This window comes from Lissotriton helveticus, chromosome 4_1, assembly GCF_964261635.1.
Source record: "Lissotriton helveticus chromosome 4_1, aLisHel1.1, whole genome shotgun sequence".
In the NCBI taxonomy this organism is placed as follows: domain Eukaryota; kingdom Metazoa; phylum Chordata; class Amphibia; order Caudata; family Salamandridae; genus Lissotriton; species Lissotriton helveticus.
Window position 1 is genome coordinate 1,130,851,988 of NC_136063.1, and position 72,089 is coordinate 1,130,924,076.

A 72,089-nucleotide genomic window follows, 5' to 3' on the forward strand; every position below is an offset into this window, starting at 1 on the left:
CCACCAAATGGTTAAGGAAAGAAAATGCTAACTTTCTAAATTTGCCATTTTCAGAATTGTAATTTAAAATCTGACTTCACCATAAGTCCGAATTTTAAATTAGGATTCCAGAGACACCAAACTTGAACGAGTTATAGCTTCCAATTTGAAAATTGCTCTTATGAAATGTAATAAGCTAATCCCAATGTTATCATAGGGGATAGATGAGCCTTGCTGTAGTTAAAAACGAATCTAAGAGTGTTTAACTACCAGGATATGCAAAACTTAAATTTACATGTCCAACCTTTAAAATACACAGCACTCTGCTCTTGTGGCTGTCTAGAACCTATTCTATGGGTGATTTGTATATAACAAAAAGAAGGTTTGGGCCTAACATAGTGTTTAGCTTGCCAGATCGAAATGGCAATGTGAAATACAGCTTCAATAGCAGGCCTGAGACATGTTTAAAGGGCTACTTAAGGGGGTGGCTCAATCAGTGCTGCAGGTCTGCTAGTAGCATTTAATTTACATGCCCTGAGCACATGGAGTGAACTTCACTAGGGACTTATAAGTAAATGAAATATGCCAATTGACTCTAAGCCACTGTTACCATGTTTTCAGGAAATAACACAAGCTCTTTAGCACTAGTTAGCAGTGGTAAAGTGTGCACAATGCTAAGGGCAGAAAAAACGAGGTCAGCAAAAGCAGTAGGTCTGGATGTAAAAAGTTAGGGGAAGCCATGCCAAGGACGCCAGGTCTAACAGTAATCAACATGTTCCTACCCTCCCAAACACCATATACATGCTACTAGAATTAGTTAGGGTTAGTCCCTGTTCCTCCCTCAATCTGTGTATGTCTAGGGGAAGGAGGAAGAAAACAGAATAATTTTACATGAGGTTATTAAAGTAAAAAGGTTCACAAGCCAGTCGTGATGATAGTACATTGCCACCTAACAAGGCCAGTCATTCTCAAAGTGGGTCATGCAGCCCCCCAGCTGTCCCTGCTTCTGTAGTCAGCCAGGAGAAGTTGGGCAAGGGAGTAGCCTTTTAAAGTAAGTAAACTGTATGATCTGAGGGTCTTCCCGAAAGTGATGGAGAAACAACTAGAGGAACAATCTATGAGCGGTGATAGAATGACCATTCAAGACATACAGGGTGTCTAACAGTGATTCCATGGAAGTTTTTAGGTTAGAGAACAAAAGTGGATGAACAGAGGATGGTTCAAGGAAAGGTGAAGGACGGGTGGTAGAATAGGGGAGGGGTTCTGGTCCAAATGTCATATTTGGCCCTCAGGCCCAAACAAGGAAGATAGGACAGAAAGACTACTTTAACCTCTCCCTCCTTTACATAGATGCCTTAACAGGATAGTTTAAGAAGGGAGCAAGAGGTATACCGGGCCTGGGGAGGGGCAAAAGAGAGGGTGGTTCTGCTGGACTACAGAGGAGAAAGGACTCCGTAGCTCCGTAGGACAAAAATAGTGGGTGAAACCCAATGCCTCCCAGCTATGGACACCAAGGCTGCTCCAGTAAAGCAGAAACATGTTCTCATACTAAAGTATGCAAGATTTCATGCAAAGCAATACCATCGGCAAAGAACAACCCGTTTCTTCAATCTCCAGGCAAACACCACTGCTATCAGTCATTCCCTGATCATAACAGGAAAATGATGTTATTTAGGGCAACACGTTTAAGAGTCAGGTTATGGCTCAACAGGGGCTTTCACCTCATTGGCAGGATGAGATTCGAACGTGAGCCTCGACTTCAGCTAGACTTTCATGAGATTGTGCATTTTTCCTCCTAAGTTTAAAACGGCTCTGGAGTATGCACTCTCGCAGTATGTGCTGTCTTAAACTTATGTGGACAGTTTGAATTCCATTTCCCAGCCAGAAGTCAAGCATCTTACTTTAGACTGAACTGGTCGTGCATGCTGGCCATTTAATTATAGATATAGTTTCGTGAAATCATTTAAAGCAACAAGGATTTAATTAGTTCCCACACAAATCTCGACTTTCAGGAGATAACAATGTTGTTTCTATGAGCAGTGAATAAGCCTAAATGTTGTCAGGCCTTCTACATTTGCTGCGTAATGTGTTGCACCCGGCGCTCATGGTCTGGGACTACCGACCCCCCCCCCCCTCATCATGCAAACAATATTTAACATCCATGTAGTAATCAGTCAGGCAAGAGAATTCTTTGGAAGGCAGGGGGTCTCACGACCCCCCGGCCGTATTTATTAAATTATGAAAACAAAGTAAAAAAGAGTAAAATAAACATTATTTACACAATTATTAAATGCAAAATTCAGACATTAGATTTACAGCAAGGTAGACAGGTAAGAAGGGCTAACCTTAACAAATGTCTAATACAGCGTGTTTTCTAACCGAATCAAACATCCTACATATCAATTTTGCATTCTAATAATTACTGGGCCTACGGCAAGGTCGTTAACCGGTGTCAGGCTACGCCCTCACGCCTGAGTGGGCATGCACAACAAGGGCCCGGTTACCGGGAGAGTTCGTCCCTTTCCTGGTTACCCTCGTACGCTCCTTGAACTCCATTTAACCAAAAAGGAGGGCCCTTACACTCGTGCCATTTGCTGATGTCATAGTGTATGTGCGGGGTGTCTACCAGCCCGAGGAAAGTGTGACTTCCTCCCCCGCACCCTTCCAAGCAAGCGTATATCCTGCCCCTGAAGTTCTAGAAGAGACCAGTGGCCCCTCCCCCTGGCCAACCCCATTCGATAATGGTGCCACCCCCTAAGGACCTTAAATTGCTGCTCACCGATTATGACCTTGCCGCCACAGGCCAGTATAGTTGACCGACTAGCTGCCCCCCCCAAAATGCCTACACTGAAAGGTCATACCTTCCTAGCAAAACCTTCTAACCATGCCAGTATGTTCCTTACCAGTAGGTCATTACCTGCGTCTGTCCAGTGGACCCCATCCCGTAAGTAAAACTGATCTCCCCAAATGCACCCATGTGGGATACTCTGCAGGTGAGTTGTTCGAAACAGATTCTCGATCTTATTGTTGACCCTCTTTACCGAGTGATTCAACGCCCTAACTGATTCACCCCCCTCCACTGAAGTCTAGGTATAAAATGTGACCACACTATGGTGCAACCTGGTAACAACTTTGCCAGCCAACCTGCCGCTGAGATAATCTCTTCCAACAAGACCCTTCTGCCTAGCGTCACCAAATCATTCCCCCCAGATGCAGAATGACTACTGAGGAGTTGGGTGTGTGTTATGAGTAAGTCAGAGATGTAGCCCCTAAGCTGGCTAAGGCGGGGCCTCCCTCTGCCGTGCAAGGAAACATTGAACCCCCCACACTCCGCCCTCTGTCTACCCCCTGCTGAAAGGAAAAATGGTTTAGCACGCTTCACATAAGAATTGTAGTGTAGTTCCTATATTCCCAATAGGCTCTGCGCATTGGAATAATATCTTCAATAGTATAGAAGTAGGACAGAGGTTAACTAGGTCTTCTACTGACGGTATTAGACTTAAGTTTTGTGTGCCAGCTAGCTCAGAGTTCACTAGAAACTTTCTCGAATAGGCGAGGAGGAGTTTAACCTCCCTGGTTAGACAAGAAGGGATATAGGGGGCTCATTAGGATGGCGGACGGAAGAGCCACCGCGGCCCTGGAGTAGGCGGAAAAAGCCTTTTCCGTGTCCGCCTGCCGCGGATACTCCGTCCGCCATATCAGGATAGGAAAACGTGTCAAATTTCCGTCCGCGACGGAAAAGCACGCACCGCCGCCGAACTACACACGACCACGTGGCGGACGGAACACATCCGGAGGCCCCGCCGTACGTACTGACGTCTAAGACCGTCCCCCAAATCAAGATGGCGGAAAACACACATAAAACCGCAGCGGAAAAACAACCTGTCTGAACACGGCGGATTCCCCACAGCGAAGATAACATACATAGCAGAGATACCCACCGCAAGCTGACCACCATCATGGACCCAGCGCTACACGCTTTCCCGATGCTCTTCGCGATCCACCACGTCCTAGTCATGGCCCACTATGGACGACGACGCAGGTAAGGCACAAACCATTGGCTGTCTGGAGGGGAATACCAGCAAGGGACGTGACGTAGGGAGGGGGAGTGTCATGTTACCGAATCCACTGATGAGAAGCATATACGAATACACATTTGTAGTACGCAAGCAGGAATGACAACGACAGACCACGAGACTTGATAGACTACCTTTATTGTACAAAATAGGGGTATAATCACAGTGTATGCGTGAGCATGGGCAAAGTGGGCACCAGAGCAGCTACATCATTGGCAGTTAACGAGAGGGCAGAATGCAGTATCAGAGCTTCAACAGGGCATTGTGCAGTACAGAACAGGTACATCATAGGCAGGTAACGAGAGGGCAGTATGCAGTATCAGAGCTTCAACAGGGCATTGTGCAGTACAGAGCAGGTACATCATAGGCAGTAAACAAGAGGGCAGAATGCAGTATCGGAGCATCAACAGGGTATTGTGCCCAACAGAGCAGGTACATCATAGGCAGTAAACGAGAGGGCAGAATGCAGTATCAGAGCATCAACAGGGCATTGTGCAGTACAGAGCAGGTACATCATAGGCAGTTAACGAGAGGGCAGAATGCAGTATCAGAGCATCAACAGGGCATTGTGCAGTACAGAGCAGGTACATCATAGGCAGGTAACGAGAGGGCAGAATGCAGTATCAGAGCATCAACAGGGCATTGTGCAGTACAGAGCAGGTACATCATAGGCAGTAAACGAGAGGGCAGAATGCAGTATCAGAGCATCAACAGGGTATTGTGCAGTACAGAGCAGGTACATCATAGGCAGGTAACGAGAGGGCAGAATGCAGTATCAGAGCATCAACAGGGCATTGTGCAGTACAGAGCAGGTACATCATAGGCAGGTAACGAGAGGGCAGAATGCAGTATCAGAGCATCAACAGGGCATTGTGCAGTACAGAGCAGGTACATCATAGGCAGGTAACGAGAGGGCAGAATGCAGTATCAGAGCATCAACAGGGCATTGTGCAGTACAGAACAGGTCCATCAGAGGCAGCACGTGAGAGGGGCTAAGTGCATCAACAGTCCATTGCACAGAACAGGTCCATCAGAGGCAGCACGTGAGAGGGGCTAAGTGCATCAACAGTCCATTGCACAGAACAGGTCCATCAGAGGCAGCACGTGAGAGGGGCTAAGTGCATCAACAGTCCATTGCACAGAACAGGTCCATCAGAGGCAGCACGTGAGAGGGGCTAAGTGCATCAACAGTCCATTGCACAGAACAGGTCCATCAGAGGCAGCACGTGAGAGGGGCTAAGTGCATCAACAGTCCATTGCACAGAACAGGTCCATCAGAGGCAGCACGTGAGAGGGGCTAAGTGCATCAACAGTCCATTGCACAGAACAGGTCCATCAGAGGCAGCACGTGAGAGGGGCTAAGTGCATCAACAGTCCATTGCACAGAACAGGTCCATCAGAGGCAGCACGTGAGAGGGGCTAAGTGCATCAACAGTCCATTGCACAGAACAGGTCCATCAGAGGCAGCACGTGAGAGGGGCTAAGTGCATCAACAGTCCATTGCACAGAACAGGTCCATCAGAGGCAGCACGTGAGAGGGGCTAAGTGCATCAACAGTCCATTGCACAGAACAGGTTGATAAAAGGCAGCACATGAGAGTGCAGAATGCAGTATCAGAGCATCAACAGGGCATTGGAGAGTACAGAGCAGGTACATCATAGGCAGTAAACGAGAGGGCAGAATGCAGTATCGGAGCATCAACAGGGCATTGTGCCCAACAGAGCAGGTACATCATAGGCAGTAAACGAGAGGGCAGAATGCAGTATCAGAGCATCAACAGGGCATTGTGCCCAACAGAGCAGGTACATCATAGGCAGTAAACGAGAGGGCAGAATGCAGTATCGGAGCATCAACAGGGCATTGTGCCCAACAGAGCAGGTACATCAGAGGCAGCACGTGAGAGGGGCTAAGTGCATCAACAGTCCATTGCACAGAACAGGTCCATCAGAGGCAGCACGTGAGAGGGGCTAAGTGCATCAACAGTCCATTGCACAGAACAGGTCCATCAGAGGCAGCACGTGAGAGGGGCTAAGTGCATCAACAGTCCATTGCACAGAACAGGTCCATCAGAGGCAGCACGTGAGAGGGGCTAAGTGCATCAACAGTCCATTGCACAGAACAGGTCCATCAGAGGCAGCACGTGAGAGGGGCTAAGTGCATCAACAGTCCATTGCACAGAACAGGTCCATCAGAGGCAGCACGTGAGAGGGGCTAAGTGCATCAACAGTCCATTGCACAGAACAGGTCCATCAGAGGCAGCACGTGAGAGGGGCTAAGTGCATCAACAGTCCATTGCACAGAACAGGTCCATCAGAGGCAGCACGTGAGAGGGGCTAAGTGCATCAACAGTCCATTGCACAGAACAGGTCCATCAGAGGCAGCACGTGAGAGGGGCTAAGTGCATCAACAGTCCATTGCACAGAACAGGTTGATAAAAGGCAGCACATGAGAGTGCAGAATGCAGTATCAGAGCATCAACAGGGCATTGGAGAGTACAGAGCAGGTACATCATAGGCAGTAAACGAGAGGGCAGAATGCAGTATCGGAGCATCAACAGGGCATTGTGCCCAACAGAGCAGGTACATCATAGGCAGTAAACGAGAGGGCAGAATGCAGTATCAGAGCATCAACAGGGCATTGTGCCCAACAGAGCAGGTACATCATAGGCAGTAAACGAGAGGGCAGAATGCAGTATCGGAGCATCAACAGGGCATTGTGCCCAACAGAGCAGGTACATCATAGCCAGTAAACGAGAGGGCAGAATGCAGTATCAGAGCATCAACAGGGCATTGTGCAGTACAGAACAGGTACATCAGAGGCTGCACAAGTACGTGTCCCTACCAACCCGTCACAGGAACCACAAGAGTGCCACACAGTTCTCAATGGACACACCATTTGAAATAACATTTGAGTGAAGTGTTCAGCACCTCACATCACAGAATCAGGGGGACTGCGTGAACTACCTGCCTCGGACACACTGGCAGCACCAGCAACAGGAGTGTGAGACACAGCCACAGCCCGAGTGACACACACATGGGCCACGGACCCAGACACACTGGCAGCACCAGCAACAGGAGTGTGAGACACAGCCACAGCCCGAGTGACACACACATGGGCCACGGACCCAGACACACTGGCAGCACCAGCAACAGGAGTGTGAGACACAGCCACAGCCCGAGTGACACACACATGGGCCACGGACCCAGACACACTGGCAGCACCAGCAACAGGAGTGTGAGACACAGCCACAGCCCGAGTGACACACACATGGGCCACGGACCCAGACACACTGGCAGCACCAGCAACAGGAGTGTGAGACACAGCCACAGATGTAGTCACTGACACGTGAGCCACTGACCCAGACAGACTGCCAGCACCAGAAACAGGAGTGTGCAACACAGCCACAGATCTTCTAACTGACACGTGAGCCATAGACCCAGATACACTGCCAGGACCTGCAACAGGAGAGGGCACAACTGACACTGTGCCACCATCTGATACATGAGAGTCAACTGCACCAGCGCCACTGGGACAACTGAAATGATGAGCCACAGGGCTGTATGGGCCAGGAGGCAGGGTGGGCCTGGGAGCTGGGGATAGCTGACCTAGAGCCAAATCGGGGTTGGCAGGTGTCAATGGTGTGTGTCTGCGTTTCTTAGGGATGTGTGAGTGCACCCTGGACAGGACAGGACTGCCAAGTGGTGGGGACTCCAAAGAATCACCACCCACCATAGGTGGAGCATCTGCAGCCGGGGATCTGATTTCTGGGGACGTGCTGGAGCCTGCTTGTCGTTTGCTCTGTGCCTGCCGCCTGGACTCGGAATCATGTGTAATGGGGGATGCAACTACAGGGGACACCCTCCTCTGCTTCTGACTGGCCTGGATGGGAGTGGAGGTATGGGGGGACTCCGCCGCGGAGACATCTGTTTGGCGTTCAGTAGAAAACATCAGCCTCAGTGCAGCCAGGGGTGAAGTATGCCTGTCCTTGATTGCGCCATTGTCCATGCTAGATGCCTTGTCCGTAGGATGTGCCTTATCCTTAGGTGGAGTGTTGTCTCTGGATGTAGCCTGTGCCCTGGTCGCCGCCCTGTTCCTGCCAGCAGACTTGTCGTCTGTGGTGCACCTGTGTCCAGTAGACACCTGCTCTCTGTGTGTGTCCCTGCCCTTGGGAGATGGACCTTGCTCTGCTGTGGGCCTGCCCTTGGGAGTCTCCCTGCTCCTAGGAGGTGCCTTTGTCTTGTCACTGTCCTTCGGAGTGTCCCTTTCCTCTGCTGTGGGCCTGCCCTTGGGAGTCTCCCTGCTCCTAGGAGGTGCCTTTGTCTTGTCACTGTCCTTGGGAGTGTCCCTTTCCTCTGCTGTGGGCCTGCCCTTGGGAGTCTCCCTGCTCCTAGGAGGTGCCTTTGTCTTGTCACTGTCCTTGGGAGTGTCCCTTTCCTCTGCTGTGGGCCTGCCCTTGGGAGTCTCCGTGCTCCTAGGAGGTGCCTTTGTCTTGTCACTGTCCTTGGGAGTGTCCCTTTCCTCTGCTGTGGGCCTGCCCTTGGGAGTCTCCCTGCTCCTAGGAGGTGCCTTTGTCTTGTCACTGTCCTTGGGAGTGTCCCTTTCCTCTGCTGTGGGCCTGCCCTTGGGAGTCTCCCTGCTCCTAGGAGGTGCCTTTGTCTTGTCACTGTCCTTGGGAGTGTCCCTTTCCTCTGCTGTGGGCCTGCCCTTGGGAGTCTCCCTGCTCTTAGTAGGTGCCTTTGTCTTCTGACTGGCCTTGTCCAAGGTACAGTCCATGGACATGTGAGTATCCCTTGCCTTGGGAGTACCTTTTGTGTTGAATGCCTGTGTAGCTCCTGAAGGCATGTCCCCCAACAACACTTGTGGATCCTGTGTGTGTACTCCAGTGTATCTGACGTCGTCTACGTGAACAGATTTAGCTGATCTAGGGGATGGGGTCTGTGCCCTGCGTGCCCTGACGTGCTGTCTGACGCTGCTTCTAGTGCAATAACCTGTATTTGAGTCCTGCTCAGAATAATCACTACCCCCTGAGACATCCAGTGGTGTAGATGGGGAAACAGAAGTATCACCCTGTTCATGCGACTGTACTATTGCAGACGACACACTGCTTGCCAATGACTGCACTGTCCTGTGTAGACCTGCAAGATCGCCATGCATCCCTTCCATGAATGCCACCACCTGCCCCAACTTCCTATCATGGTCCTGAAAATCATTTGTCATATTGGTCTGCCCCACACACAGCTGTCGCAGCAGATCAACGGCCTCAGCACACAGTGCATTTTGGCTCACCGTGGCAGGGGCAGCGGTGCCTGCACCGAACGCCACTCTGCTCCCCCTACTCCTCCGGCCACGAACAGTACATGGTGCAGTTGGCGGAAGTGTGGGCCCTGTGTGCTGTCTTCCGACAGAAGGTGATGAGTGCCCACTCCCAGTCTGTGACAACAGTGCAGGCTCACCAAGAGTGTCCGACGAGGAGGACGATGGTGTCTCCACATGCGAGTCCTCAGGGACGGTCCTGTCCCCCTCTCCGGCGCTGGCCTCCTCTGTGTCAGTCTGCGTGTGTGCGAAGTCTGAGCCGGACTAATTTCCTCGACTACTCTCCACCGTCTGTGGCTGAGTGTCCTCTGTCATAGCTGAAATGCACATAAAAGATGTGTGAGTCATGGGCAGAATGACGTACAGAAGGACCAGGATTGCCAAATTACATAGCTGACAAAGATTTTGTAGCCCTCATCCTGCACACGGCCCACCTCTACCAGTCATCCTCACATTTCCTGCCATGGGGCCATGGACCACTAGGGGATGTGCTTCAACACTCAACTACTAAGCAAGTGGCGTGTCAACATGGCGGACCTGGATGTCAAATGAGAACCACCCAATGGGACCAAAATGGCATCACAGACATACATACGCAACACGGAACTCAATACTGTGTCTGTGCACCAATACATGCATAGCACTCACAGGTTTCCTACACAGACAGTATGCTCACCGCTAGTTTGCTGTTGATCGGCACTCAGACGTTCGGCCAGTTCAGGATGCGTCACTGCAATGATACGGTGCATGAGAGGGGTCATGGAGCGTCGGGCCAGACGGGGCGTCCTTGGAATCAGGCCCAGTGTTACTTCCGCTACATTCTTGCTCAGCCTGGAAATGTCGTCCCAGCGTTTGTGGCAGTGTGTATGTCGTCTGTTGCACACCCCCAATGCCCGTACTTCCCGTGCTATGCTCCTCCACAGGTCCTTGCGAAGGTGCAGCTTGACCTACCATGATGGGAGACAAAAGGGTTTAAGTCAGTGGACAGGTGGCCTGTCACACACATAGGGGCAAGACGTAACTGTCAGCAGCCATGCACAATCAGGAACATATGTCTAGCCCACACTACACAGCTAAGATAGAAATAGGCCTGATTATTTGGCCCCCTCATGCACACCAACATGTCCCACACTGCACTTACCACCCGTCCTGGTGCGCCGTAGAGGCGTCCATAGTTGCGGAGTACACCGTCCACGAGGACATCAAGCTCCGCGGCGGTGAAGGGTCGAGACCGGATCTCTTTGCCTCTCGACATGGCAAGATCACGGAGTATGGCACTAGAGCAGCAGTCGGTGGTCAGCTCAGCAGCAGCAGCAGGTCGAGGTGATGGTCACAGGCAGCAGTCGGTGGTCAGCTCAGCAGCAGCAGCAGGTCGAGGTGATGGTCACAGGCAGCAGTCGGTGGTCAGCTCAGCAGCAGCAGCAGGTCGAGGTGATGGTCACAGGCAGCAGTCGGTGGTCAGCTCAGCAGCAGCAGCAGGTCGTGGTGATGGTCACAAGCAGCAGTCGGTGGTCAGCTCAGCAGCAGCAGGTCGAGGTGAACAGGCAGCACTGGTCCCCAGGGTAGGAAGTGTCATTTTGGCCAACACACATATATAGGGCCCTCAGCACGTGTCAGTGGCATACGTCGCCAGCAATTGGTCAGCCCTGGAAGCGTGATCGTGAAATGGGCCAATGACTGGCCCTGTTGTTGCGGTGCACTGCTTCCGCTACTTGCGATTGGCCATATGCGGCCAGCGTCCCTCTTCCCATTGGCTGCATGTGCAGGGACCGTCACAGGCACACATCGGCAACCGCACGTGCAAGCCTCAGGCACGGATGCTTCAGTTGCAACAATGTTCTATCACTGGCGCCTCCATGGCGGTGCACGTACTCAGCGGGGGAGGTGCAGGCCTATACACCCTGTAGATGTACTCAATGGACATGCCAGTTCATGACCCCCCCTTACAGTCACCTTGCATCATCCACCGTACACCGGCCGGAGCGGCCGGGCCTAGGACGGCCGTGCCCGGCCATGTACACAACCGCCGTGCCCGGCCATGAACACAACCGCCGTGCCCGGCCATGTACACAACCGCCGTGCCCGGCCATGTACACAACCGCCGTGCCCGGCCATGTACACAACCGCCGTGGCCGGCCATGTACACAACCGCCGTGCCCGGCCCGGCGGTTGTGTACATGGCCTGGCACGGCGGTTGTGTACATGGCCGGGCACGGCGGTTGTGTACATGGCCGGGCACGGCGGTTGTGTACATGGCCGGGCACGGAGGTTGTGTACATGGCCGGGCACGGCGGTTGTGTACATGGCCGGGCACGGCGGTTGTGTACATGGCCGGGCACGGCGGTTGTGTTCATGGCCTGGCACGGCGGTTGTGTACATGGCCGGGCACGGCCGTCCTAGGCCCGGCCGCTCCGGCCGGTGTACGGTGGATGATGCAAGGTGACTGTAAGGGGGGTCATGAACTGGCATGTCCATTGAGTACATCTACAGGGTGTATAGGCCTGCACCTCCCCCGCTGAGTACGTGCACCGCCATGGAGGCGCCAGTGATAGAACATTGTTGCAACTGAAGCATCCGTGCCTGAGGCTTGCACGTGCGGTTGCCGATGTGTGCCCGTGACGGTCCCTGCACATGCAGCCAATGGGAAGAGGGACGCTGGCCGCGTATGGCCTTTGGGAAGTAGCGGAAGTTGAGCACCGCCATGGCGGTGCCAATTATGTTATCTTGTCAGACGCTGCGCCGTGATGTGTTGTGTGCAGTTGCGTCATGAGGGATGTGAGCGTGATAGGGAAAGGTCATATGTCATACAATATAGCATGTGTGTCCATACAATGCCCATCGGTCGGCATACAATGGGCAACAGATGTGCATTTGTACGTGTTGACGTCGGGTGTGACCCTACAGAGGTTCTTACATCTTCACAACTACACAGTACATCACGGCTGTATGGCCAAATTATGCATCTGTTGTCAGTGTCTTGTTCTGGCGAGGTGACTACAGTGGTGGAGGTACACATGCATTCCGTGTATGTGTATTGGACGTTGTGTCACCATGCATGTAATTACCGTATGCACATCATTATTGGTGTTGGCATTTGTGCTTGATGACATGGCGTGTGTATAATTATCGTTTGTGTGCATGCAGTTGCATGTGTGTCTGTGATGTGGCTACTAAACATTAGGGTGAAGACTGAAGTTTTGTCAGTAAGGTTCACATGTGATGGAGTTGTACACGTATGCGTCGTTTGTAAGTTGACCTAAGTTACATCTCTCTCCCACACAGGAGGGCTCCAAATGTGCATCGCCCATACACTGTGCTGGAGGATATGGTTGACGAGGAGGTGATTCGGAAATTCCGGCTGGATCGACGTCGGTTGCTGGAGCTTGTGGCTCAATTGTCTCCTCATCTGCAGCCACGTAGGACGTATCCTGGGTCGATTACACCCACTGCAAAGGTCATGGCGGTACTACATTTCTTTGCTACTGGCACATTTCAGTACACAGTTGGACATGCCGGGGGGATGTCACAGGCCATGTTCAGCACGGTTCTTCGGGATGTCTTAACAGCTATGATGCTGTACAAGAATGACTACATACATTTCCCACGGCCGGAAGAGTTGGCAGCTGTCAAAGCTGATTTCTATGCACTGGGCCACATACCTCACGTTGTGGGCTCAATTGATGGCACACACATCGCTATCATTCCACCACGGGCACGGGAACAAGTGTTCAGGAATCGCAAACACTTCCATTCGCTGAACGTGCAGGTGGTGTGCCTGGCAAACAACATCATCTCCCATGTGTGTGCAAGATTTCCTGGCTCCGCACATGACGCCCACATCATGCGGAGCAGCATTGTCCCACGACTCATGGCAAATCTGCGACCCGGTCAAGCGTGGCTTGTTGGTGAGTGTGCAGTGGGGACTCTTGTGATCTCTGTGTTGCATGGGGTACCCACCATATCTTGTTGTGATGTTTGTGTCTGTCATCCCCCTACATAGGCGACTCGGCTTACCCAAACCAGCCCTGGCTCCTCAGTCCCCTACGTAATCCTAGAACAGCGGGTGAAATGCGGTACAATGAAGCACATGGAAGGACACGGAGAGTCATCAAACGTACCTTTGGACTGCTAAAGTCTAGGTTTCGGTGCCTCGATAAGACCGGAGGGGCCCTGCCTTACTCACCAGGAAAAGTATGCAGGATCGTGATTGCCTGCTGCATGCTCCACAACCTGGCAGTACGCAATGACATTGAACTGCTGTTGGACCCTGAAGACGAAGAAGTTCCTCGGCCTCCCATCCCACCCATGTCGACTGATGAGGATAGTGGTGAGGAGGAAGGTGTGGACCAGAGGCGCCAGCTCATAGATCGCTACTTCCCTTGAATGTGAGTAACTTCCTCTAGTGGCAGTTGACAATGCCTCATGTATGTTTGCTGGTGTTGTGTGGATGTGGGGTTCATCAGCTGGGTGTTGTTTGTGATGGTTGCATATGTGTGTCTTCATGTCTTTGGACATACAAGTCTCCATGATGTGTGTGCTCTCATCCCATGCTCTTGTGATGGTTGTCGTTTGTGTAATGTTGCTGTGCATTGTGTTGTGATGTGTGTGAATCTGTTTCCTGACGTGTGTTTGCTGTCTCTGATTTTCTCTAGCTCACTCCCGCAGTGCCATGATCATGTACGACTATGATCCCTGAACCTGTTTACGTCTGTTTCTGAAGGCAATCATGTGAATAAACATGGAGGCAAAACATCATTGTGTGAGTAAGTGCAATTTATTTACAGGTTGTGCTTCTGTGCTGGTGAATATTTACAAGTAAGTGGGGTGGAGGGAGTTGGAGTTGAAGGTAATGGCAGATGAAATGTCCGTGCTGACACCACATTGGGGGGTGTCAGGGTAGTCCAGCAGACCAGTGGGAATGATTGTCTGTGGGACAGGATACTTAGCTGGGTGAATGTCTGGCACAGGCAGCGACATTGTCATGGTCGTCCCCTCTTGGAGTGTGTGGATGGCGCTCCAACACTGCTCTCAGCCACTTCCTGCCTCGGCCGGCCCCTCCGTCTCTGAGGTGGAACAGAGTCAGCTGGGAGGGCAGGTTGTTGATGGGCCACATCCGTCGCCAGGGGCACAGGTGGTGGTGGCGGCGGTGGAGGCGGAGGTGACGGTGGCGGGGGAGGCGGAGGTGGCGGTGGAGGCGGAGGTGACGGTGGCGCTACGACACTTGGTGGAGGGGGGGGTTGTTCCGGCCAACCCATTCCCTCCACATCGTTGCCTGCTGGCCCATGATCTGCAACATCTGGCCAAGGATGCCACAGATTTCGCGCTGGATGTTCGTGTTGTCCACTGAGTCCTGGTGTGCACGATCAGCGTTTGCCTGGGACCGGTCGTATGACGCCTGGCACCTGGCAAGGGCTTGTAGGGACTGTGCCACTGGATGAGGTAGCTGTCCTTCCTCTGCACGGCGGTGTGTGGCTCGCCTGATTGGCTGATGTCCCGTTGCCTGTGTTTGTGGCCCACTCACCCTGCTTGTGTGTGAGGCCGATGGACCAGCGTCGTGCGCTGGGTTATGCTGGGTGGCACCGGCAGGAGTCGTGGTGCTGGTGGTAGTGGTGGTAGTGGTGGTACTGGTGGTACTGGTGGTACTGGTGGTACTGGTGGTGGTGGGGACTGTGCAGATCACAGAGACAGGTGTCGCTGGAGTCACACATGCGACGTTGGTCGGTCCCGGGAGTCCCTGTGAGCCAGATGGCCCTGGCTGCGTGCTTGGTCCCGCTCCATCCTCCGCACCGGAGCTGCCTGTGTCCTCGTCACCAGAGAGTCCTGTAGGTGTGGGAGGCGAGGCTGGCGGCCGGGTACTGGTTTCCCCAGTCAGTTGACGATCACCTGAGGGACAAGATAGAGCTGGTCAGTAATGTGGACATTACATGGTTATATAGATTTGTAGACATTTCTGTTTCCTGTCGCACACACCCCACCCTCCACCACCACCACCCTCCCTGTGAACATGGGGGCCTGTTGGGAGTTGTAGTTTGGGCCTCTCACACACCCCACCCTCCACCACCGCCACCCTCCCCGTGAACATGGGGGCCTGTTGGGAGTTGTAGTTTGGGCCTCTCACACACCCCACCCTCCACCACCACCACCCTCCCCGTGAACATGGGGGCCTGTTGGGAGTTGTAGTTTGGGCCTCTCACACACCCCACCCTCCACCACCACCACCCTCCCCGTGAACATGGGGGCCTGTTGGGAGTTGTAGTTTGGGCCTCTCACACACCCCACCCTCCACCACCACCACCCTCCCCGTGAACATGGGGGCCTGTTGGGAGTTGTAGTTTGGGCCTCTCACACACCCCACCCTCCACCACCACCACCCTCCCCGTGAACATGGGGGCCTGTTGGGAGTTGTAGTTTGGGCCTCTCACACACCCCACCCTCCACCACCACCACCCTCCCCGTGAACATGGGGGCCTGTTGGGAGTTGTAGTTTGGGCCTCTCACACACCCCACCCTCCACCACCGCCACCCTCCCCGTGAACATGGGGGCCTGTTGGGAGTTGTAGTTTGGGCCTCTCACACACCCCACCCTCCACCACCACCACCCTCCCCGTGAACATGGGGGCCTGTTGGGAGCCATGGACATGTTAGTGAGTTGGTGTCCAACGTGCATGGGTTGGGGCGTAGGAGATGTTTCTTCTCAGTTGTGTGAGCCTGACCATGTTGTGCTGATCGTGGTGCTTGGTTTGTACTCACCAGTCTCTTCTCCTTCGTCAAGTCCGTCTAGGCTCTCTGGGTTTAGTATCACCAGCACCTTCTCCTCCCAATCGGTGTAGGGTATGGGCTCCGGGGGTGTGCCACCGCCAGTATGATTGGCTCTAGCAAAGTTTTTAGCTCGGATGCCCTTGACCCTGGTCTTCAGGTCATGCCACCGCCTCTGAATGTCATGCTTCGTCCTCGGCACAGTCCCCGACGCATTCACCCGAGTGACGATCCTGTCCCACATGTGGTTCTTTTGCGCCACGGACGTCTGCTGGACTTGGGCCCCGAAGATGTGGGGCTCAACACGGATTATTTCATCTACCATTACCCTCAACTCTGTCTCCGTGAATTTGGGTTTTTTTTTGGGTGCCATGGTGTGTGGTGCTCAGTGTGTGAGTTGAGTGAGTTGGGGGGTGCAGGTGTGTGGTGTGTTATGTGTAGGATTTGTGTGGTGGGTGTTTGTGTGGTGGGTGTGGTAGGGTGGTGGGTGGGTGTCTTCTATGTGAGTTTGCAGTGTCTCGAATTGGGCCTCTTGCTAGCAGCAATGCTGTGATGCAAAGGATTGTGGTAGTGTGTGGGTGTCATTTTATAGTCGTGTCTCAATGGTTGTTGGCAGTCAGGTGGTAGGTGGGCGTGTTGACTAGTGTGCATTATTGGATAATTGGGACGTGTCATGGTGGCTTGTGCTTGGTGTTGGTGTGGGGGGGGGCGTTGTCAATGTTCGTATGTTTGCTTTGGACTTGCGTTACACTTTCTAACATTTGTTTGCCGCTAGGGATGTTGTGCGTGTTGGCCTTCCGCAGTGATGCTGTGGTTATCGTAGCATTCTTTCCGCCGCGGACGTGGATGGATGTGAGTTCCGTGGAACGGGCGGATTTATCCTAATTGCGGCCACGGAGTATTCACAGGTATGGCGGTACATGTGTTATTTTCCGCGGTCATTTCCGTCCGCGGCAGTGGTTGTTCATTGGACTCCGTCCGCCGCGGACGGAGTTGGATGTGTTCCGTCCACCGCGGACGGTGTTGGTTATGATACGTCCGCCGCGATCGGAGTTTCGTGACATGATTATCCTGATCCCAACCGCGGAATCTCCGCGGCGCAGCCGGGAGTAAAATTTCCCCCACCATGGCGGACAGTACCCATTTCCGTCCGCCATCCTAATCGACCCCTTAGTTTCTGACAACCATAGAACATGACAACTTTGCTCTCCCTAATCAAGAGTATATCTCCAGAGTCGTGTGAAAACAAAAGACAACTATTTTACTCAGTCAGTACGTGCATACTTAGTTCCACCAGTTCGTAGAGAAAGAAGAGATGGGCGTGTTCATTAAAAGATGTTATTTATTGATCAGTCTCTTTTTCTCATACAAGAGAAATGAATCGCTACAGTTGCAATACTTAAGGTTAAGTAAAGTGCATACTGTAAAAGCAGGATTATAAAATAATACTGTAAAAGCATTGATATGGTTTCTTAGCCATATGATACTTTAAAATGGATAAAAGATATACATACATATATACATTGACTAATCGTACTCAACTGGTGCTTCTAACTACGTCTACCCCGGTGTACCTGACCTAAGCCTAATACGTGGGAGGGAGTAAGTAAGTAGCAGTTTAAGTTAAGTTTGTTTTGCCAAGAATCTGACTCAAGAATTCTCTGTAAGGGGTTAGTCAGTTCAGTGCCTGGGATTTAGAAGGCAGGAGGGCTGGTATCTCTCTCTCAGGACTCGATATCCCAGTTACCCGCGAAGGTAAGCCGGAAACGCTGGAGGCTAGATTTCTCGGCAGGAGAAAAGACAGCGTCTCTCTCAGCGCGTCAAAAGGGAGGGGCAGCGTCCTTGGGCTTCCTGCATCAGCTGGGCTCTCCGGCAAGTAGCGCTGCTCCAAGCTCATCATCACCGTGTCCTTGCTTAGGGCAGCGTCAGTATATTTATACCTGAAAGGTGCCGAGTTTGACGTAAGGATGGACATAAGACGTCAGTAAGAATGTCATAAGGACTGGTCGTTCTTACATTCCTTTTAGGAGTTCTCGAGCGAAATCAAAACAATAGCTGCGGGGGATTTCCCAGGTCTGCTGATGGTTTGGTTTGTTTTGAGAACTCTGTGTGCGTTCTAGGGGGCTTGAGGAATAGTGCTTGCTTAATGTGACAGCATGCGCTATGACCTAATCTGAAAACGGGTTTCTGTGCCGTTGTATGGATACTAGGGAATTAATAACCTGACAAGGGTCAGAAATAGGAGTATCAATATAGGTACCTAGATAAACACACTACAGAATGACCAACCACCCATATTACATGCGTCCTTCTCTTGTCTTCTTGCCGTTGCCGAGATGTTGATGGTTGCATTTGCTGACCCTGTAGTAGTTTCCGTCCTGCGTGACAGGCCCGAGAAACTGAAAGATAAACATAAACAAGGCAGGTGTCGGGGGGTGAACTGACCCTTACAACATGTGCAGCCGCACATAACGCTTATAGCCATTGGAAGACCATCTCCCAATCCTCTTCACACTGTTGGCACGCAATCCTCACGCAGTGGCCTCGGTTGCCGCCCCTATCCGGAAAGAATGTGTTCCAAATTCCTTGGGGTTCAAACCTGCTCTGGCGATAGCCATCGCTAACACTCTTTGGAACTGAAACCTGGTCAATGGGGTACCATCCGCATGTATTAACAAAGCTCCCATTGCCTCACCCGCCCGTTGTCTGATGAAAGCCTCCACATGAGACACTGGGCAGCACGTGTTGTTCGGTGCCCGGTGTAGCACCAAACTCTCCCCCCAGGCCTCCTGATCAGTCTTGGATTTCCGAACGGTAACCCACATTGACTCGCCTCGTATGGTAGTATCTCTCAGCTGAAGGCCACCTAACCTGTCGAGTTTGTTGCTAGCCACTAGTTCACTTACCCGCAATGCCCTGTAAAATGCCAGGGAAAAAGCGGCTCTGAATAGGAGTACTTCTCCAGAAGAGCTGCATGTGTCAGGCAGGGTGAGCAACACCGCTGCCAACCGTTCTAGACCTATTGGCCTTCTGCCATCGGCGGTGGTTGCCTGTAGGTGCCCCCACCCTTTCATCGCCTTTTGTACTAAGAAGCTTTTCGTAGGATCCCTGGCCCCTTTGTCTGTGCGAAAAAGGAAACAGCTGCCTTGTGTCTGCTAGCTGTCGCAGCTGAGCACCCCTCCTTGTGCAATGTGTCCATGTACCCCGTACAATTTGCCTACTGATCCCATTTGGCCTCCCAATCCTGTCCCAGAAAATTACAGTAAGCCCTGAACGCCCCATCGTAAGCTGTCCTGGTCCTGGGAGCTAGGCTGGCTGCCACGAGGTCCTGTAGTTGGGGGCACCAATCTGCCAAAGTGTTGATGGGAAGTGACTTGGGGAGGCCTCTGCAGCTGGTAGGTGTTCCCTGAATACCTGCATCTTAAAGCGAGAAAGGGCATCAGCTGCGTTATTCAAGACCCCTGGAACATGTTTGGCCCTGAATTGCACGTTCAACTTCATGCAACTTAGCACAATCTCTTTTATAAGGCGGAGTATCAACTTACACCGTGCTGCCTGTTGATTGATGCATTTCACTACAGTCATGTTATCCGACCAGAAAATGACGGATCGATTGGACAATTGATCAGGCCAGACCCTTAAAGCAACCCATATTGGGAACAGTTTTAGGAACCCAATATTTGCTGTCAGACCACTTTCATCCCACCAATTGGGCTACCTTTGTGCCACCCACTTGTTGCCAAGTATGGCGCCAAACCGTACACTGCCAGCAGCGTCAGTCCATAGTCCTAACTCTGCTGAGGTCACCATGGGGGCACCCCACAGTACTCTGCCATTGAAATCCTCCAGAAATGCAATCCATATCCGCATGTCCTGGCGAACCTCGACTGACAGCCTCGTTTGATGGTGCTTGTCTCGCAGGCCCTTCATGGCTTGCGCAATTGAGTAGGAAAATGGGCGTGCCATAGGGATGACCCTTAATGCAAAATTCATCTGGCCAACAGTCTGCTGCAACTGCTGTAATGTGACTTTCTCCTTCACCAGACGTTGTTGAAGGGCTGCCCTGAACTTCGCAATTTTTTCCTTGGGTAACCTGAAACAACCCTAAACGTAGTCAAGTTCAATTCCAAAGAATTCTAGGCATGTAGATGGCCCCACTGTTTTTCCTGGTGCCAGCGGGTCCCCAAAAGCACGCAAGAGAACGCAAAACTCACACATTGCCCACGCGCACTCCTGTGAGCCCGCTACCCCCAGCAAAAGAAAGTCGTCTAGGTAATGCATCACATGCTGGTGGCCCGTAGATTGTCTCAGAACCCATTCCAGGAAAGAACTGAATGTTTTAAAGTAAGCACATGAAATGGAGCAGCCCATGGGCATACACATGTCCATATAATGTTTGCCTTCGAAGGAAAAACCCAGCAGGTGTTTGTCATGTATTCCTATAGGTTCTGAATCGATCCCCCTATTCCTGACCCTATTCTAGTTAAACTAACCAACAAGTTAACTAACAGTCAGCCCATGAGGCAAGGAAAACCCCCATGATGCAGATACCGTTATCTGACGCAGTCACACTACGGCACAGGAACGTGTTATCTGATTAGGTCATAACGCTTGAGATCTAATTAAACAAGCGATATTCCTCCAGCCCCTGATAAGGCATACGGAGTTCTCATAACAAATCAAACCTATGACAACCTGGGCAAAACCCTGCGGCCATTGTTTTGATTTCACAGAGAACTTCAGCAAAAGAATGTGCTAACGAGCAAGTCGTATGACATCTTTATTGACGTATCTATGTCCATCCTTACGTCAATCTCGGCACCTTAAAGGTATAAATATTACCGATCTTACCCTATGCAAAACACACGCGTGGTGACGAGACGGAGCAGCCATACTTGCCGAAGCCCAGAGCAGAGCAGACCCCGCTGGCGCAGCCCCGCCTTCCTGACGCGCTGAGAGAAGCTGCTTTCTCCTGCCGAGAGACCCAGCACCGGCGCTTCCGGGTAGCCCTCGCAGGCAGCCTGGAATATCGAGAGCAGAGAAAGAGATACCATTCCTCATTCATCCTAACTTCCAGGTACAGAACTGAATAACCCCTCACAGAGAATTCTTTAGTTATTCACTTGGCAAAAACAAACTTAACTTAAACTGTAACTCTCTATTCCCGCCCACGTATTAGGCTTAGGTCAGGTACACGGGGTAGGCGTATTTAGAAACACCAGTTGAGTACGTTTAGTCAAATGTATATATGTATGTAATCTATTTTAATCATTTTAAACATCTTATGGCTTAGAAACCATATCAATGTTTTTACAGTATTATTTTATACTATTGCTTTTAATGTATGCACTTTACTTAACTATAAATATTGCAATAATATCGATCCATTTCTCTTGTATGAGAAAAGAGACTGATCAATAAATAACACCTTTTTATTGAACACGCCCGTCTCTTCCTTTTCTCTACATTCTGATGAGACTAAGAATGCACGTACTGACTGAGTAAAATAAATTGCCTTTTGTTCACACGACTCTCGAGATTTACTCTTGATTAGGGGAGAGCAAAGTTGTCATGTTCTATGGTTGTCAGAAACTAAATCCCTTCTTGTCTAATCAGGGAAGTTAAGTCCTCCTTGAACATTCGAGAAAGTTTCTAGTGAACTCTGAGCTACGCTGGCAAACCCAAAACTTTAAGTCTAGTATCGACAGTGGTAGACCTAGTTAACGTCTGGTCTAGGCCTTTACTACTGTAGGTATTATTCCAATGCGCAGAGCCTATTGGGATGATAGGAGCTACACTACATGGCGCCCAACGCGTTTGGAAAGGGCGATAAAACTAACGTAAGACATTTAGAGTAACTCAGTCGTGCTTTCTCACTCAGACCCCTTTTCCCACAATACTCCAAAGACGTCTGGAGTGGGTGAAAGGTTATATCCTCCAAAACCTCGCAAGAGGGAACTCCTATGTATGGTTCTTGGTATAGTCAACATTGAAGGATACACTGTTCCAAAATATTGTGCATCTAATCTTTGTTTCCATAAGAAACCTGATCTGCAAACAAACAAAATAACCTTCAGGACAATACAATGTCAGACAGTGAAGGAGACAGAGAGGCAGTTAGATTAGCAGCTGAAATAGCAGCAGCTGATACTGCACTGCAAGACGCGGACGGGGATATAATACTCATCCCGGTCATCAAAAGAAGATCTATAACTCTAAAACTTATAGAAAATGGACTGACACCTAGAGGTGGCACAGTCATATTCGTAATTGAGGCACACGAATATCGGCAGACAGAGGTATACTATTCATGGATACATTTTCCAGCAGCAAATCCTGTAACAAAGTACTTCCACTATTACAAAATAGAGGAACGTCCTGAAACGTACACTCCTTTCGAGGAGGTGGAAGTACCACTCAAATTTCAAGAGCATTTGCTCTTATTTGATGGCGCCCTAAAACATAATAATCACATCACCAGGCTCGGTCCTTTAGGTAGACCAGGAGCAACGTGGCCGGTACTAGCCGGATACACACCACATCCAGACATCGAAGGGATGTCTACAGCAGAGCTGTTAACACAGCTAAAACAATTAATAAAAATTCATAGACAATTAGTACAGTATGTGATGCGGACTTCAACAATTCAGCCAGCAATTAAACTTCCACAGCTGACCCCTCACCAGGGGAACACAAATAAAATTACACCACAGAACATCCAATCCTGCCTAGGTAAAGTACCGACTAAACGGGAACAAATACCATTCTGGTTGGCACAAAAAATCACCCAAATAGAGGCGGTGTTTCCTGACACCACCCCGTTGGAAAAACACAGGATTCTGACTATATGTCTCCCAATGGGAATCGCACCACACATAGAGGACTGTGACACTTGGGGTACAGTCTTTGCTTCCATCTACACAAAAACACACGGTGTTCCATCCATTTCGGTAATACCAGATGTGCTAAAACAAATTCAAGACGAATACGGTCCAGAACCCGCTTTAACTCTTGGTATGAAATTACTGAAAGACTTCAAGCAGGTCTCGGCTATATTATTAGCCAACATAAAGGGAGAAGCAGCAAACGTGGCGATCCGCCAGAGGTTAAAAGAGACAGATATAGCAGACCAACCAGCTGAAATTGCCAGAATCATAGAAAAATCCTATGAAGAACTAGGTAGAGACAGTCTAGGTGGAATACCAGTAAAACCGCAACTGACTGAAAGTCCTGAAAAAATATTTTTTAATAATAATTCACCAAAAAAGAACTGGGATGGAAACAAACAATCCAATCCTAAAGAAAAGAAATTCCAGTCCAGAGGGAGGTCTCCTAGGCGAAGAGAAAAATCTCCAAACCAGAGACAAAGGTCACCCCAGAGTGACCCTTCTGGAAAAAGATATAACCTTAGAAATAGGGATAATATAAAAAAGCCTGATAGATATCAAGACATTGATACACGTCCCTCTCAATCTTTTCAGACTTCCTCGCAGAAATCGGAAAGAAGAGGACGATCAGAACAAAGAGAAGAGCACGCCAAGTCCAAAGACAAGGAACCTGCTCAACTAAAAAAGAAATTACAATTTCCAAAAAAGAAGGTAGCCAGCATTAAAATAGTTAACAATGCCGAGGACACAACTGAAAAACGGAGAATGGGCTCAGACAATGCTAGACAGCGCAGCAGAAGTGAGCATAGCTCGCAAAGTCCTTATGAATCATCTGGAGACAGTGGACACGAATGAATATCTTCAAGTGGAAACTGCGGACACCAGAGTTAGCAAACCTCACAAAATATACGAAATAACATTGCGTATAGAGGGAGATAAGACTAGGAAAATAAGGGGACTATTTTGGGATAATCTCTCCAAGGGCTATGACATCCTTCCAGCTGAAAAAGACTGGCCACCAGAGTTTGTTAGGGAGTGCCCTCATGGCGAAGAGGTAATTATGCCAGCCTTCTCAAATCAAATTCCAATTCATAAAAAATACACACTTGCTAGAAAGTGGGCAGTGGCTCTAGCTCCTGCTTTATATAAAAATCATGTAGGATGGGATGAGGACTCCCCTCCTCACAAAATCCAGTTAAAATCACAACCAAGGCAGTACCCAATTAAGCAAGAAGCTAAAAAACAGGTAAATGAAATACTAGATCAGCTAGAATACCAGGGGGTGATTGAAACTTGCACCTCACAAATGAACAACCCTTTGTTTCGGGTCTACAAACCAGACAATTCATATCGTCTAGTTTTGGATTACCGACACCTTAACACATGTTGCAAGACCTTTGCAGTGCAAAACTCACACAGTGCTGCACTAATGAATAACATAGTGCGCAAAAAATACAAAACAACCTTAGGCATCTCTAATGGATTCTTTTGTCAAAACATAGCACCAGAGAGCAGATATTTAACTGCATTCTCAATAAATGGCACTCAAAAACAATTCTGTCGGTTAGCCCAGGGGTACAAGAACAGCCCGGGAGTATTCTCAGCGAGAGTAACAGAATTACTACAAATATATGATGATGAAGCATTATCTTATGTCGACGACATTTACTTAACAGATGATGACTTGGAGACTCACTTGAAGAGAGTGAACACCATAATACTTGGGTTCGCTGCAGAGGGTTACAAATTCAACTTTAAAAAGTCCAGAATTGCCCATCTGAAAGTCCTGTTCTTAGGATATGAATTATCAAGTGAAGGCAAAAGCCTGGCTGACAATTTCCTAGAGAAATGTGCCGTAATCCAAGCTCCTAGAACACTAAAAAACCTACAGTCAATTCTAGGCTTCCTAAATTTCGGAAGAACATACATTGCAAATTACGCAGAAAGGGTTAAACCCCTTTATGATCTAATAAAACCAGATTTTAAGAGATCCAATTGGACTCAAATACACACAGAAATTCTGAGATCCTTACAAACAGACATGCTAATTAAAACAAAATTAGAAACACGTGACAATACACGCAATCTTGTGATTCGAGTCATCCCAGGGAGATGCGGATTCACATACCTGACCTCTAATGAGGGAGAAAAGGTACCAATTGCATTCAAATCACACTTGTACACAGAAGCTGAAAAGAAGTTCAGCAGTACAGAAAAAATTGTTCATGCAGTTCAAACCGCAATAGCTAGAGAAAAAGATAAAGCTGACGGTAGACATATCATAGTCAGAACAGCAGAACCAGCCTTTGAGGCATTAACAACACCATGTAATTTGCCAACAACAGCATTGAATCCAAAGTGGATACAATGGGTGAATTCAATCACAACGGACAAAGTATACTATTATTTTGATCCAGAACTAGAAGAATTAAAAAATTTAGAATATGAGAAAACATTCCCTCTGCCAATCGACATTCTGCCTTTACGACAATACGCTTGTGTAATCTATACAAACGGACATGCTCAACCCTCCGTTTGGGGAGAACAAGCATACAACCTCACATGTGAGATTACAAAAGAAGTGTGGCGCGGAGGTAAACTGGGACCTCTATTAACAAAAACACACTCAGTAGAAACTAATTCAGAACAACAAACTGAAATAATAGCATTGAAAATGGCGCTAGATAATGCGGATCGCGAATTCCCGACACTTATAGTGTCTGATTCATATTACTGCGTCAAATCATACAACAAGGATTTGCAGACATGGATTCGGAACGGTTACAAAGATGACACAGATGCACCAATAAAGCAGAAACTGCTCTGGGAACAAATAGCTCTTTTACAAAAAGAACTACCAAAGACTCACGTGACACACTCACTGAGTCATCAGCGTGATGGCGTTCACGTTGCAGGGAATTCATTGGCTGAAACAGCCGCAGCGGCAGCCACTAAATCGGCTCCCGTAGTTCGAGAAAAGCGTACATTAAAATACATTGACGGTGAAACAGTGCTGGCGGTGAAAACGTCATCAAAAGGCGACTGCTCAGCGTTACCGATCAACTATCCACTCAATTATACATACATAATCGATGCAAACTCCGTCCCTTTTGCTCGAATCCCTGGAGTGGGGGATAGAGTGATTCCAAACATGGACAGGAGAAAATTGTTAATCGCAGACGCACATATGGGCGAGGGTCTCAGACACCTCAAACTGAAAGATTCTCTGGAAGAATTACAATCAAGGTACTGGTGGCCAGGCATGAGCCTGCATCATACCATGTTTGTAAAAAACTGCCCAAACTGCAACAGAAATCGCAGTGGGGAGAGAAAAAGTGTAACACGGTGGAACCTGATTGCAGATAATATCACCAGTAAAGAGCATGGCTTGCGATTAACATATACAGGCTAGTTTCCACTTATAATGTAGATCCTCGGCACTCGGCTGACATCTGGACTGTTATACAAAGATTTGCGAGTCTAAATGGCATATACGCTAAGAGCGTGCTACGTTTGACCATTGTTTTCACTCCAGCCCTTAAGCCTGAGGGGAATCATGGCCAAATGAGCATAGCACAGCGGGAATCTTCTCACTTCCTTCCTGAGGGATACGGGATGGTGTAAAGAAAAAACCAAGGCATAAAGCAATCTATAACGGAAAGGATATTAGGTTCAGGAGCTGGGTGGGTCAAACATCTAATAAGTGTCCAACGTAGTCTAAATAACTTGCCAAGAAATTCTCTGAAGGGATTCAGTCCATACGAATTATTATTCGGAACTAGGATGATTATCTCTGACCTTGACAGTCAGACTTCAGTGGTGAAAGAAAAAAGCTTTGATATCAAAGACCGTTTGGCTATTTTACAGGACTTAAACAAAACAAGAAAAGACCTGAGCAACATAAAGTTGAAACAACAGCCAACAACCACTGAAGAACCACCACCTGTCCCAGCAAGACCTGTCTGGATTCCAAAAGTCGGGGATCTAGTCAGGGAAAAGATCGCGGTAAAGAAGGAATTTGGGCCTTCTTACAGAAAAGCAGTTCCTGTCTTGTCTGTCAACGGGACAAGATCAGTTGTACTACCGCCACTTGCTGGTAAAATGGAGAACCGAGTTGTATCCATCGACCTGGTAAAACCACAATCATGTGGCCGATAACAAACAGTAGGCCAAGTGGACTCCCAATAAGTAGCAGAACACCAAGGTTTGCTACCAGTACAGAGGTCCTATCGAAGAGGCTCATCACATTCGAAACGCCTACAGAAGAACAACAAGGACTATGCAACAATGCAATAGAACTCAGACCTCTGAAAACCCAAATAAAAACATTTAGCAGAGACACACCAATCTACAATGAAGTACCAAGTGAAAATGCGAGAAACAGAAATCCTGAAGCAATTGGAACAATTGACAGAACTGCATCCGGCTACTTCATAAACTTCGATGATTCCTCTGAAGACTTCAGTGAATCAAAGACACAGCCATCATCAAAAACCTTTAAAGATAAAGCTAAAGAACTTTTGAAACAACTGAAAGAAACATATCTGATTTCTCCATGGATTGAATTTTGGGTGGGTTTTGGTGCATTTATCCTCATACTTTGGCTCATCATGGTACTAACTTTGGGACGCTTCATTGAGGGAAAATATGCTAAAATGGACACAGCAAGTCAGAAAATCAACTTGATCCTCAAACCACACACATCTTCACACGTCGAGAAAAGAGAACTTTCTTCAGCCAACTTCACAGCCAATCCTATACCGGGTGGGGTAGCATGGGACAACACTGACTGTGAAATTTATTGTCCGGTCGAGATCCTGAAATATCCACACCAAATTAAGATCTCCTTGAGTGACTTTGTGAAACCGAACTCATTTGCTGATGATTGGGACTTCGAAAGCATTAATAATATGATGTCTGACTTAGTAATGTCTGCTAAATTTACCAAACATGATTATTTGCAGGGTTCTACAAATTATGATAGTATGTATTGCTATAACCACTATGGTAACCATTTTCTACATAGATCTGCACAGCCTAGAAATGTTTTAAATTATAATCAATGGGAACATTGTGCAACACCTCCAAAAGGGAGCGCAAGAACCGTTTATGACAAATATTCATATTTTTCAGGTTTTAACACAAGTAATGCTGAAACATTTTATTTTAAATTGTCGAACAAGACAGGGATGAAAACCATGATAACCAACACAAAATTGATATATTCAGACTCATTTTTTGAACAAATGAATACTTTTGGTTTTGATTATTGGGACAAAAATGTTGAATTGAAAAGTGTTTGGGGTACAAAAGAATGGCAAGTACAGGGTATAGAATCACTGTTTAGAGCCTGCATGATCCCGGAACAAATTATATTTTTAAATGACACTGTCCAACAAACCACCTGTCTTGGCTTAGCCAAAATCAAAGACCTAAATAAACCGTCTATTCCAAAGCCAGCAATGTTTAGCAACACTTCTATAGATGAAGAAATAGACGTAAACCATATATTAAACCAAAACAGAACACATCCTGATTGGAAACAGAGGTTGATCTGGCCCACAGATACTAATAACTGTCAAGACAGATTCCTGAACAAAACACAGGGGTTCAAAATGACCAGGCCAGACCCTAGATATCCTCAAAGACATCACCCAGGGATAATAACCACCTACAGTGTGGGCAAATTGTGCCTTCAATGGCTAGAAACTTCCACACTGGCAGAAATTAAGCAACACCTAACTTTACTTACTGATGGTGCTGACTTGCGTGATTTCATAATGGGACCACGCAAACAGCGTCAAAAGCGTTTCATAGCAGCCTCTGTATATGCAGCATACAATGAGGCCTGGAAGGTTACTCAAATTGAAACAGCAGAGAGAATACGGGAAATTGACCGTATTAATTTGGAAAAATCACTTTCTGTAGTGGACAATGGGTTAATGACTCTGTCCTCCAGAATTTTTTCTTTGGACAGCATTGTGTCTTCAGCAATCAACATATTATCGCAGGACTTACTGTTATTACAACACGGTCAGTCTCAATTGCGTTCCATTGTACAGCTTGGCTGGACGTTACAAAATCTGCGTTCAGGCTATGTGCCTTGGCGTTTAATCAACACAACGTCATTATTCCAAATCTTTAACCTTACTGATAGACAAATCAGTATGGCACAAAAGGGTGCTGATTATATAATCTTGAGCATTGAAAAACTAGAAAGATTACCAGTGACAATGTCAGAACGACCTGTCAGTGAATGGATAATACATGGGATAATAAATATTCCAATCTCAACCTTCAGGTTTCAATACTGCCAAAAATATATACAGGCTGGCATGTACGAAAAATTGGGAAAGGGGTACATTAAAACAACATGGAACCTGCCCTATTCACATGCATGTGTCAGTAATAAAGGACAGAAAGTGTTTCTTAGTGGCAATAATTGTGCGATGTCACTAAGCGGCACGCTTCTGTGTAACGGAATTAGTTTGCATGGAGCCTGTGAAGGGAATTCATACAACCTTTCATGTCACCAGCAAGGCACACCTGCAACTGAGATAGAACCATTCTTTCAAAGACTCTATAATGGGAGTTACATTCTAATTGTAGACCGCAGATGCTGTAGTCTTATGCCCGGGACTCCTTATCTAGTAACTACGACTGCGAAGGTCAAGTGCTGTGGACGCTCATTGTTCCCCAGCTCCTTCCCAGACAGGGAGGCAAGGGCATGGCCCAATTTGAAAATTACTTCTATTCGAATAGATACTTTAAGCAGAATGAAAACAGTGCTTCTTCAGACGCCTACAAGGCTCACGTCATCAAAAGAAACGTATGATCTACAAGTCGCAAGGACGACTGCAGAGATACATACATTATTATCAACTAATTCCCCCGTACATTTCGCGGAAATCCTGAACGAAATCTTAAATATTTCTGATACCAATGGGATCTCAGGGGTATTTAAGACAGTATTTTCGATGGCATTAACACCATTCAAAGCCATACTGGGTATTTTTCCAGATTTCGTCCATTCGATTTTTGGCGGACTTCCCCTGATCCTGGGACTAATTGCAGGAATCCTATTCTTAGTCCTTATTTTTCGTTATGGCAACCCATGTCACAGACCAAACTCTCGCGACAATGGAAGAAACAATCCTAGCCATTGGATAAAGGGGACCGGATATCAAAAATCCTGGGACTCTCCCGGCTTAGAGACCTGAACATGACTTGGTTTCTATCATTTCGATCAATGTGGCAAAGATGTGTTTTACCTGTACTAAGGTGTCTGCTATGCGGAGAAGAATGCGTGTTAGACACCTGTCTGACGCTACAATCGGATGCGCCAATGGATGCAGAAACATTGTTGAGCCCGATAAAGGTTCATGCTTTGTGCTGCCCTCAAAGGCTGCCAATCCTGATGACGGCATTCGTGGAAGCTTCACCACTACGACTGAGGGGTAGTGAAGTTCAAGATGAAAGCAGCATCGATCAGGTACGACCTTCTGTCAGCAATATGAATCAGAATGTCAATGGAGACAATCATGCGCACGAATGCATGATTACACCTATTTCCGAGTTAGTGGAACTTTCCCAGGAAGCTGTTGACAGTTTTTTCGAAAGCCTAAATGATATGATGTTCTCACCCGAACAGAAATAGAGACTTTTGAGCAAGCTCGCACTCGGCGTTCCCTGAATTCGGCCTTCAACTTTAAAAATAAAGTCACAAGAACAATTTTTCCTCCAGTTCACGGACAGCAATTTTTAGCAGCCCCAAATTAATTTTTACAATTTTTGGGACACTATCTTCTGCTTAAAGTAAGAAACTATTCCTAGAGAACTGAGATTTCTATTTTTAGATACTTTATAGACATTAGCTGCCCGCTGGTATGTTCACATATATTTTATTCTGTGATGGAATGGTCTCGAAACTTTTTTCTGTATTTAAGAAGCCATTTCATGTGTAATTTCTCATATACCAAATAAGCAATAATGTATACAAATGCGTGATTACTTTGGCATTATTATACAGCTTGAGTGCATACAATTTATATGACTGCGATTTTCCGTATATTTGAAAATTTCGAAATGCATTTATGTATTTTGGGGTGGTAAGGTATACACACTACTCTATAGTATGTTGTACTATGTTATACTATGCCTAGATTAGTAAATATGTCCATAGTTAGCGTGCAGTGGGTGTCATGTATTCCTATAGGTTCTGAATCGATCCCCCTATTCCGGACCCTATTCTAGTTAAACTAACCAACAAGTTAACTAACAGTCAGCCCATGAGGCAAGGAAAACCCCCATGATGCAGATACCGTTATCTGACGCAGTCACACTACGGCACAGGAACGTGTTATCTGATTAGGTCATAACGCTTGAGATCTAATTAGACAAGCGATATTCCTCCAGCCCCTGATAAGGCATACGGAGTTCTCATAACAAATCAAACCTATGACAACCTGGGCAAAACCCTGCGGCCATTGTTTTGATTTCACAGAGAACTTCAGCAAAAGAATGTGCTAACGAGCAAGTCGTATGACATCTTTATTGACGTATCTATGTCCATCCTTACGTCAATCTCGGCACCTTAAAGGTATAAATATTACCGATCTTGCCCTATGCAAAACACACGCGTGGTGACGAGACGGAGCAGCCATACTTGCCGAAGCCCAGAGCAGAGCAGACCCCGCTGGCGCAGCCCCGCCTTCCTGACGCGCTGAGAGAAGCTGCTTTCTCCTGCCGAGAGACCCAGCACCGGCGCTTCCGGGTAGCCCTCGCAGGCAGCCTGGAATATCGAGAGCAGAGAAAGAGATACCATTCCTCATTCATCCTAACTTCCAGGTACAGAACTGAATAACCCCTCACAGAGAATTCTTTAGTTATTCACTTGGCAAAAACAAACTTAACTTAAACTGTAACTCTCTATTCCCGCCCACGTATTAGGCTTAGGTCAGGTACACGGGGTAGGCGTATTTAGAAACACCAGTTGAGTACGTTTAGTCAAATGTATATATGTATGCAATCTATTTTAATCATTTTAAACATCTTATGGCTTAGAAACCATATCAATGTTTTTACAGTATTATTTTATACTATTGCTTTTAATGTATGCACTTTACTTAACTATAAGTATTGCAATAATATCGATCCATTTCTCTTGTATGAGAAAAGAGACTGATCAATAAATAACACCTTTTTATTGAACACGCCCGTCTCTTCCTTTTCTCTACATTCTGATGAGACTAAGAATGCACGTACTGACTGAGTAAAATAAATTGCCTTTTGTTCACACGACTCTCGAGATTTACTCTTGATTAGGGGAGAGCAAAGTTGTCATGTTCTATGGTTTTCAGAAACTAAATCCCTTCTTGTCTAATCAGGGAAGTTAAGTCCTCCTTGAACATTCGAGAAAGTTTCTAGTGAACTCTGAGCTACGCTGGCAAACCCAAAACTTTAAGTCTAGTATCGACAGTGGTAGACCTATTTAACGTCTGGTCTAGGCCTTTACTACTGTAGGTATTATTCCAATGCGCAGAGCCTATTGGGATGATAGGAGCTACACTACATGTTGGTCAGATGGATGCACTGGCAGTAGTCTAAGCGCTGACTCAATATCTGATTTCGCCATCAATGCCCCGGGGCCCAAAACTCTCAACATCTCCACTGCCTGGTCAAAAGATGCATATTTCACACTACAAATGTTCTCGTCAATCGCATCATTCAATGATATGCCCCTTAGACTCCTAAGGCAAGAAGTAAGGAGGAAGGAAAGGCTTTGGCACTCCAGCTGGGATTTTAAGAATAAAGAGGCCCACAAACTCCTTGTCAGGAGATATAAGGCCGAGATCGTGCAGGCGAAACAAGATTACTTTGTTTCCCTGACAACCTCGCTGTCCTCGCCGAAGGAGCTTTTTACAATTGTCGACTCGTTAGTCACACTACAATCCCCGGACCCTGTGATTCCTTCGCAGGATTTATGTGATAAGATTGCCTCATTCTTCCACACTAAAATATCTGATATCCATCTAGCTCTTGAGAAGCAAAGAGCTTGTATTAGTGTGCCCACCTCCCTGGTCTTACCGAAGGTACCTGCCCTCGATGCCTCCCCTTTGGACATCCTGGATTCTTTTCCACCTCTAGAATTGCAGGATCTTGAGGCACTGCTTAAAAAGATCAAATCTGGTTCCCCTTTGGATACTTGCCCTTTGAAAGTCATCAAGCAGTGTGGGGAGTCCCTTCTACCACCATTGCTAGATATTATGAACCTAGCAATAGGAGATGGTGTCTTCCCCTTGGAATGGAAGAAAGCAGTAATTAAACCCCTGCTAAAGAAGGCCTCCCTGGATCCGGAAGTCCTGAAAAACTTCCGACCAATTTCGCTGCTTCCCGCCCCTGCGAAGATGCTTGAGATACATCTAAATAAGCATCTCGCTGCTTTTGTAGAAAGCTCGGGCTGCCTTGACTCTTCTCAGCATGGATTCAGGAGGGAACACAGCACCGAGTCGGCCCTCACTGTCGTGTTTGATAACATCCGCTCGACAGTGGATAGAGGCCAGACCACCCTCCTGGTCCTGCTAGACCTAACTGCCGCCTTTGACACCCTCTCTCCCTCAGTTCTTTCATCTCGTCTGAGGGATGTGGGGGTGAGGGACGCAGCTTTGGACCTTCTAACCTCCTTCCTTACTGGGAGGGAACAGAGAGTCAAGATGGGTGAGTTCCTATCTCCATCCCAGTCTGTGCTATGTGGGGTCCCACAGGGGTCGGCTCTCAGTCCGACCTTATTTAACATCGACATGACCCCACTGGCCAGACTCATAAGAACTTTCGGGATGGAGGTAGTCTCCTATGCTGATGACACTCAAATACTCGTCTCTCTCTCCCATTCAGATGTGCAGACCGCCTCCAAATTTAGATCATGTATGGAGGCGGTTGGTCACTGGATGATACAGAACTCCCTTAAACTGAATGGAGAGAAGACTGAGGTGATGGTGTTTGGCGGGAACGAAAACATCTGGTCTTCTAGCTGGTGGCCTGACTCACTTGGAGTGTGTCCCTCCCCCACTTTATCCGCAAAGAATCTTGGGGTGATGGTAGATCCTGCCCTGGATATGAGCAGACAGGTGAGTAGGACCATCTCCACCTGTTGGGGCCTTATCCATACCCTGCGAAGGATCAGGAAATATCTTTCTGCGCAGTCCAGAAAACAAATAGCCGTCGCGCTCATCAGCTCTCGTCTGGACTACTGCAATGCGCTGTATGCGGGGCTTAATAAGACCCTCATGCAGCGCTTGCAGGTAGTCCAGAATGCCGCGGCCAGATTTGTCTTGGATGTTCCAAGCCGCTCATTGGCCACTCTGGCCAGAAAAACGTTGCATTGGCTCCCGGTAGAGTACCGAGTACGCTTCAAGGTCCTGTGTATGACATACAGGGCTATTGCCAGAAACTGTGTCTCTGGAGTAGGCTCTATCATTTCTCCCTATATTCCTGGAAGGAATCTGCGTTCCTCCGGGAAAATGCTTTTGTCAGTCCCTCGGGTGCGAAGAGCAAGATGGGGTGGTAGGGCTTTTTCCACTCTAGCTCCGAAATGGTGGAATGATCTTCCCCTGGATCTAAGGTCCTCACCCTCCCTGCAGACTTTCCGCGGGGCCTTAAAAACTCGTCTTTTTCTGAAAGCCTATGTGTAAAGATGATTGATTTAGACTTTCGATATTATTGTTAGGCGCCTTGATACCTGTGGGTTATTGTTCTTGCGCAATATACATTTTTATCAATCAATCAATCAATCTAGGTGCTGAAAGATTGTGTATGATTATAAACTCGCCCTTTTCTTTCTGTGGGACCACTCCCAGGGGTGAGCAGACACAATTTGGTACTTGGATGTCCAGGAAAGGACCCACTACTCTACCTAGGCGCAGTTCTTTCTCGATTTTTTTTGCTACCACCCCAGGATTGTGTTTAACTGACAACTGGTTCTTACACTGCGGTGTCCCGGTATAATCCCCAGCTGGAATCCGAAAACCGTGTGTGAAACCTTCTTACAGCATCCTTGCGGATGTATGGTCTGGGTATCTATTGAGCCAAGGAATCATGGCCACCACATCAATGGGGGAGTGCACGACCTGGGGGTGTTCCCCGCTATTCTGGTTTCCTTCTCCCCCTGTTACCTGAAGTACTACCCTTTGACCGGCATGTCGTTTCTGGGTTGGAAGGGTGGCCGCATATGTAACACGCGTGTCTGAATTTGCACGTGCCCGGTGCCCTGGTGCATGTTCGCCTGTTAAAATCCCAGCACACGCCCTTACCGCCTGCATTACCTCTGCCCTTATTGGCCACTTCCCCCCCTTGCGCTGACCGAAAGGGCTGCTGAAAGGGCTGCTAGGGCTTGGGCGAATATCCTTTGTTCCAGCTAGCGCTAGCGCCTGCGGATTGCCCCCTTTCAAACTGAGAATGCCAGGAAATTGAGTCAACTTTGTCCCAGGCTAAAGATTTGTTAAATTCCCTAGCTTTCCTGAACGCTATGTCATATTCCTTCCATGCATCCCCCTCATGATTCTCATTGAACATTGTAATCCTACTCTGATAACAAGCCATCTCCGCCTGCATTGAAGGGGAACGTTCAGCGGTAACTGCCACAAACACAGAAAAAGCCCTCATCCAGTTGATGAGCGTCTCCTCCACCCTGAATTTATACAACTGAGACCGCCATTCACTAGGCAACATCATAGCTTTCTGCGACTTGGCATATTCCCACTCCCTGTTGTCAATCAGCAGTGAGAAAATATTTACATATTTGTGTGCCCAAATCAATTCTTTCACACTCTGTGAGACATGCTGTGCCAAATTCTCCCCCCTGGAGGGTATCGTGCCTTCGCCTAATACTGGCAAGGCAACCTCCTTACCACTTTCAGCGAGTTGCGTTGATTCTACGGTCTTGACTGTCCCTGCATTGCTCGCCGGACCTGTTTGGGGAGAAATTGGTGTGCTTGGCATGCTACCTTCGCCCTTAGCCACCATGATTTTCGCGACCATTCTCTGTGCCTCAGCTGTGGGGTCAGCTGCGGAGGGTAACATTCCCCCAATCCCCAACCATGGAACCACTGCCGCTATCTGTGCTGCCAATTCTGGGGGTACCTGACCCACCCCCGGGGCTGGGCTGGCCGAAATATCTGGTGGGACTACTGTCGGGACTAAGTTTATAGGTGGCGTGGCTGGGGCCGGTGCTACCGGTACACTTATCGGGCTAGGTGGGGCAGGCGTGGGTGCCTCAGGTGCTGTCGGCGCTCCGCTAGTGACTGGCCCCGGGGCCCCCCTCCTACACGGGGCTTGGTGGGGCGACTACAACCCTTCTTAGCTCTGCCACGTTTAGGTGGGGCCTCAAATTCCCCCCTTGGTCTAGGTGACACTATTATCCCCTTGGGCCTCCCTGATGGCCCTGCCTGTGCATCAACCCTGGCACCCAATTCCGCCACGGTCTTTCCCAATTTATCCACCTTTCCCAATCTCTTGTCCATCGCTGACATTCTGCGCATCATGGTTTGAAACATTAACTCCATGCGCGAATTTCCTGCACCCGGTTTACCAGACATTTCCTACTACTAGCACCTGCACTACACAAAACGTTAATTATGGGCACAATGTGCCTTGTACCTGTCCCAAGTTGGAGGCTCACAGGCTGGCCGTAAGCACCACGCAACTGTGACCGCACACCCAGCTAGCCTGGGTATTTGGGCGAGCGAACTCTAGCTCCGCGGCACCTCAGAAGCAGTGAAATGCAGGCCTGCCTGTGTCCTCGGATTCCGCCGTCCACCGTGAGCTCCTCCGCTACTCGGTCCGCAGCGCCCTTTGTCTGTAAGCCTACGATGAAAGAAACGTTAAAACCAATCCTGGCTCTAACAAGACAAAGTCCTTTGCAGGGGGGAGGGAGTAGGATGGAGGGCTGCCCCCTCAAATCACCCCTATCATACACATACAGCCCCCCTACTGCCCCACTTGGTCCTCACACTGAGCAGCCCCTCCCCTAATAGTATTCAAATTTGGGTAGATTATCTGTACACAGCCTGCAGTTTAAAATTACAAAAACCTTCTTGATGTCAGCAATTGAAATTATGCTTTCACTTATTTGCACTAGGTCCCTGAGGCGGTAGCCGGGGAACCCAGGTCCGCTCTTACACCTGATTTATTGCTGCTAGAACTTGCAAATTTGCACAAAACTCTTTGGCCATATTGTTAAAAATTTTAAATTAGCAATGTACATTGTATTGTTGGTTTTAATACCTGCCTCAGCTTTTCAGCAGTCCCCGCAGCCGATTAGGTGCTGACGGGGGACGCTGATAGGTTACGCCGCCATCTTTGGTGAGGGGCTGGGTCGCGGACGAGTTGCTTTGCCCGCCCGCCCTCCCGGTATAAATTCCAGCGTTCTCTTTGCCCATATTGATTTGCACCAGGTCCCTGAGGCGGATAGCTGGGGAACCCAGGTCCGCTCTTACACCTGATTTATTGCTGCTAGAACTTGCGAATTTGCACAAAACTCTTTGGCTACATTTAAAAAAAATTCAAATTAGCATTGTACATTGTATTGTTGGTTTTAATTCCTGCCTCAGCTTTTCAGCAGTCCCCGCAGCCGATTAGGTGCTGACGGGGGACGCTGATAGGTTACGCCGCCATCTTTGGTGAGGGGCTGGGTTGCGGACCAGTTGCTTTGCCCGCCCGCCCTCCCGGTATAAATTCCAGCGTTCTCTTTGCCCATATTGATTTGCACTAGGTCCCTGAGGCGGATAGCCGGGGAACCCAGGTCCGCTCTTACACCTGATTTATTGCTGCTAGAACTTACGAATTTGCACAAAACTCTCTGGCTACATTTTTAAAAATTTTAAATTAGCATTGTACATTGTATTGTTGGGGATGTATGACGTTACAACGCATACTTTTACAACGCCTACCTTTACATCGCAAGTTTTACAACGCATACCATTACAACGCATAGTGCTTTTGGGCGCTGGATAGTGAATAGTTTAATTTACTATTCCAACTCCAGTCCCCGTGGATAGTAGGGAAGGTGTTGGATAGTACATTAAACCTATTCCCTATCCTAGAGCGCCCCCCAGCGCAATGCGTTGTAATGGTTTGCGTTGTAAAAGTTGCGTCGTAATGGTAGTGCGTTGTAAAAGTTTCGTTGTAAAGGCTGTTCACCTATTGTTGGTTTTAATACCTGCCTCTGCTTTTCAGCAGTCCCCGCAGCCGATTAGGTGCTGACGGGGGACGCTGATAGGTTACACCGCCATCTTTGGTGAGGGGCTGGGTCGCAGACCAGTTGCTTTGCCCGCCCGCCCTCCCGGTATAAATTCCAGTGTTCTCTTTGCCCATATTGATTTGCACTAGGTCCCTGAGGCGGATATCCGGGGAATCCAGGTCCACTCTTACACCTGATTTATTGCTGCTAGAACTTGCGAATTTGCACAAAACTCTTTGGCTACATGTTTAAAATTTTTAAATTAGCATTGTACATTGTATTGTTGGTTTTAATACCTGCCTCAGCTTTTCAGCAGTCCCCGCAGCCGATTAGGTGCTGACAGGGGACGCTGATAGGTTACGCCGCCATCTTTGGTGAGTGGCTGGGTCGCTGACCAGTTGCTTTGCCCGCCCACCCTCCTCCATTACTTATGGAAGGCACCCCCCTTCCGCGCAGCGAGCAGGCGCAGCGGGCGCGCTGATGGCAAGCCCGTCTGCGCCCGTCCGCGACCAGAACGCGGCCAGGGCGGGCCATGCTTCTCAAAGTTCAGGCTCGATTGGGATTACTTATAGCCGCAGTGATCTACATACTCTTCGACCACTGGGCTGCTCCCTGAACTGAGTCAATCTCTGGGAGCCTCGGAGTGAGGATTTACTCTGTAGGCATTGTGGCTTCTCCTCGAAGGCTCTTGCAGACCCTTGTAAAATCTCCTTTTGACCGCCCTCACGGGGCCCTAAACTGACCATACCCATTAAAATCGCTCTAATAAACTGCAGGTCTCTGGTCAAGCACTCTTTTGACATCCACCAATCCCTCTCTGACAACGACCGGGATTTTCTGTTTTTGACCGAAACCTGGCTCACCGAGGATACCAACCCCACCATTCCCCTGGCCATCCCTGAGGGCTTTAGTATTATTTGTGCCAACCGGCATGGTGGTAAGAGGGGGGCGGAGTGGCCATTGTGTATAAAAAGAAATGGTCTATCACCTCTCCGCAATTTGATCCCATCGACAGTATTGAAGGGCTTCCTTTCTGCATTAAACTCTCAGCATAAGTTTCTTTTACGGGTCTTCTAGCTCTCACCTCCCGGTTCTATTGGACTATATTACCCAATCATGTGCCCGTTACGCCAATTTTACGGTCCTTGGGGACTGTAACTTGCACGTCGACGACCTCTCCTGTCCTATAAGGTCCAATTTTTTATCCTCCCTGGCAGCCTGTGAACTGCCTCAGTTAGTGGCTCACCCTACCCACAGAGCCGGGCATATACTGGACCTAATTTGTTCCAATCTCCCGTATATCTTCATTGATGACCCTATCCCAGTAATATGGTCGGATCATTTCATTATCCCTTTCTCTATACTTCTGACCCGCGTAGACAGACCCACGGCTACGCCACGGTTATTAGGGAGAAATTGGAGCAAAATCTCTCACAGCTCTTTTGGGGAGTACCTTAAAGATAGCCTCCCTCCCACTGCAGAGAATCTGGATTCTCGCATCTCCAATATTAATGAGTGGATCTGTGAGGCAATCGACTCGCTGGCTCCCCTCAGGCCGATAAAAACATTTAGGGTCTCACCAGCTGCCCCCTGGTACTCGGACGAATTACGTCAACAGAAATCAGCTTGCAAAGTATTGGAAAGACGCTGGAGATCAGGGTACTCTACAGAGAGTAAACAAGAGTACCGCAGAGCCCTTAAAGAGTATCGGAGGCTGATTGTCAAACATAAAAGAGGCTTCCTAGCCGAGAAGATCGATAAAGCCAGTAATGCCCCGCGAGAATTTTTTTCCATTGTCAGATCATTTACTGACCCACAGGCGCTGACTCGGCAGCAGCCTGTCTCTCAAGAACTTTGTTCCCAGCTTTCCGAATTCTTTGAGGACAAGATCGCTCAGATCTATGCTTCTTTTCCCAGTCGGGACAGCACCGAGCCCCCTGTGGCACAGACGGACCTGTACAACCAAGGTCCTGTCCTCTCCGAGTTCACTGAAATATCTAGTGAATCTTCTCTACGGGAACTACTAAAGATGCAGGTCCGGAGCCCCCGGAGATCCTTGGCCAGTAAAACAATACAAAGCACTAGCCTCTTTTCTTAATCCCTATCTTAACCCGTTATGGAACTCCTCCCTGAGCACCGGCATTTATCCGTAAGCCAGGAAGCATGCTTTTTTAGTCCCGATCTTGAAAAAAGCCAACGCGGACCCAGAAAATCCGACCAATTATAGGCCGATATCACTGCTCCCCGCTACAGCTAAGATCCTGGAGCGACTAGCCCATCAACGAATTGCCAGCTTTATAGAGAATCATGGTCTTTTTCATGATTCACAACACAGCTTTCGCAAAGGCTATAGTACGGAGTCAGCCCTTATTGAGATGGCGGACTCGGTCCGTTGGACATTAGATCAAGGTTCGAGGGCGGTGCTGGTGCTGCTGGATTTATCAGCAGCATTCAACACCGTCTCTCACTCCATTCTACTGGACAGGCTGAAGACTATAGGTATCCAGGGTAAGGTCCTCAAATGGATTGTCTCTTTTCTGTTAAATCGAACGCAACAGGTTCACACACCCCTGTTCACTTCTTCACCCAGGCCGTTGAATTGGGGCGTTCCCCAGGGCTCATTGTTAAGCCCTCTCCTTTTTAATGTCTATTTTTCCCCGCTTGTTGACATGATCTCTAAGTCAGGCATCAAAACTACATCGTACGCCGACGACATTCAGCTGCTTTTCACTTTTAAGGACCCATCCCCTCCTGCTTTCGACCACCTTAAAACCTGCATCAGAGACATCGCCAAATGGATGGATCTTAAATTCTTAAGACTGAATGCAGCTAAAACTGAAGTGCTTTTCTTTGATCAGCCATCCCCACTAAATTCTAATATCTGGTGGCCGGAAGATCTCAGCCAAGCCCCGATCCCGAAGGACTCGGTCAGGAATCTTGGAGTCCGTTGGGATCAACAGCTGTCATTAGAGGGTCAGGTCCAATCAGTCTCAGCATCTTGCTTTTCTAAGATTAAAATCCTAAAAAAACGTATAAACTATTTGCCCAGCGCCAGTAGAAAAACGATTGTTCACGCATTGATAATCTCGGATTTGGACTATGCGAATGGACTCTATTTGGGTCTATCCTCCGGCCTTTGCCATAAACTTCAAATTGTCCAAAATGCGGCGGCTCGCCTGATTGGAGGTCAATCACGCAGGCAGCACATCTCACCCTATCTTCGCGAACTGCATTGGCTGCCCATGAGCAAGTGAATTGAGTTTAAGGCCATGATATTAGCCTATCGCTCTACTCAGGGACATGGGTCCACCCATCTTAGAACCATACTCCGACCTTACTGCAACGCTAGAGCACTCCGCTCAAATTCAAAATTCTTACTGGTCATACCCAGATTTAAGAAATCCCGCTCTGGAGGCAAAACATTTGAGCTAGGAGTCGCTCAACGATGGAACAAACTTCCGCTGGATTTACGCAGGACTAAAACTGAACTTGAATTCTGCCGTGCCCTGAAAACCTATCTTTTTTGTCGGTAAATTTCTGTCTGAAGGGATTTGATGTTAATCAATTAGCGCCGGGACACCCCATTGGGGTAGCTGCGTGCTTTACAAAAGACACAATAATAATTCCAGCCTGTCCTGCCTAATAACAGGCCTGGGGGTTAACTCCCTTAAATCAACACAGTCCTCAGCAGAGAAAAACAATTCTTGCAATAATAAGGCACTGCAATGCCTTCCCCCCTTTAAACTAGCTGTGGTCTCCCATCCAGCTATTGCCCAGGCCGACCCTGCTTAGCTTCACACGAAACGTACTGTTTTTATTGGGAGGGGAAAAAGGGGGGCAAGCACACCGACTAACATTTTGTGTGTGTAAAAGGCCGCTTTATTGAAACAGGTGCACATCACATTTATTCAACTGGCAAAACGCCTTACAAACTAAAACCTCTCTAAACATCGAGTTACCTGACCACTTTTGTTTTACTCCCCCCACCCCTACGATCCCCACATGATAAAATCCCCCACCCTGCAATATACAAACCTATAACTCAATTACATCATAATACTATCCAATTTTATCCCCTACCTCCAAACTCCAAAACCTCTCAAGACCTACAGTCCTATTTGCCTTCTTGCAACTGTAACTAACTATCCTCTAATGTCAACTCCCAAACTGGTTACGCTTTCCCTGCTCCCGTTTCCCAACTCCCCAAACTTCACGAGAAAGTACCAAACTCTAGCCAAACTTGGCCAACATCAAAAACAACTCCGCCAGCACCTGTTCCAAGCGACAACTTACATATAACCACCCCTGTGCACCTGTCCCAACCCAGCCACTTGACACAAAAAACCCTTCCTGGCCTAAAAAACTTTCCCACCACAAAACCAAAGGCCAAAGACAAGACACAGGGAGGGTGGGCGGGGACAAAAAAGCTCCTGCTGAAACGGTCCCAGCCACCAGGTCTCAGTACTTAAAATGGTGGCTGGGACAACTCGGGATCGCTATTTATGCTTTGGGCTACAAAATTCCTCTTTTGGGCTGCTTTTGGGCTGTCCCCAGCCAGCCCAACGCGGCAAAATGGCCGCTCGCTTGTTCTCCCCCCTTCCCCCTCCCAAATCTGCCCGGGGGGCAGACCTCGCGGCTCGGCTGCCCCCCAAACCCCCCTTGGGAAGGAAAAAGGGGGGCAAGCACACTGACTACCATTTTGTGTGTGTAAAAGGCCGCTTTATTGAAACAGGTGCACATCACATTTATTCAACTGGCAAAACGCCTTACAAACTAAAACCTCTCTAAACATCGAGTTACCTGACCACTTTTGTTTTACTCCCCCCACCCCTACGATCCCCACATGATAAAATCCCCCACCCTGCAATATACAAACATATAACTCAATTACATCATAATACTATCCAATTTTATCCCCTAACTCCAAAACCTCCCAAGACCTACAGTCCTATTTGCACAGGAAACTCGAGCTGTCCTGTGGCAGAGGACGGGCTCGCTGGCGGCACGCGCATTATTTTTAAAACTCACTCACTTCTTGGCTGACTACAAGCTCTTGGACACTTGTCTCCGCTGACTAATAGCGGTGAAACGCTTCCTTCTTTTTTTAATAACCCCGCCCTACCCGCCCTGGTGACCCCGCCCACCCTGGTCACGGGTCTATTTAGATTCCGCCTTACTCCGCCAGCCAAACTCGAGCTGTCCTGTGGCAGAGGACGGGCTCGCTGGCGGCACGCGCATTATTTTTAAAACTCACTCACTTCTTGGCTGACTACAAGCTCTTGGACACTTGTCTCCGCTGACTAATAGCGGTGAAACGCTTACTTCTTTTTTTAATAACCCCGCCCTACCCGCCCTGGTGACCCCGCCCACCCTGGTCACGGGTCTATTTAGATTCCGCCTTACTCCGCCTGCCAAACTCGAGCTGTCCTGTGGCAGAGGACGGGCTCGCTGGCGGCTCGCGCATTATTTTTAAAACTCACTCACTTCTTGGCTGACTACAAGCTCTTGGACACTTGTCTCCGCTGACTAATAGCGGTGAAACGCTTCCTTCTTTTTTTAATAACCCCGCCCTACCCGCCCTGGTGACCCCGCCCACCCTGGTCACGGGTCTATTTAGATTCCGCCTTACTCCGCCTGCCAAACTCGAGCTGTCCTGTGGCAGAGGACGGGCTCGCTGGCGGCACGCGCATTATTTTTAAAACTCACTCACTTCTTGGCTGACTACAAGCTCTTGGACACTTGTCTCCGCTGACTAATAGCGGTGAAACGCTTCCTTCTTTTTTTAATAACCCCGCCCTACCCGCCCTGGTGACCCCGCCCACCCTGGTCACGGGTCTATCTATACAGACCTCATGTGTCAGCGCAGCGGACGAGCGCAGCGGGCGCGACGGAGGCGCGCCGGAGTTGCGCCTGAGTTAAGCCCGTCTGCGCCCGTCCGCGGCCGACTGGGGCCAGGGGCATGTCATTCTGCCCCTTTTGTTACCTATTCCTCCTCGGCTACTTTGAAACTTCTACGAAGTAAGTGGCCGCTTCCACCGGCCATTAGTAGTAATATCTCTGCCCTCGGCCTTGCCCCATCTACTCCGGTGCTTTGCCCTTCCCTTCCCTCCCCCCCTTCCTCTCTGTCCTTTATTTTATTAAATACTAGGTCAGCGGTAAAACATCACCAGGACCTATTTATTTTGCTCGACTCTCAAAAGCCAGATATTTTGTGCTTAACGGAGACGTGGTTTGGCGATTCGTCATTGCCTGCTCTCTTGGCGGCCCTTCCTCTCACCTATGCGGCCCTTCGGGTCGACCGCCCTGCAGGGAAAAAAGGAGGCGGTGTGGCGTTCATCGCCAAAGCCGAGTACAACTTCCAGCTACTTCCATCTGCCTTTATTGATTCTGTCGAGTATCTTGTAGCTCGCTCTGACACCTTTTCCCCTCCTTTGATTTGTTTACTTACATATCGCCCCCCCCAGAACACTCCTCACTTTACTACAGCCTTTCAGGACCTAGTGGCCACACTGACGGTTAATCATGCCTCCATCCTTATATTGGGGGACTTTAACTATTGGCCCAATGATCCGTCTGAATGCCAGGCGTCTAAACAATTTACCGACCTGCTCCAGTCGCTAAACTTTGTCTCTTGTGTTCATGTTCCCACACACACTGGTGGACATGTGCTCGACCAAGTCTGGTCCCTTAACTACTCTATCTCCTCTGTAGCAGTGTCCCCCTGTCCTTGGTCCGACCACGCCTTCATTTTCTTTAACCTTCATCTTACCTTATCAGCCAGGATTCCGCGGGAAAAAAACATCTGGGCCCGGAATTGGAACCGGGTCGACCTGATCTCGCTGTCATCTTCCCTTCTATCCGTTACGCCTGACTTAGCTGGCCTATCATCGTCAGCACAAGCTATTGGGATTGATACCTGGCTTGCGGAAGGCTGTGAATCAGCGGCCCCCCTACGCCGGATCTCAATTAAAAGACCTAAGGAGGCGAACCGATGGTTTGATACTAACCTAAAGGATAAGAAATTGTCCCTTCGGCGTGCCGAAAGACTCTGGAGAAGGGAATACTGCCCCCATCTGAAAACCTGCTATTTAGCACTACGGCACGAATATAAAAAAGCTATCGTTGAAACTAAAACCATCTATTTCTCATCAAAAATTTTAACAGCTGAGAATCAACCGCGAGAAATTTTCTCGATAGTTAACGAGCTAGCTTTTTCAGATAGGAGTGTACCTAAACCCCTTCCCACTCAAATCCTCTGTGATTCATTGAATTCCTATTTTATTGATAAAGTCCTCAACATTAAGAACAACATTCCCCCTCCCTCTGTTTCCTATGTTGAGCCCTGTCCACCAACTCTGCCGCCTAGCTTAACATCAATTCCTCCTATCACGGAAACAGGGTTCCGGGAAATCCTACTTAAAGTCAAGTCAGGCTCACCTGCTGACATCTGCCCGGCACGTATTTTACAGCAAATTTTCTCAGTTTGCACACAGCCCCCGATCGCCTTTCTTAATAGTTCCCTCTCACAAGGAATTGTGACCCCGGCCCTTAAAATAGCTACTATTGTGCCCATCTTGAAAAAACCAGGGGCCGACCCAGCTATTTTAACTAACTATCGGCCTATCTCTTTATTGCCATACTTGGGTAAGGTGCTTGAGCGCCATGTTGCCGCGGTGCTTAGCACCCATGTTGAGGCTACGGGGGGCCTGGCATCCTGCCAGGCTGGCTTCCGCCCTAAACACTCCACTGAGTCGGTGGTTTTGTCGGTCCTAAACACCCTCAGGGAGGGCCTGGACCAAAATAAACATCAAGCCCTGGTGCTCCTCGATCTTTCCGCCGCCTTCGATACGGTGGACCATTCCATCTTGCTTTCACGTATCGGAGCGGCGGGAATCGGGGGGTCAGCACTAGTGTGGCTCTCGTCCTTCCTGCGGGATCGCACACAGGCGGTTCGGCTGGGAGAGTTCATGGCAGATCCTCTGAACATCACCTGTGGTGTTCCCCAAGGCTCTTCTTTATCTCCTTTATTGTTTAACCTCTATATCTATCCTCTTATCTTTGCACTTCAGCAGCTGGAGGTCGCCGTGTATAACTATGCGGATGATCTCCAGCTGGTCTTTGACCTCTCTTCCTCCCCTCACGCTATCTCCAATTTTCAATCTATTATGATTTTTATCAGGGACTGGATGAGCCACAACCATCTGAAGCTTAATCCGGATAAAACCGAATTGGTGCTTACTGGTGGCTCCTCCAGTCCCTGGAGCTCTTCCTTTTGGCCCCTCACTCTTGGTTCCCCTCCCCTTCCTTCTTCTACGGTTAAGACACTAGGTATAAAAATTAACAATCAGCTCACTCTTCATTCTCAGGTTGGTGCTGTTGTTTCCTCTTGTTTTCTAATGCTTCGAACTATCCGTACTGTTTCCCGGTTTTTCTCCCCTTTGGCACTTAAACTTATTATGTCTGCCTTGGTCATCTCCCGGCTAGACTATGCCAATGCCCTTTACAACGGCATCCCGGCATATAGTCTACGCAAACTCCAGCTTGTGCAGAACCAAGCAGCCCGGCTGGTGTATGGCCTTCCCTGGTTCCACCATTCTACACCACTGTTGAAGGAACTGCACTGGTTGCCTGTTCGGCAATGATCTCTCTTTAAGATTGGGTGCATGGTCTTTCAGGCACGACAGGGAACGGCCCCTGCTTTCATTTCTTCCCTTTTAACTAATTATGTCCCCGTCAGACACCTTCGTTCGTCCGATCGGTCCCTTTTGCAGGTCCCTCGGTTCACTAGGAAAAAATGGGGAGGTTCAAACTTCTCCATCTTGGCTCCTGTATTTTGGAACTCCCTGCCTGACCACCTCAGAGCCTTAAAACAATATTCCCTCTTTCGTAAGGGCCTAAAAACCTTTTTGTTTACTCAGGCCTTCCCACACTAATGATCCCCCTCTGTCTGCTCGGCATGCCGTCAAAAGCGCCAAGAAACCGTAATGGTGTATGATGCGCTATATAAACTTTTTAAATTCAAATTCAAATTCAAATTCTTGCAACTGTAACTAACTACCCTCTAATGTCAACTCCCAAACTGGTTACGCTTTCCCCGCTCCCGTTTCCCAACTCCCCAAACTTCACGAGAAAGTACCGAACTCCAGCCAAACTTGGCCAACATCAAAAACAACTCCGCCACCCAGGGAAAGGCGGAGGTTAGGTGATTACACCGCCTACCCCTTTTCCTGCCCCCCCAACCCCCTTTTTTGATGCAGAAATGAGAACGCCAACCGCCGGCCCCTACTCACGGCACACCCCCAATAAACGGGCCCCCCTGACCAAGCAACCTGAAAACCACGCAGGGTTGAAACTCAGCTGACCACCAAATTAGCTATCCCATGCTTGCCACTTGGCCCTCCTCACAAAAGAATGGTCCGCGATCCAAGTCAACACGTCCCGGGCTAAGAAACCACTCCCGCTTGAACGAGCAACAAATGTCAAAAACTACACCCCCCAGCAACCCCTCGCGCGTTCAAAAGTGCCCCTCGCTGCGCACTTAACGCCGATAACACTGAGGATCACCGGCGCGTAGTGTCCCCCCGGCCGCAGCACCGTCAAGCGCTTCCGACGCCGCCCCCCTCCGAAACCGGCGCGTGCCCTACCGACCGCTATCCTCCCCCGCCCTTGCCAGGGGCTTCCACCCCGCTAACCACTGTGACCCCGTTGCCCTTCTCCTCTTGGGCACCCCCTTTACTTGTGTCCAGAAAAAAACACCACCTCCACAAGTCCCCCCAGACTCCCGCCGACAAACGCACGCAGTGGCCGGAGGCCTCTGTCCCGCCAGGGCCCGGCCCAACGTCCCACAACGGGTCCACCCAACACGTACCACCCTGCCCGCAAAAACCGAGGTGTCCCTGCTTGTCTGCCGGCAACCATGCCTCCAGCAAAAACCGCGTCCAGCTCAATACCCAAATTTGACAGTGCCATGCCGGCCCCACCGTCTTTTGAATTCCCAACATTGGCACTTTGTGCCATGCCTCCATCACCTCGAGCCGCCTCAACATCTGCTGCTGCTTGTCTGCCGGCAGCCGTGCCTCCAGTAAACACCGATACCAGCTCAATACCCAAAATTGACAGCGCCGTGCCTGGCTCCACTGTCTTTCGAAGTTCCAACACTCGCACGTCGTGCCTTGCCTCCATCACCTAGAGACGCCTCAACATCCGCCGCCGCTTGTCTGCCGGCAACCGTGTCTCCAGCAACACCGAGCCCAGCTCACTACCCAATTTTGACAGTGCCAATCCGGCCCCACCGTCTTTCGACTTTCCAACACTGGCACTTTGTGCCTTGCCTCCACCACCTCCAGTAAACACCAAGACCAGTTCAATACCCAAAATTGACAGCGCCGTGCCTGGCCCTACTTGTCATTTGAAGTTCCAACACTGGCCCTTTGTTCCATGCTTCCATCACCCCTAGCCGCCTCAACATCGGCCGCTGCTTGTCTGCCGGCAACCGTGTCCCCAGCAACATCGAGCCCAGCTCAATCCCAAAATTGACGGCGCCGTGCCTGGCCCCACTGTCTTTTTTGAATTTCCAACACTGGCACTTTGTGGTTTGGCTCCATCACCTCGAGCCGCCTCAACCTCCGTCGCTGCTCGCTTGCCGGCAACCATGCCACCAGCAACACCGAGACCAGCTCAGTATCCCAAAATTGACAGCGCCGTGCGTGGCCCCACTGCCTTGTCCGGCGCCAATGGCACCCCAAGGACCTCCGTGATCTCCTGAAACCTGTCCAGCGCCATCTGGCAGTTCGTGGAGTCCGGGGCCCCTCCAAGAAAAAAGAGTCATCCAGGTAGAGCTGACCTCCCTAGTGACCCGTTCGTCCTGCAAAACCATTGCCGGAACCTACGAAACCTGCAAAACGCGCAGGACCTCGAGCAGCCCATCAGCAATGCCGTGTCCACATACCTAATGAACAGACATAGGGCAACCCAAAGATTCCCCAGGAACTGGGCCTAGTCAAATACCAAATTAAAAATGTTCCTTAGGGAATTATTTCAAAGTTATTTTTACACTACAACTGTGTCACAATAGTGAACAACCTTCCATAACGCTCCAGGGATCATTATCAAAATCAAATGTTGCAGTTTTCATAAGATACCTAAAAGAATATCTTACGTACCTTACATAGATGTTAAGCCATATTTCATTCATGTCTGGCGACTCAAATATCCGCAGCTACCCCTTTTTTACATGTGCGGTGTTATTTGCCCCGGTTCCGCACCCTATATAGTCAATATTTGCACCTTTGCCATATATACATTATTCCCCACTTATATACCTAATCCCAATACCATGCTGAGTAGTCTTGTACATGGAAGAGTGTCACAGCGTCGACGTTTCGGTCTCACACACCGTTATTCTCCGCGACCATCGTCAAGACAAGTGTTGCACCATGAATCTATCGTAAAACCACACTGTACAATCAACAACATATTTACGGCCCATCCCTTAAGAACATGTATATGTATCGTCCGTCCACACCAAACGAAATGCTCCCAAGCGCATATTTATACTGTCCATGCACACCTTCCACTCCCAACGTGTCCTGCGTGTACGAACATCAATACAACTTCACATATTGGTGGGGTCAAACGTAACCCAGGTCTCAATACGGCTGTCCAATCAGTGGTGTCGCACCTTACTACTAGGTGAAATGCCCACTCCCCTAAAATCCATGTTAGTGCCCCACTACTTACAATCACGACCGGTAACTAAGACCTTAACCGTCTGGTCCTAAAAAGGAACCACAGTCAGTCACCGCAACCACTTGAAATCATATGGAGGATCCTACTGCTGTGAAAACCACGCCCCAATCCGTATACTTACCTTCCGCCTCGTTGTTAGCAGAATCTAAAATTGAAAACATGCACTCAACAGCACCGATATTCTATCGTGTTATGAGACCTTAACGACCCCCATGAATGAATCCAACTGTACTTATACACACTGTACTTTGCCCGTGTAACCTCGAAAGGAAACATAACGTAACAAACCAAAGGAAGGACCGAGTTCCGTGCATAGCGTTGTACAACCTAACAATCCCCAGCCACGGTAGAAACTTACTGTAGGAATGGTTGCCTAAATCATACATCCTCTCACTTCGCTCGCTTCAACAGTTGAGCGCGGTGCAGCTACGCTATGGTCGCTCTTGTGAGCATGTGACCAAGCTGCACAGAAACGTGTCGGCCATATTGGTATGGAGTCTCATGCTTGAATTGGCCTCTAACAAAACGGACATGTGGATAATAGACCTAATATCCCCCATACTTACCTGCGACAACTTTGGACAACCTTAAAGGCATAGAGTTACTGTTGCCTTTTACCCCGTCTAAGGTCTCTTATTCCCACCCGAAATAGATGTCTCACATGCGGTTACGTGACCAAACCTCGCACAGGCGATTAACACAAAAACTCCCGCCCGACCTTGCCAACAGCCACCTCGGCATACCAGCAACCTAACCACTACTACCCTCTCTGGGGTACTCAGATTCCCCAAAAACCCTTTTTCTGGCCTTAAAGGCCGCCTGTCGAAACAGAACACAACAATAACGACGTGTCATCCATCTGTAAAACTTGCGTATAGCCTAGTCTCTAATGTGTCAGGAAAAGAAATATCCCACAACTCCTGGCCAATGTAGGTCAACATCCGACCATAGCTTCGCATAACAATAGGACTCCTCCATTATTCCCATATCTAGACTGACGATTGTCTCGGCTAACACAACCACCTCGTTCTATCTAAGAGGGACGTAAGCTTACACCGCCGCGTGCATAAGGACCACAAAATCCTCCCGGGAGACCGATTGTTGCAGGTTGCCAACCCATCTTACCAATACTGGCTAAATACGTTGAGTTCTCTAGAAAACCTGATGTGGTACTGACAAAAACTTATGCTAGAGATAGTACAAGTGTGAGTAAACTGTTTAGGAGGAAAAGCATATGATAACGAAATGAATAACCATGGCCCCAAGGACATAGAAAGCTTGTACGTGATCAGTCCACACTTGTAGCCCCCCATGTCATCAGAAGTGTCTTATAAAAAAGGGGCGAAGCCCTCCTTAAGTCCCCAGCTGGTTTGATTGGTAGATGTGCAAAGATTGCATTTGCAAACCACTATGTTATCTTCATTGCCAAGACTAGTCAAGTATTCCTCCGTGCCGGAGCTCCATGGCCGCTGACGATCCCCAAGCCGTGGGTGGAGAGACCGGCGAGCCCGCCTGGGGCCTTCGTAAGCCAGCCGCGACGAGAACCCGCGCGTACTCCGGGCCTGCTGCAGGAAGCACAGCCCTCCCTTCTCCTTGGTGCTGCCGGGCCGCTCCCAGCCATACCAAGTCTGGAGTCCCCCCACCAAAGAAAAGGTACAGCTGGTGTACTGGGACCCTGGACCGCATGCCCCCATCACCCCCCCACCCCCCGACTTCCTCGTACTCTCCCCATGTTTACCCCCCTACCCCCGACCGCCCCCCCCCGGCGAGTTCCCCCCCGTCTCCCAACCCCTCCACCGGCACCCTGTGGCTCGAACACATCTAACCCCTCCCGCTCCCTCTCACTGCCTTCTGAGTCTATCGATGCTGGGGAGAAACCCTCCCCCCCACATGCCCCCATCACTGCCCCCTGGTTCCCCTCCCCCACCGACCCCCTGGTACCAACTCCCCCCCCCTTCCACTGCCACCCCGGTCCGTCCCACCTTGCACCCCCCCGTGTACCCTTCTTGCCAGCCTTCCTGCCCCTCTCTGCGTTGCCCACGGCCCCCTGCCAGGCAGGTGAGGGTCTCTCCTGTCTTCCCTTCTGTGGCAGGCCGCCTCCCCTCGTCGACATCCCTGGCCTCTTTTCCCCCTGCCTGCCCCATTTCCCTGCACGCTCTCTCCACGGCCCACCGATCCTGGGCCTGCTCTCCCATCCCTCCCCACCCGCCCCCTTTCCCGCCCGTTGCAAAAAACACCCGGGAGGCCCCGCTCACTGGCAGAGCCTCCCCGACCTCGCCCGCCACGCCAGTGCGGCCGCAACACCCCTCCGCATCGCTGCCCGCCCACGGTCTCCTACTGCCCCGCCCCCAGCCCTCCCCACAGACTCCATTCCTGAGGGCGGCGAGGCGCCACTGGCAGCGCGCCTCGTCCGCCCTCCCTGCTACATTTTCCCTGCACCGCCCGTCTCAACCAGGGCCGCGCTCCTGACCTCAGCGCAGCCCTGTGAAAACCTACCTGGGAACGCGCAATCGTCCGTGGCGCCGCGCAGGCGATGGCCGCCGCCACCACGCCCGCGAAGGCACGCCGCGCCAGGCGCCCGCATCGCCCAGCAGGCATAGTGCCTCGAGGACTCGCCCCTCGCCATGCCCCCGACTTAAAGTAAATGAGCCACGCTGGGTGAACGAACAAGACAGCTTAGAGAGTTGACCCCCGCTGCTGAGAGGTGGGTACATGCGAAAGCCGCCCAAGAAACACCTGACAAAAAAGCTCCTGCTGAAACGGTCCCAGCCACCAGGTCTCAGTACTTAAAATGGTGGCTGGGACAACTCGGGATCGCTATTTATGCTTTGGGCTACAAAATTCCTCTTTTGGGCTGCTTTTGGGCTGTCCCCAGCCAGCCCAACGCGGCAAAATGGCCGCTCGCTTGTTCTCCCCCCTTCCCCCTCCCAAATCTGCCCGGGGGGCAGACCTCGCGGCTCGGCTGCCCCCCAAACCCCCTTGTGCAAAACCTCCCGTGCACAATCGGGCCGATCCTAGCTCCTAACCAACAACCCTATATGGTGTTTTTAAACCCTTGTACTGCAATGCATGACTTTCTATTTTTATGGTAACAAAATTCGGGACCTTGCCGTTATTAGCACCAGGCTCTAACTAACTGAGCAAACCCGGCCAGCGCAGCCGCCCCACCTGTCCCAGCCTGCACAATACCTCGCGCACCACCGGCCCCGAGAAAATTGCTGGCCACTGAGTCGGGCCGATGCTTGCTCCACAGCCGCCCCAGGCTGCACAATACCTCGCGCACCACCGGCCCCGAGAAAGTTGCTGGCTGCTCCTGTAGTGCTCCGCGTCCTATGATACGCCCGCAGAGGGGCCCTGATGCGATGCTGCTACCACCCGGGGTCCGCTCCTAACGACCTCCGCTCCCGATCCGCTCCCGTTCCAACCTGAAAAACAAAATTAACAGAAAATTATCAGCCCCACAGCGGGGCGAGGATCGAGCCTGGAAAGCGCGGGCACAAAGAGGGTGCTTCCCGTGCGCCCCAGGCTCTTAAACCCCCCTTCTGGTCCCGCCCCTTGACCCGGAAGCACTCACACCGCTTCCGGGTCAACGGCGGGACTGACCAATCCCTAGGGGCAAGGGGGGCCGGGCCCAGCCATGCGTGCGTGGGGGCCGAGCGGCCCCCCCTTTCCTTTCTGTGCATATTTTAGGGATTTGAATGCACTTTGACCTTTTGACAAGTGGTTTGTGACTCTCACAAAGCATGCTGGTAACAGAATCTACTAGGAATCATTTTTTGGATGTCCTTGATAAGTCAACTTTTTTTTTATAATGGATTTATTTATGGGAACCTAGAGCGACGGTGCGAGTTTTAGCGAGTGGACCTTTTATGGGATTATTAAAACAGATAGACAGCTGGTATGATACACAGGTGTGCAATGATTGTGTAAACAAATTGAATAGGTTTTCACCTTATCAACAAATTTGTTGATCCAATAAAGTAAACTATCACCTATATATCACACAACAGATTACCTTGTGCACGACAAATGAAACTCCAAATTATGCCCTGTTTCTGCATATACTTTAGAAATAATGTTAGGTACGAGAACCGAGCTGCAATGCCGTAACTATTTTTTGGGGAATTACCAAAAACAGCACTTAGACGGAAGGACACATACTTTTTCCAAGGACACAAGCGTGTGTTCTCAAGGAGTAAAACAGAATTTCACCTTTGCATCTATTTTCGTCGATCCGATAAAAAAAAAAAAAAAATGATAAATCATAACATTATTTCTCCACTATCATGGCCACAAACTGTGTTCTTTGAGCTGGTGGCACCAGACAGGGTTAACATTTACTTGCTTTTAACATTTCAGGTAGAAGCGTAGCATGGGCACCAGGCTCCTAATGCAAGCAAGGAAAATGGAGACCTCGGCCAACACCCACATAGTAAAAGACAGATAAAATTAGGGTGCAGCTGGCCACTAAGGCCACTTCACCTGCTGCACCACTGGCAGGGAAAGCAAAAGACTCACAATTGATGGACGGAATGCAGAACAAATCAAAACATTCACCCCCAGTCAAGAGATCTGGGTTAAATACATCATTCTTTTGCTCACCATTCCACCCCAGTTTAGACCTGGTCATATGCAAATCAGTCTTGACCCTGTGCCTCATGGGAACAGTCCAGTCTGAACTGCCAAGCCAGGTCCTCCCTGGACCGGAAACAAGCATCCTAGGACCGGTTTCGGGGTTTCACCCCTCTTCACCCAGGATAGCTTGATTCCAGTGGCACAGTGAGCCCAGGACCCACGTCTGGGCATACCTGGCGCACTTAGGGGGAGAAAGCAAAAGACACACAATTGATGGATGGAATGCAGAGCAAATCAAAACATTTACCCCAGTCAAAAGATCTGGGTTAAATCCATCATTCTTTTGCTCACCGTACCACCCCAGTTTAGACCTGGCTATATGCAAATCAGTCTTGATCCTGTGCCTCATAGGAACAGTCCAGTCCGAACTTGCAGGAAGCCCCTGATTTCACCCCCAAGGTGGAGCATAAATGTTAACATCAACATTTTAAGAACTAGAATGATGAAGCCCTGTGAAGTCAGAAATTACTAAAACAACGACCAATGCACAGTGCTTAATTTGAGCAGGAGCTTTCAGGTGCTCAGCACCTGCACTTCTTTCACAGGGCCGGGGCTACAATTTCTGACCCTGCAGGTGGTGGTCTCAATATTAATTGTTCAAATTCAAAATGAAAAGAATAACATACATTGCATGGTTTCTGGCTGGTAAATGTTCATAGACAAGCTAGCATATGCCTGTCCAGGCAGGCATGATTGTGTATCACCAAGTTAGTGATTATGTCATCTTGCAGATCACAAATCCAAGAAGTCATCGACAAACTATGTCTTGCAATATATTCCCAGAGTCTGCTGCACCATGCGACTGCCTGAGCCTAAGCCTCCCATTGGATAATTGTAGCTGGGGGCTGGCTCAAGATGGAGTTGAGGCAAGGAAGCTGCGAGAGCGCATTTGGAACTTGGGAGAGGGGGCTCTTGAGCAAGAATACACAAAAGTAAGTGTGGACTTTCCACTTGCTGTGTAGCCAGAGTAGCATATTCTGCAGCCCTGCATTGCTGCTATCCTCAACGTGCTTGCTACGGCTGTGGTCCAACACAACTTTTGTGCGCCATGTCGTCACCTGTAGAATCTGTTCGCTGCACCCCAGTATGGTAATTGCTGAGCGTGCGTGAGTCCAGTGGGCACCACAGCCATACTTACCGGCATTGGCAGCATTACGGCTTGGGACAATGCCTGTGCTGTAGGAGGCATGGTCAAGTGAGCTGAGCAGTGGATGCCAATGCCGTCGCCATCCCTGGACCTACTAATTACTTGGGGTGGGCGGAATTTGCGTAATCGCGTTACGCAAATCTCTGCAAAACGGTAAAAAATCACCGCGAAGAAGCCGAATTGCTTGTTCGCGATGCTTTTTACCTATTCGCAATTGCTGTTTGCGTGCTGGGGGGGAAATATCTTGTGAAAACGCATTTTGAGAACGCGAACAAGCAAAAAATTTCACAAAGTTGCGGAACGCAGAATTTTGGGCAATTTCACGTTCTCTGTGGAACGTGAAATTACCCAAATTCCACAAATTCCGCGAGCGGAACAGATTTCACCACCCAGGCCTACTAATTACAGGCAGCACTAGTAGTGACATCACCTGCTGTGCTCGAGAAGCTACCTGTTCTGCAAATAACCCAGTTATACTGCACTGATTAATATATGCAAAAAAAGAATTTTCATTTGGTGTACATTTTGTTTTTGCACTCGGTGTAGGTAAGAAAGTAAAACACATGTCATCTTCCTCTTCTTTAGGAAGACAACAGGAAAACGCAGAGTTCAAAATAGCAGGGACATGTACAGGCTGACGACAGGGGTCACAGGCAGCAGCAGTGTTATAGATGAGAGAGAGAGCAGGAGTAAAGAGGAGAAAGAAACAACAGGAGAGGAGCGAGATAAGATGGAGCTAAGTAGAAGAAAAGGAGAGCAAATCAGATACAAAGAGAAAGCAGCCATGATGTGAAGAAGAGAGCATTAAGAAGAGAGAAGATAGAATGAAAGGATGTAGAGGACAGGACAGAGGAAAAAAAGCAGACAAATGATAAAATGGAGACACAGCTAATCACTGCTAGAAGAGTGATCGTAAAGAGCCAAGATCATGGGGGGAGAGAGAGCAGAGCATGGATAAAAGTTAAGAGGAAAAGGGCAGGGGTAGAATGAATAGAGGGCAGATCAGAAATGCAGGGAATAAGGTAACACACCAGGTGTGACAAACATGATAGAAAACAATTAGAGAGGTGAGAAGATAGAATCTTAGAACAAAGACGTAGGGGACAGACAACAGATCAAGGTTAGAAGATAGAGACTGAGGCAGTGAGAGTGTTGAAAGTGGGGCTCACTGGAGGGAGAAGTGAGCTGTGCCCTTCTTGGCAAATTTTTCAGCACCTGCACTTCTTTTTTTTACAAATTAAGCACTGCCAATGCATAACGTAAAGTGTCATTACACCACAGCAGGCTGCCTCAACCCTGAGAGGCCAAATAGCTGCCAAGATTTCAGAGTCCTTACGTGTGACATTTCCATGGTCTCAGCCTGCTTAAGTGTGTCATTTCCATGCTCTCAGCCTGCTTACGTGTGACAATCCTTTGCCTGTGTGTGACACTTTGAGGGGCAATTTATCACGAGCATAACCAAGCAGTGAAATCCATTCAATGAGCTAAATGTTACAAGGCGCCGTCGTTTGCGCAAAGACAAGTTATGGAAGCCGCATGGAAACAGGTGCACCACATCTGGATTGCATATAGAAGGCCATTAACTCCACTGCTAGATTAAAACTTGATGTACTGTGGGCCAGCAACAATTCATCATTATAGCAGGCGTTTTAGAAAGCTGTGTGAGGGGGACACAGGGTAGGTAAGTCGGTGTGCTACCTGCTAATAATAAACTGTGCACCAAGCACTTACAGAATCCTCAGCTAGATGCATCAAACAAAAATACCGGTCGCAAAGGGGCAGATTCTGAGAATCTGCCCCTTTGCGACCGGTATTTTTGCATTTGGCATGCATCATCCTAAATGCAAAAATCGCAAATTGAGAAATCGCTAAATTGCGAATATTTGCATTTAAGGAATCTCAAATTGAAATTCCTTAAATGCAATGCATGAAAGTTTTAAAAATAGCGAATTTGCTAATAGGGCACGCAAATTACCATCAAGTACAACTTCATGGTAATTTGCAAAAACTTTGAAATATGCACTAAAGTGCATTTTTCAAAGTTTCATGTTGCGCACACACATGCCCTAAGGGCATGTGTGTGCGCAACATATGTGCACAGATCAATTTCAGGGGTGCAACAGGGTGTCCTTTGGACACCCCTGCACCCTTGAAATCGCTATCTCAATTTGCGAATCGCTAATTGCGATTCACAAATTGTGATTGTCTTCCCATTCACTCCTATGGGCCTCTAGGCCCATAGAAATGAATGGGGAGGTATTCCTTAATTGCGACTCGCAATTTGCGAGTCGCAATTAAGGAATTCTAAGAAATCGCCATTTTTTAAGTTATTTCTTGATGCATTCCATTTTGCTATTCCTTAATAGCGAATCGGTATTTTTCGCTATTAAGGAATCGCAAAATGGGTTGTTGATGCATCTGGGGGCCTGTGTTGCAGGCGCTTATAGGGACCTTTGTGGTGTGTTCTATACCTACTAAGTGAAAAGATGCTTTTGATAATAACCTGTGTGGCAGACGGACATGAAAGTCTGTATGATACTAAATGAAAGCCTATATGCTGTTTGCGTTTACATAGAAATAAACGTGCAACCAACCAGGTGTGGTGCCAGACTACACACCTGATGAGCAGTCTTGAGGCCTCATGAGATCCCCCCCTGTCGTCAGGGGTGTAGCTTAGTCTGTGAGATCTCGGGGATGTGAATCTCACATTTTCCAACTAAACAAGTGGGAAAAAACAGCATAGGCGTAGCAGACCAGATTCTGGGCTGTCAGACCCAACTACCCAGCCAAGTATGCATTTATTTGACAGGAGTGTCACACTCAAAACATCCCCCCTGAAGTTACGGCCCTGGCTGTAGTTGGCGAACCACTGAAAGGTTGAACCAGAAGCCCTGCGTTGATCCACTCGCTTTTCTCTTGGACTCTTGAGCCCAAAATTAAATTTCATGTGCTGTATGTCTGTCACGCACAAACTAACCTCGTGAGCCAAGAATGAAAGACAAAGCAGTGACCTTTGATGTAAAACAGGAGAGATAAAGGAAAACCCATAGAGCGTCTGATTTGCCACAATTTTAAAACTGAATATCTTGGATTAAGCCCAGCTTCCTTACTTGACAAAACTGAGCACCTTCAAATACATGAGGTTTGGAGTTGCACTGTACAAACACCTCACTTGCTTTTGATTAAATAAACTGTAAAGTTGCCCCGTGTATAATATGAATCCAGCCACATATAACACATACAACAGACTTGCCTCTTAGTTCACTAACGGCCTTATGGTCAGGCCAAGGGAAGTGGTCAGGAATGTTTCTAAGTTCATGTTTTAAAATTGTCCCATTTAATTAACGCCTTTTAATGCAGTGATATAATCTGATGTACTTGTTAAGTAGTTGCCAAAGAAATACACAAGTTTGAATAGAGTTTATCATACTTTCAGTTCATGTTTGTTGCGTGATTTAAATGTCAAATATTTTCTTGGCTTGGCTCGTGCACATGTCCTTAGAGCCGAACCAGCCCCCTTGGCTTGACCCTCCCTGAATTTGCTGGTTTATCCTCTTGAACTCATCCACTGCATGAAGCCTGGTTCTCAAATACACTGTAGGATACTGCAGATACCTCTCAGCATGGACCTGCCTCAGTGTTTGCAATAAGTTGGTTTCCAGCATTTCACTGCATGTGTCCTATCCTACTATGATGATTCTTGCTAGTGGTGTCCCTGAATTTAAAGTTTGCATTATCTGCCGAGGGCAAGGAGAGCATGTCTGTCAGCAAGTGCATGAACTTTGCCCCGTACCCATGACAATGCTGACCGTTCTTTAAACCGATTATCCAGTCTGGCTGAAAGCAAAGGCACTAGCTAAATGCTGTGTGTCAGGATCTTTGAGGGCAAATACCCTTTTAAACATTGTGTAGCGCCCAAAAGAACTCTCACTATTGTGTGACAATGTGGTGGTAGTGGGGGAATGTGGAATGGCTAATGACATGCGTTAATCTAACCAGTGATGTGAGGCACTTGGCAAAGCTGAGGCCATTGTCATGCAAAACAAACTATAGTCACCAAGCACACTCCTAAATGCTCTAAGTAACTCCCCCTCAAGAGATTGGTATTCAAATTCTTATTTTAAAAACCTGACATCAGCTTTTAAAATGTACTACCCAACTGAGGAGCAGAAGGTTGTCTTGGATTTTGGTGTACAGAGCAACACACACAGCCTCAGAGTTCAGTTAAAGAATGGAAAATGAAAGGAATTACTAAAAAATGCTGTTTTGCCAGATGTTGAATACTTCGAAAGAAAATAACCCAACTTCGGTCCCTTGGACATCCATGCGTCTCAGTAAAAAACAACTTCCACAACTGCATGAAGAACGTCTCAGTCTTGATGAGGGACAACTGCCTCAAACTCAACACAGACAAGACGAAAGTCCTCATGTTCGGCAAGCACTCCCCCCTATGGAATGACTCCTTCTGGCCATCAGAATTCGGACCCACCCCCACTTCAAAAGACCACACTTGCAACCCCAGCATCATCTAGACATCGAACTCTTCATGAAACATCAAGTCAATGCCACCTCCTCAGCCTGCTTCCATTTACTATGCATGATCCGCAAGATCTTCACGTGGCTCCCCATCAACATTGGGAAAACGGTAACCCAGGCCCTCATCACCAGCCGTCTGGACTACGGCAACGCGCTCTATACTGGCACCACCACCATACTCATGAACAGACTACAGTCGATCCAGAACACGGCAATCAGACTCATTCTAAACCTGCCCAAAAGAACCCACATCACCCAGCTCATTAGGGATCTCCACTGGATCCCTGTTCAGAAGAGATGCAATTTCAAGCTCCTGACCCAGGCCTACAAAGCCCTCCATAACCAAGGAACCACCTACATGAACCCCCGCCTGCACTTCCACTGGTCATGCAGGATTCTCCACTCAGCACACCTCACCTTCACAGAGATTCCATGCATTCATTGCAGCCACACCGGAGGAATCTCCTTCTCCCACCTCGCCTCCAAAACATTTGAACACCCTACCCCTCCACCTTTGCACTGCACCATCGCTGATCGAGTTCAGGAAGGGACCTGGCTGTTTGACTAAGACCAGCAGAAAGGGCTTAGTAACGCTCCAGGGAGACATGCAGTGCTCTACAAATACAACCTGATTGGTTGATTTAGTTTGACCCCATAATCCTTGTAAATAAAATGAATTTATTCGTTCTATTCCACCACCATAACTTTTTGATCACTCACCATGGGGGGAGTGGGACTTCTCATCCATTCACCCAGGCCCACAGAGTTTGTTCTACTACCCTGCCTCCCCGTGCAATCTGGTTACAGTGCAGCTCCAAGCATCCCTCAATGCACCACATGTCAACGCCCATTATGGGATCATCTTGGCATGCCCCCTGCACCCTCCAGTCCAGCCGATTGTCATTCTGTACATATTAATGGGCAAGGTGGGCTGTGTGAAACCCACACAGGTGTAAGTCTGAAGCAGCCTAGGATTGTGTAATGTCATGTGGTTCTCATAGGTGGGCTTACAGAACATGGACAAAATAGGGGAAATTGTCACACTGCTGAGTCTCAGCCACAGGCCTGTTGCCCAGTGCTCAAATGCCCGGCCTGTCAATCCGAACTTGGATGCCACTTCTTCACATTGACTCATAAGTGATAAGATGCAGGCAACACTGGCACAACACATCCAAAACTGTGAAAAACTAAGGAGATGCTCTAAACTACTCTCTCTTTATCTGTCTATTGGTTTGACTTCCTTGGCAACCCAGGACAGGGCAGTGCTATTCCAACTCCCTGCTAATGGCGGCCCAGAAGGGAGTCAGTTTGCTAAGTCTTGTCATTAACATTCAAAGGATAAATTGAAGGCAACAGTGACCAATCTACTTTAACTGATGGTGGCACACTGCAACACAGTATAAGATGCTTCCACTTTAGTACAAAAGGATGCATTGCATAGTCGATGCAAATGAGATCCCTAGGATTTTATGACTCAGGTTGGCAAATTTTGCAGCAAAAAATGATAATAAAAAACAAAATTTGCAGTTTTTCTGAGGATGGAGAACTGTGCCATTCTTACCATTTCTCCTGGCGATAAACCTTTCTAGTTGCCTGGGAAGTAAAAGGGAGGTAACATTAATCCAACAATTCAAATACATTGCAGCCCTTTTGGCCACACAATTAGGAGCAAAAACTGATAGATAAGGCTAAATGACTTTATTACAAGTTCAAAGCCAAACTGATATAGATGACTCGCAAAAACATATTGCAAAGATACAGAATCACCACAGGGAAACTGAAACGTTGAATGACATTTAGTCTTAGTAGCATAAGGCATACAAGAAATTCAGTTGCAGCGATACAAAAAATAAGAAATAGGATTAGATTATCAGTGTACAGGGTTTAGATCCTCATGTCTATGCATGAATAAATCTAAAGTCGCCTAAACTAGTCCTAAACTAAAGGCGAGAAACTGTGGAAACCTAGTTAAATCGTGGAAAGCAAGAAGGTGTCATAATAGTGGAGACTTCGGCAAAAGTTCTCCAAATCAGGGCAATGTATAGCATAAAATCACACAATGGGAATGTGGGAAAAGAGGTCTGTACCTCTCAGAGTCTGAGGGTTATCTGCTCTAAAGACTAACAGTTTTAACACCAATTTAACCGATAGAACATTCGAGAATTCCACATCATCGACTCCAGTAGTTTTCCACCTTCTCCAGGAGAGATCGTCAACTTCACTCGATTATCCCATCCTATAGCTTGAACATCAGGGTGACCTTGGATGTCTCCATGCTCCTGATATGACACGAATAAAAGTTTTCTCTTACCTCGTTAGCTACTCTCATTCTTGCCAAATGTTTCCTCCTGGACCTAACTACCTATAACACACAATAGGCCTTTCACTACCTATGAGATCATGTGAAAGCAAAAGAAAGAACGTTGTAGCACAAGCAAAACTTTCAAGTTGATAGTTAAACATTGAAGACCAAATACTTAAGGTCTTTGGTTAAGCTAGCTTCGTGAGATAGTCAATGTGCACTTCAGATGCATGATTATATGTGCACATTCGGTTACAGAATAAATTCAAAACATTAATATATGAATACATGAGTACCTAAGAAATGAAATTTCACTAAAATCAGTATACCGCGAAATACACAAGTATAAGTGTGAGCGAGAACTAACATTTGTAACATTATAATGAAAATATTAGAGCACACACTATATGATGCTCTATAGTGAAGGAATTCCAATATTATGGTTAGAGCTTCACTTTACACTAACAAGGTTGAGATGCACTGTAAAAATATGGTGCTAATACATGTAAGTATCGCTCTTCTGTAACATAAAGAGGTGGAGCTTAAATTATGTGGTTTCAGTCCCCCCAATTGATGGCGGAATTAGCCATTACAATCAAGATCTAAATCTTATCAGATGGACCAGTTAAAACCTTGTGGTTTCCATCCTTTTTCATCTAGATTCTTCCACATGTTTAATGACAACATAGTTTCTACACTTACTCTCCTCTAACTCTACATCCATTCTCCTTCTTTTCACTCCCTGTCTTGCTTTCATAAATGTATATCCCTTAAAGATCAGCACTAGGACTATCACACTGAGGCAATTATCCAAAGGGGTTTCAAGATGGCGCCCAAAATTCCACTTCCCAAGTTCCCAAACCATTTGCCCACTGAAGCAAATCAATTTCCAAGCACCTGTCACTTCCAATTCTCTCAACTCTCCCTTCAGACCAGAAATATTCTTAATATACTCTGCAAATCCTTAATTTCGTCAGGAATGTATGTGCAGCATTGCTGGATCTTTAACATCTGATTGACTCTGCCCTCTTTTGCAATATAATCTCATCCAGAATTAAATGCCTCAGTCTGTTTGATGGTAAAGCAAATTCTAAATGCAGTTTGAACAGAATGTTTAGTTCAAGGAGGTCCAGTTTAATCTGCTGTTATCCCAAAATTCCCAGAAATATCTCTCTCTGTTATCGGCAGCAAAGTATGTCCACTCGGGAGATGATTACCTCCAACAGGCACTGTAGCTTTTTTCGATCTCCTGAGTGAAAGCCCTTCACCTTCTCCGTTGCTCAAATCAGAATCCTCAGTATTCTCCTGGATAGTTTGGAGCCCCTGATCATCAGGCAAATTCGATCTTCCTCTTTTTTGTCTGCTTGGTCAATGTTCTCCAGCTGCCACTCGTGCTTTTATAACACTCGACCCTTAATCAGGGTGTGAATCTGGCTCAGTCACCACCACAGGAGAAGACTCCCATGCTTCAGTCCCAACTGTTGACTCATCAAGACCCCCCTCAGGCCAAACACGTGTTGTTTCAGACTCTTGCTGGTCCCCTACAATTTGATTGACCTGTTCCTGTGGTCTCTCAACCACCACTGGCACTTCTGGGAGAGGTGCTGTTACATCATCAAGGGGAAACAGAGCCCTGCGGGTGTGTGCAGCATGCACCCTGTTGTGGAGACTGCCACATTTCACAGCAGTTGTGGTGACTAGGATCACCTAGTAAAGGCCACACCAGCGGATCTCCAGACAACTCTTTTTCACATGTTTTTCACCAATTGCCAGTCGTGGGACTGAGGTAATTGCACTGTTCCCTGTGAGGCAGGGCTGTGGCTGCTTCAATCTGGTGAGCCATAGAATACACCACATCCTCCAGTCATTTACAGTAATCTGGAACACTGTGATCTCTAATGTTCACAAGTGCATTTGCAGGTACAGCTGGCAATCTCATTGTCCTGCCTATGATAATGTCATAGGGGGACAATCCTGTCCTCCAATCAGTAATGCTGCGTAGACTCATTAACACAAGGGGGGAAACATCAGGTCACTTCAAAGGAATTGAAGCACACACTTTGCTCATCTGGATTCCAGCATGTCATTAACTTGTTCCACTAGACCTGAAGCCTCAGGTCGATAGCTACAATGCAGTCTCTGCTCCAGTTGTAAAGCTGCACCCAACATTCTCAGGATCTCATTGTTGAACTGTGTCCCTCTGTCTGACTCTAGTGAAGTCGGGAACCCAAAACTAGGTATTAACTCCCTCAACAACAGTTTAACTACTGTGAGAATGTCATTCCTTCTGGTTGGGTAAGCTACAACACATCGTGAGAAGAAACACACCAGGACATATCTCAGCCCATTACACACAGGTATCTCAATGAAATCCAACTGCCTTCTGTTGAATTGACCATTTGATCGTCCTATGTGGCTCAGTATTATTGTGGTTCTCTTCCCTACATTCATTTGTTGCAACACAACACATCTGTGACACAATGCGTCAGCTATCAATCTGTATCTGGGGTTAAACCATATCTGCCTAAACAATTGGATCAGACCATCCCTCCCTACATGAGCAGGACCACGATAGTGTCTAGCCATTGGGGGCAATAGACTATTTGGCAACACAGGTTTTCTATCTCCTGAAACCTAAATGCCATTGACTCTCTTGACACAACCTGCTCTGACTCAACTTTACTGTTCTGCCTCTGACACCTCTTCCTGAAGCCTCTTGACCCCTTCCCATGTATCAGCGGTTGTTAACAAAAGATGGTAATTTGTCTCATCTAGTCTCCCATTCATATACTCCCCATTAAGTGTACAAGCATTATGAGCACAGTACTTTGCAACCTCATCAGCATAACTGTTGCCCACTGTCACATAATCATCTCTCCTGCAGTATGCAGAGCATTACACAACCAGCTGCTAGGGCAGCCATTTGCAATGCTTCAAGAATTTTCCTCACCATTCCTGAAGGGGGACCCTGAAGATGTGATAAACTTTGGGGCCATAACTGTCCGAAGTCATGCACGATACCAGAGCCATACAGACTTTTATTGAAAATTGTCACCTTCAACTGGTCTTAAACACAGCATGCTCTGGTAAGACCAATCAATTAAGCCACTTGTGCGAAGAATACTCCTTGAAACCTGGAGGTTGTAACTACTCCTGAAACTGTACAGACTGCATAAACAGCTCTCAAATTTCCTCCATGGTCTCACAAACATGAGCCATCCAGAAATAGTGCAAATTCAGATTCAGGAAGTAGCTCATCTTGCATGTCTGTTCTTGGCTTGGTGCACAGTTCAGTGACATTGAGACAGTCATGCTCCACTTCACTATTATCAATGTCATTCTCTGGAAGGGCAGCAAAGTAGAAGGATTAAAAAAGTACAATGCTTCCGAGTGACATTTTCAGCCGCAATTATCAACTGCTCATAAATAAGGAGAACTCTGTTTGTTAAGTGCTGTGTTCATGGTTCTGGTCAACAATATTTCAACCACATGGAGAACAAATACAGTCAATGGATGACCCTTTGCAATGCTTTCACACCTCTCTATGCTGACACATGTGGCTGTCACGGATCTGAGACTCCTGGGCAGAGCTGCAGCTACTGGATCAAGTGTAGCAGAAAAATAAGTGACAGGTCTGTGGAAACCTCCATGCATCTGTGTAAGCACTGAGAGAGAACAGGCATCCCCCTTCACTGCAGAAAAGACCAAAGATTTTCTGTAATCAGGCATTCCCAGTGCTGGGGGACAATAGACTGTCTGTCAGCTCTAGAAAAGCAACCAAGAAATTGTTATCCTAGGGTGCCAGATCCAACACATCCCTGTGTGTCAGCCTCCATAAAGACTTGGCCACTAGGGAAAAGTTGGGTATCCACTGATGACAGTATACCCCCACCATTTTCAAATACATCCTGAGTTCTCTCTGTGTTGTTGGTGGATTAATTTGCATATTCGCCGAGATTCTTTCCCGTGACACCTTCCTTACGCCTTTCTCAATGTGCTGTCCGAGATGTGGGACTTCTTTTTCACAGTATTCATTTATAAAGTTTTATATAGCGCGAACAAGATCACAAAGGATATCAGAGCACTTTACAAAAGGATGGAAGGAAGAACATGAATGCAATATCGGCATCAAGTAAGAATACAAAACAGGAATAAACGCATAATTAGAAGACAAATGAGTAATACAATAAACACGTATATAGCGGGTTACAAGGGGGCACACTATGTGGTAAAAAAAGCAACATCAAAATGATGGTACAATGGTTGTGTGATAAATGACTTCGAGCAAGTGAGCCTAGTCCAATTAAGGTAAGAATGTATTCATAAGGAATCTTTTAGCTTCCAGTTTGAAAGCAGTCGTTGAGGAGGTTCTGCGTACTTCTAGTGGAAGAGAGTTCCATATCTTTGGGGCAGTGTCGGAAAAGGCTCTGTGACAAGTTCTCTTTTTGCTAAGGATGAGTGGTTTCAAGAGGAAAGTTTTAGCGCCTCTTGAGGCTCTACCACCACAGGATAATTCAAGCTTTTGCGCTAGGTATCTGGGAGTTTTGAAATGCAGGGCTTTGTGCGTCAGAACAGCAATCTTTAACTAAATTCGAGCTTCGTAGGGCAAACATTTCTGAGATTTTAGTACTGGGGAAATGAGCTCATTTTGTTTGGTACCTGTAACCAGTCTAGCTGCTGCTTTCAGTGATGTCCTTAGTGGAGCCAGGGTATATTTGGTGAGGCCACAGAGCATAGCGCTGCCGTAGTCTAGCCTTGGCAAGACTAGCGCTTGGGCCACCTGCTTGAAGTCAGATTGTGGAAGGAATGGTTTGATATTTCTAAATGTCCTCATCAAGGGCCCGATTCACAGAATGAACTTAAGACTAAATCCTAAACTTACTACTATTTGGTATTCACAGAATGCACTTACTACTTTCGGGATTCACAGAGTGAACTTAGTACTTTCGGGATTCACAGAATAAACTTACTACTTTCGGTATTCACAGAATAGATTTAAGACTACTAACTCTAAGTCCGAAATCGGGGAGTAAATTCCGGCCCGGAGGCGGAGCTTCCGCCTTGGGGGCGGAGCTTCCGGCCCGGAGGCGGGGCTTCCGGCTCGGAGGTGGGGATTTTTGCCATGCTGAAATCTCCATTTCTGGGCCGCAAGCTCCGACTCCGGGCCGGAAGCTCTGCCTCTGGGCCGGAAGCTCCGCCCCCAAGCCGGAAGCTCCGCCTCCAGGCCGGAATTTACTCCCCGATTTCGGACTTAGAGTTAGTAGTCTTAAATCTATTCTGTGAATACCGAAAGTAGTACGTTTATTCTGTGAATCCCGAAAGTAGTAAGTTCACTCTGTGAATCCCGAAAGTAGTAAGTGCATTCTGTAAATACCAAATAGTAGTAAGTTTAGGATTTAGTCTTAAGTTCATTCTGTGAATCGGGCCCCAAGTGATTAGCTCCCTTACACACATTGCTAATGTGATTTTTCATATTCAGGTGCTTGTCTAGGGTGATTCCGAGAGATTTGGCTGAGTCTATGATGAGAGGGGTGCAGTTGAAGGCAGTGAGGTGATTCAGCCAAAGGTCTGGCTTGGGGATGTGGTTCGGAGGTGCGATGAGAAGAAACTTAGTTTTGAAGGTATTAAGCAGGTGATGGTTCTTAGTTAACCAATTTTGAGTAAATGTTAGGGTAGTGTTGAGTGAGATGATGTTATCCGGAGATGAGATTTTCAAATAAAGTTGTGTATCGTCCACACACATATGGAAGACAATGTTCGTAGAATTTAGTGAATTAGCTAATGGTTCCAGGAAAAGGTTGACGAGGATAGGAGATAGGGCTGATCCTTGGGGGTCACCCATGAGTACAGGAGAGGACAGGGAGAGGGAGCGATTTGCCTTGACTCTTTGTGATGTGTGGTGGAGGAAGGATGAGAACCATTGTAGCACCTGTCCCGAGAAACCCATCCTGTTCCCCAGAATGGATAAGAGGTTGTCATGATTAACCGTGTTGAATGCGGAGGGAAGGTCAAGGAGGATTAGGAGGCAGGAATCATTTTGGTCAAGCCTTTTTAAAATGTCATCCATAACGTGAGTGAGGGCCGATTCAGTACTGTGCCCCTTCCGAAAGCCGGATTGATGCTGGGCTAGAAGTTGGAAGTTCTCAATGTGACACAAAGTTGGAATTGCACGCATTTTTCTACGAGTTTGGCTAGGGTAGGGATGTTGTAGAAAGGACGGAAGTTATTGAGGTCAGCTTTATCTGCATTCGTTTTTTTTAGACTAGGTCACACCTGAGCTGCTTTAGGCAGTCAGGGATCGTGCCTTGTGATAGGGAAGCGTTTACAATCCTTGTCTAGGTGGGGATGAGTACATTCTTGATTTCTTTGAAGATGGCCGGGGGCAACGGGTCACTGAAGTGGTTAGATGGGTTGATATTCTGAAGAATCTTGTTGATGTCTTTTTCACTGATTGGGGTAAAGGTGTCCCATGACGCATTGTTCTTAGTGTTCATGCTAATAGCTTTGCAATTTTCCAAGGGATCAATGGGTGATGCGGACTCAGAGGATGGCAGGAGAGTATTCTTAGAGGCTAGCTCAATGGTGATGAGTCTTGATTTCTCAGAGAAGAAAGCAGCAAGTTCATCACATGAGGGTGGGCTGCCTGAGTGTTTTGGACCTACCACTGATTGCTGTTTTTTTTTTCCAGAACAAAATTTTATTGAGTTGTTGCAAAATTGACATAGGACATACAGTGTTCCGACGACCCGTAAAACTGTGAGCATGTACAGCAACAATCACATTGCAAGCAATTCAGTCAGTTGTTTAAAAGTAGAAACTAACCCCAAGGCCCCCCTCCCTGCAACCCCAATTTCCCCCACCCAGAACACCCCCAGGCCCCCTCAGCACAGTGCCTAAACGGTCCATAGATAAAGATGTAGCATAATACAATGTGTGTGTAGTCCTCAGTTCGCGGGCTCAATGTCCAGTTGTCTTTCACCAGGTTAATCATTTGCTGGCGGTTCCAGCCACAGTCCCCTGTACTCCGCCCACCTCCTCCAAATTTTATAGTGTTCCCGGGGACAGCCCCGGGCCTCGAAGATCGGGCGCTCAAGACCCATATAGAAGTCAAGTCCCCTTTTCCACACTCCCAATAAGGGGGCTCTGGGGTCTTTCCAGGCCCGGGCCACGTCTCTCTTGGCCACCATGAGACCCAGTAACAACAGGTGGCGTTTATACAGGTTACCTCCCACCTGTTCCAGTATATGAAGGAGGCCTAGTTGCGGTGTGCAGGGTAGGTCCCAACCCAGTACTTCCGACAAACAGTCCCACACTCCTGTCCAGAACCTCCGTAGACCATCACACGCCCAAACTGTATGCAGAAACGTGCCCACCTCTCTGCCACACCTCAGACAATCGGGAGACGCAATCAAGCCTGCCTTCCACAGTCGTTCCCTAGTATAATATGCCCTGTGTAGATATTTGAACTGGATAAACCGCAGTCGTACCGCAATGGCCGCCCCTCTGGGAGCCTCGAGCGCCTCCCTCCAGTCCTCTTCCTCAAAAGTCCCCAGTTCAGTTTCCCATTTAGTCCTCAGTTTATCGAGGGAAGTAGAGCAATGTGTGACTAGTGTTTGGTAGATTGCCGAGATCTTTTTGCTTTCCAATTCCCCCATGAACACCTTAGCCTCCAGGGGGCTAAACTCGGACAACGAGTCAAGGTTTCTCAGGGCGGGAGCAATGGCGTGTCGGAGCTGTAGATATCTGTAAAATTGGGATTGGGGCATGTCATACTCCTCGCGGAGCTCATGGAACGATTTAAGGGCCGTGCCCTTGACTACGTGTCCAACGGCCGAGATGCCGATCATGTCCCAGCCACGGAAGCCCTGTAGGGACTGCACATCCGGCAGTTGCCCATTCTGCCACAATGGGGTCTCCCTTGTCAGTCTATTCCACCACCCCATTCGACGAAGTACACCTCGCCATATCTGGAAGACCACCTGCGTGACCACCGGAAGCCTCCTCTTTTTAGCAGCCGAATATAATAAAGTGTGCAAAGTGTCAGGGTCCATCATGTAACGCTCCAGGGCGTATGCTGGATCACTTCGATCCCCATACCACCATTCATTCAGAACCAACAGATGGGAGGCCTGGTAGTAGGACTGAATGTCTGACACTGCCAGGCCGCCACAGTACGCGGAGAGAAAGCACGTGCGAAGCGCCACTCTTGCTACCCCCCCGGCCCAGAGGAAATTACTAAGTGCCGAGTTCACCTGCCGGAACCACCGTGGCGATATGGGATATGGATGATTTTGTAACTGGTATAGGAGGCGCGGGAGGGCCACCATTTTAAAGATGGCGGAGCGACCATATACGTTGATTGGCATACGGGACCATGTAGTCATGTCCGAGCGGACTCGCTCCCATACGGGTACGACATTGCGCATCCAGGAGACCCCGCGCAGGTCTGTAAGAAAGATTCCTAAGTACTTAATGCCTCCCGTCGCTTCCTGTAACGCCCCGGCCCAGGACCCTAAGTCCAGTCGCTCCCCCAACACCCACAACATCGACTTGCGCAGGTTTAGGTGAAGGCCCGAAACCTCCCCAAAAATCCGCATAATGTCAAGGACTCGCGGTCCGGATCTATTCAGGTCCGTAAGGAAAAATAGGACGTCGTCCGCATGGAGCGCTATTCTGTCGGACGGTCCCGCTTGCCACTCAATGCCCCGCAGCTGTGCGTCCATCCGGACCCACGCCGCCAGTGGTTCCATGGCCAAGGCGAATAAATACGGTGACAGGGGGCATCCCTGTCTGGTGCCCCTACCTATGGGGAAGGAATCCGACACCGCCCCAGCCACCCTCACCGATGCCGTGAGGTCAGTGTATAGCAGTTGTATGTACGATAGGAAGTGTGGCCCTAAATTCAGATGGGACAGGAGCGCACGAAGATAGACCCAGCTTACCGAGTCAAAGGCCCTATCTATGTCGGCCAGTAGAAGGGCCGCAGGGATCCCCGCTGCGCGGGCCGCCTCCACCACCACCTGCGCGTGTCTGATGTTGTGCCTGGTTGCCCTGCGAGGCATAAACCCGGCCAGGTCTGGGTGGACGAGGTCAGTGATGTACGGGAGAAGGCGATTAGCTAGCGCCTTCACCAAAATGTTTGCTTCGGTGTTTAGTAATGAGATGGGCCGGTAGGACTCGGGTCGGTCTGGAGGCCTACCAGGTTTGCAGAAGACCACAATTTCAGCGTGCCGCCAGTCTCTCGGTAGCCGGCCACATTCCCTGGCTGCCTCTAATGCTCTGCTATAGTAGGGACCCAATTGAAGGTGATACTGCTTGAAGAATTCGCAAGGGAACCCGTTGGGCCCAGGGGCCTTGCCTGTGTTCAATTCCCCGAGGGCCGTACTCAGCTCCTCCGCCGACAAGGGGAGCTCAAGCTGAGCCCGCCCGTCTTCTGAAATCGATCTCGGCGGGAGATCGGCCAGAAACTTATCTA